Source organism: Cryptotermes secundus, unplaced genomic scaffold, assembly GCF_002891405.2.
Source record: "Cryptotermes secundus unplaced genomic scaffold, Csec_1.0 scaffold257, whole genome shotgun sequence".
Classification (NCBI taxonomy): domain Eukaryota; kingdom Metazoa; phylum Arthropoda; class Insecta; order Blattodea; family Kalotermitidae; genus Cryptotermes; species Cryptotermes secundus.
The window spans coordinates 785,706-857,794 of record NW_019734352.1 but is presented as its reverse complement, the minus strand read 5'-3'; the positions used below and the strand labels follow the sequence as shown (position 1 = coordinate 857,794).

Genomic DNA, 72,089 nt, shown 5'->3' with positions numbered 1-72,089 from the left:
TCTGAGGATGGCGTCTAGGTCGATGTTGTCATACCGCGAGCTATACTTGTCCGACAATGCGACTGCGAATTCCAATGCCAGCAGGCACCAAAGACCCACAATCAAATGCTTGTACCCCATTTCTGTCGTACTTCACGCAGTTCCCAGCCTTTATAGTAAGCCACACGCTGACGTAAGTAGTTACGTCCTGTGTGAATATTTGTGCAGCGTGAACGGTGCGTAATTCAATCCACGACTTTGGTACCTCATCAAGGGCAGTAGAGAGACCGATCCGTGATCTGCCAACACTAGTTCAAGAGTCTAAGCTTGAGGGGCCAGAATGGGATAGTCAGTACGCCATGAAGTGTATATATAATTTCCATAAAATATAAAGCAAACCTTTCCCTGTAACAAGCCGTTGAGGCCCATAGGGTTGTGAGACGTCGAGGCTCCCACATTTTATAGACAATCGGCTCACACATATGACGGTGAAGTCAGCCTCACGCTCCGGCCTACCTTTACACACAGAAATATTCCTGGTACTTATTTCTGTTAGAGCCTGAGTCGAACCCAGGGCCATAGTGCGGCTGGAAGGATTATGTCAATTAAAAAATTCAGTGACCTCATCGGGGAGAGAACGCTAAAACTTCTGGCTTGTAGCATAGTGCCTCAACCAACTACGCTACCGCGTGCGTTTGCTTTCCTTGTACACCTCTTATTAACTTGCATGTATCACTAGCGTTCATGTTGTGTAATTGCAGATCCGAATGTGAAAATTGTAATTACAAACTGACTTAACTTAAACAATTTCTGTGTAGTGAAAATGTACGCAATGTAAATCATTGATGTTTCTTTGTAGTTATGACGTGTTTGTCGCTTGTTCATATATTGATATAGTGACCAAACTATTTGACAAAGTTTACTGTAGTAAATTGATAGAACGTGGAGTTCCAAATTTAATTTCCACGAAAGTCACCGAATTTAGCCCCTTCGAAATCTTGTTATGCCGATCACGGCATACTGGGGTCGTGGGTTCGATTCCCACTCGAGGCATAGATGTCTGCATTTATTCAGAGTCTGGGCTGCCCTGCGTGTAGATAGCGGCTTCTTGAAGGGCTGATCCCCCGTCCAAGGAGTCCTACAGACCTTGTATAGGATTAATTCCATAATTGCATCGAATAAACATACAGTCCTTTGGAATATTTTTTGTCCAAATGAGCTCTAGAACAGGCTCTTTAAGTCTGAGCATTAGTATATACTCTGTATATTTCATGTCTCATAAATTTGTATGAATTTGTTTGGTTAACAGTGTTGAAACTTTACTTGTGGTATACAGGTATAAAGTCCATATACCACTATGACTAGGCTGTATGCTTCAGGCTTCTTTAACCTTGGGAATGTTGTTTTTAAACTCCGACAATTGAGAGCCCTTTGATCTGTTCGACTATAGGTTGTCGGAAATCCCCCTGAGATATTACGAAGAGAAAGTTCCTAGAACTACCGCATTATACACACTACTGACTATATAATAACAGGGATTCAAACCTTAGATAAATGTGAATTTCACTTAGAACACGAATACCGAAGAAGTCCCCCGGCACTCAGTTACTTCATTTTACCACAGGCTGCCCAGTTCGCAGAGAATTTGGCTTAGGGGAAAAAGAAGAGAAAATTCTTGAGCCTACCAGAACTCGAACTCCGATCCCTCAGTCGTCCAGCCGGTAGCCAGTCGCTATACTGGCTACGCTAACCCGGCTCCAGATAGACAGAGTAGATGTGAGATGTTGCTGCAAGTGGCTGATTTTGAAACTGAAATGTAACCACCTGCCCGTGCAAGAACTAATCCTCTTCTCCATGCTGGATGTACGTACCGCCTAGTGCGTTCAGGGTGCTAGTCAACATTGCAGATTTATTTTCCTCAAATAAATCTTTAATTTTTTCAAATCTGTATCTTGCTTACCTGTCTCATTATCGTACCATTTGTAATTTGTTCACTAGATTCCGTCATGGAAAAGAAATGACGAGTTTCTACTTTTAACAGCGGTCTGTGCCCCATGTACAAAGTACAACTTCTCAGGGCCACTTGGTGCCCCGAAGCACCTTAGCGGGAACACCAAGGTGCAAAGTACACAATTTCAAGGCCAGTAACAAGAGGATGCTTTTTCTTGGTGGCCCGAAGTTCCTTAACCAGAATATCGGTTTACAGAATTCAACAAAAACCTTAGAACTACACACGGTAACTTAATTGGTTGAGATGCTATGCTATAAGCCGAAATATCGCGGGTTCGATTCCCAATGAGGTCACTGGATTTTTAAATTGACCTAATCCTTCCAACCGCACTATGACCCTTGGGTCGGCTCAGCCTCTAACAGAAATGAGTACAGGAGTTTTGCTGGGGGGGAGGGGTAGAGGGCTGCCGGCGCGTAGGGCTGATAACCTCACTGCCATTTGTGTGCTGATTTTCTAGATGTGGGAGCCTGGACCTCTTACAGCTTTATAGACCTCCACGGCCTGTTACATGGATAGCTTTACCTTGCCTTTACAATATAATTTAGCAGATTTTTCTAAGCAAACTCTACAGGAATCGTAGATAATAGGGCCTTATCACAGCGACTGACACCTGACTCGGAGGGTGCTACCTAGGCTGTCACATCGACGTGCATTCATAGCGGTGTCCTCCCGGTGACGTAACATTGCCGACGTTCACAAGCCCAGTCTTCCTCTCTTCTCCTGTCCTGCAACAACTGCCATAAGCGCCGCGTGGCTTCTTCCCAGTGTCTGGCAACACTGGGAACACAGAAAAGTGAAGTGTTCCCAATATATAATTATCACGTGAAGTTCGGGGAACTCCGTCAAGTTACAAAGAAAGGAAATGTTTGCATATCCATGTCGCTATCCTCCTAAACACATTTTGTAATTCATTTAAGCGTGTGTACGTAGTAACAAAAGAAATTCTTGGAAAATCAATCGTCTACGGACCGCGTAGAAAACATCGCGTACAACAATTCTATTGCTATATGTGTATTCGCTGTAGAGGGAACGTGTTTACAAATCCGTTGCCTAGCAACAGACACACAGGCAACAATGTAATCTCACAAGCCTCCTTTTATTCCTTCAAAATAAGGAAAGTAGACTGAAGAATTGTTACTGAGTTTAATTAAGTACCATGTCATGAAGACGTACGAGTGTGAAGGAGTACAAGCACAGCCGCCGTGCTCATTGGATAGAAGGTTAGGTGGGTCAGGGAGCCGGTCTAGCAGCTGTGGAGAAGAGAAAAAATGCGTGCCCCCTGCCGGGAATCAAATCCCGGCCAATACGTACCCCCCTCGAACACTGGGATCGTGGATTCGAATCCCACTCGAGGTATAGATGTTTGTATGTGTTTGTGTGCAGGTAGCGGCCTTGCGAAAGACTGATCCCCGTCCATGGAGACCTACTGACTGTATGATTAAGGAACTGAAACGGCAGCCAAATTCAGAAAGGCTGTAGGGACAGAAAGAGAGAGAACATGGTCGGTATTTTTGTCTCTCTACAGTTTATTAGGTGCCTAACCTACATGAGGAACTCTCTTCACGGTTCAGGTTATTGCTGTTCACCTCAACAAGAAATTGCGTCTTCAGGGATCCCGGAAGTTAACCTATAATAAATGGGGCTCTTGCCACACACACCAGTTTGTTTCAAGGTCACAGAGGCTATCTCCAAAACATGGAAAGTATCTGTAAATTTATTGAACAATCAGTCGTGGCAGCTGACAAGAGTTATTGTTGCAGATTGATATGGGGACGGACACCAAAAGATCATAAATTTGAGCATGTTACAAAATTGTACACATGAATTCGGATTTCGCTGGATTCTCCTACACGACGTAAGGAACGAACAGACATTACACATTTTTCCTTACATATAAGCCTCATCGGTAAGTAAAAAAAGTAAAGCTATCCCTGTAACAGGCCATGGAGGTCCATAGGGTTGAGAGACGTTGAGGTTCCCACATTTTATAGACAATCGTCTCATAGATGGCGGTAAGGTTGTCAGCTACACACGCCGCCTGCCCTTTACCGCCAAGAATATTCCAAGAATATTCCTGGTACTCATTTCTATTAGAGGCTGAGTCGAACCCAGGTCCATAGTGCGGCTGGAAGGATTAGGTCAATTGAAAGAAAAAATCCAATAACCTCATCCGAACGTGAATCCTCGACCTTCCGGCTTGTAGCATAGTGCCTCAACCAACCGGTACTTTCGAGATGTGCCACCCTTGTAATTCTTTTCACGGAAATATTCGTTACAGTGTTCAAAATTATCGGAGCCGTTCTGGAGAGGATCATAATTTTTTGGCTTGGAGCTCCTGTAAAATGCCATATTTTGGGAAAAAAAATAGTCATCTAGCACAGAGCTGTGATGAATAAATCCTTAAACACTGAATATGAATAAAATCCATGCAGCAGTTTAAGGACTAGCGAGGGACACACACACACACACACGGACAAACCAGAAACCAATTTTCCGATTCAAGGGACAATAAGAACGTATAAAACCGTCAAAATCTCGAGATCGGAATTTTTATGATCACAATGGTACGTTTTCACATGCTCTTACGTATATGAGGAAACAAAAATCTCAGTACGAACCCATTGAATATTGTAACATGCACAGCTAGGCAACGGCTCAGTAAACACATTTCCTAGGTAACACAGAAAACTATAGAACTTACTAGGGTTTTGATACAAGCGGTGTAATTTTAACTGATTGAGAACCAATATCCACGACAACGAAACGTTCAAGGCACAGGAACAGCTAAGAACGCAATACTTCTACTGCTGAAAGAGGTGTCTTCTACAGGGTTCGCCGAAACATTAGAACAGGAGACTTTGCCAGATGAATTTATTGCATCCTGTGTGGAGGAGGGGTCGAATACCTCCAACGTAACCTTGCGAGTCGTAGGAAATGACGAAAAGGAAAGTCTCCAATCTGAAACAGTAAAATATGGTCGCGAGTCCCACGGTACTCGGACTCGAGGGCCAGCAGCAATTGTAAACAACACACCCGTCCTATCGTCAGAGAGGGCGCCCCACATCAATAAATCCGCAACTGTTTGACAGTAAGAAAAATCTAGTCGTAAACCCCAGATGGGTGCTTTATTCCAAGATACACTGGCCTACTGACCGTCGGTCGCAACATAAGACTCAACTTGACTCGACTCAAGTTAATTGCGGAATTACGGAATGAATTAATTGCGGGATTCGTTAATTACGGAATTACTTAATTACAAACTTACGGAATTCAGGAATTGGACTTGGTTTCATACAGACTTAAATTACCGAAATCGTTACTTTCTGTGTTACTGTGCCAGTAATCTTTCGAGGTGTTATAATTATTTATAGTTACGACTGGTGACTGTCCAATAAATCGATTCATCAATCCAGAGAACACATTAATTATTAGCCACGTAACCAGGATTCTTGACAATATAACTTTTCTTATACGATTGGCCTTGGCTACATTACCTTGGAAACTAAATCGAACTTCGTTCAGTGTATTATTGTTGGTCGCTCATTGTGTATATTAGAATGCGTGTATTTACTCATTGGACAAATATTTTCACTTAGTAATTATTTCATATGACAGGAGGCTGGAGAAAACTGCATAATGAGGAGCTTCATAACTTGTACTCTTCTCCAAGTATAATTAGAATGACCAAGTCGAAGAGAATGAGGTGGGCAGGGTATGAAGAACAAATGGGGGAGAAGAGGAATGCATCTAGTAATATTGGTGGGAAAGCCAAAAAGAAAAGAGACCACTGGGAAGATTAAGGCGTAGGTGGTTGGACAATATTAAAATGGGATGGTATGGATTTGATTGATCTGGCTCAGGATAGGGATCAGTGGAGGGCTCTTGTAAACAAGGTAATGAAACTTCGGTTTCCATAAAATGCTGGGAATTTCTGTAGTAGTTTCACATTTGGCGTCGTCTCAAGAAGGGCTCAACTCCATGGGTAAATAAATTATTTCATATATCCCTGAGGGAACATAATTTTCTACCACTCTGAAAGAAATATTTCTGAAAATAATATCGCTAATTTTTAAATAAAGTAGAAACATTTACTTCTCGTTTCTTAACTGCTATCACAATTACGAACATTCCTGCCGTAAATTTGCTTCGCGTGATTGTAACGTATTGGCTTTCGCCTGACGTCTTGTTGGTGCTGCCATCTCTTTCGTTGCTGATGACGCCAGACTAAAGAGGTCATGAGCGGGAAATTGCCCGTTGATTCATCATAAAGAACTCTCTAATTGGTCTCTAGTTCTCTAAGATTTTATATTACAAAATAACATTACTTTTACAGACATTTAGTAATAAGAAATTGGACTGTCTCTATGATAATATTTAACTTTATCGTGAAGGAGTTGGAGCTACTGTCTATCAGACTTGAATGGCTTGTTCCATTTCATAATTACTCGTAATTTTGAAATTGCGAATCTTATAAACAGTCGGTAGCACTCCTTGGCCGGGGATCAGGCCGATGCAAAGCCGGTACCTATAGAGGACAACACAAACACAGAAAAATCATAGACAAACATTATTGCCTTGAGTGGGTTTCGAACCCATGATTCCAGTTCTTAAGCAGGCAATGACATTTCTTGCCTTAGACGACGCGGCCACTGTGAACGGCAGGTTGAAGCCTATTGGTAATTATTTTAAAGTAACATTTCAAACAGTTTTAGAAATACGTGGCTTCTTTCATGCAAATTCTTCCACCTCCACTCAGCTTGAGAAATGATACTCATTAGGTCGAGCCTTGCCAAGTCACAGACGCATCTGTTAAACCTTTTTATACAACACACAGTAATTCTTATTTCGGGGCTTTTCATTGCTTTCGTTGTTTTCTGAATTTCTGTCTTAAATTACTATTTCCGATTTGGATATTTTTAAACCCCGTGAACATCTAAGATTATTTAAATATGTTGGAGATGACGATATCACTGGCTCTGTTGCAAAAAGTTGTTATGATAACTTTGTACATGTTTTCAAATACATATTTAATCTAAGCCTATCTTGGAAGTATTTTTTGCCTTTTGGAAGCAAGAGGAAATTGTTAATGTTTTTTAAGAGTACAGTATTTCCTATGTTAGCATTTACAGGCTAATTTCTCTTCTTAACAATTTCCCCAGGTTTTATTAATTTGTTATTCATGACCATGTTTCACAAATCCCTGAAGTTAAAATTAAATCCTTATTAGGTCGAATCTTCTAAATTTGAATTTCTCATCCATCACTACTTTGGTACCTTATTTTGAGTCGCCTCTCAACGTAAAAATAATGTTATTATTTTTGGATCCTACGTTTGAATTTGGCCTCTTTTCCCACCCTGCAACTTATCACAAGCTTAATGCCCTTGAACTTTTTTGCATTTGCATAAACTAGTTTCACTCTTACATAACCGTTAGACAATCCGAGGTCATTTTCTATGGAACCCTTTCTTCTAGCCTTTTGAAATATTAACCGGTGTTCCTCAAGGATCTGTTCTTGGATCTCTGCTTTTAAAAATGCTTCTTAACTTATGTCACCAAGTTAACGAGTCTAGTCGGCCGTGCCATAGCTCAAGCGGTTAGTCGCTGGCTTCCCATCGCGGCGGCCCGGGTTCGATCCCGAGTCTGGTGAAGTGGGATTTGTGGTGGACAAAGTGGCGCTGGGGCAGGTTTTCTCAGAGTACTTCGGTTTCCCCTGCCAATCTTCATTCCACCAATTGCTCCACAATCACCCTCACCTAACATCTGGGGCTGGTACAATAGGCCAGCAGTGGCCGCAGTACAAGGGACTTAGTCCCGCCTCACTGGCAATAAAAAATTAACTACTCTAGTCATATGCATCTTGCAGATGATAAAAAGTCTACTTTACCATTAACTCTAACTTATACTTAGAAGAATAAACAACGAATTGAGGCCAGAAGAGTGGATTCCACACCACCAGTTTGGATTTCGTCAAGGCCACTCTACCATACAGCAGATCCATCGAATAACAAATATCACCAACAAAGCCTTAGACGACAGAAGCTACTGTACAGCACTGTTCTTAGACGTCAGCCAGGCCTTCGGCAGGGTGTGGCATAGTGGTCTGCTATACAAGATCAAACAAAGCCTTCCACCATCATATTTTAACCTTCTTAAATCCTATTTTGAATTGTTTCATTTTGGTCCGTTACACTATCAATCACCAATTATCAATAGAACCTCCGTCGAGTGTAACAATATATTGTTACACTCGACGGAGGTTCTATTGATAATTGGTTCTTAAATCCTACTTAAGTGACCGAAGTTTCAAATAAGAGTGGGAAACGAAAAATCTGAACCACAACCGATGGGGTGCCACAGGGCAGAGTCCTTGGCCCAACTTTATACACCTTATTTACATCTGATTTACCTACTTCCTCAAATATAACTCTTGCAACATTTGCCGACGACGTAGCTATATTGTCAGTCAGCAAAGACCCAGAAAGAGTAGCGACAGACCTTCAGCATCACCTTAGTACGTTAGAAAATTGGTTCGAGAAGTGGCGCATCAGAATAAATGAAAACAAGACTTGCTATATAACTTTCACCCTACGAAAAAAGCTGACACCTGAAATATATATCAATAATATCCAAATACCATGCAAAACAAAAATAAAATACCTAGGTATGACTATAGACAACAAACTAACATGGAAGCAGCATATAGTCAAGAAACGAAAACAAGTAGACCTAACCATTAAACAGCTAAACTGGCTAATAGGCAGAAAATCAAAGCTAACAGTCGAAAATAAAATCCTGATCTACAAGACTATAATCATTCCTATTTGGACGTACGGCCTGGAACTATGGGGCTGCGCCAGCAAATTCAACACAGCAATAATCCAAAGAAGCCAATCTAAGATCCTACGAATGATAGTCGACGCACCAGGGTATGTCTCCAACGCAACTCTCCACTCCGATCTCGGTGTATCTCCCATACAAGACGTCATCCAACAAAAAAGCAACAGACATCACAACAAAATCATAACTCACAAAAATCCACTCTTAAAGACGCTATCAACAAGAGAAGACAACAGACGACTCAAACGAAACTGGTCAATTGACCTGATTTGAATTACTGAGGATTCGCCGCTGGACGCCTCCTCATCATGTCATATAAACACCCATAACATTAGCTTATAGAATGTATATTCTGATTGCAGATTAAACAAAAAAAACATTAACTCTCCTACCAGATTCTGATGTTGTGTTGCTAACTCTATGAAAATTAGTATTAATAAAAGTAATGTTACATCCGGGCCGGTCACGGTAGCCGAGCGGTCTAAGGCATATACTGTCTTCCCTCGCTTGGAAACCGGGATCGTGGGTTCGAATCCCACTCAGGGCATGTATGTTTATATGCGTTTTTCTGTGTTTGTGTACAGGTAGAGGCCTTGCGACGAGCTGATCACCCGCCCAAGGAGTCCTATCGTACGTCTAAGATCTAGAAAAACCCACTGGGGCTGTAGTGCCAAGGAAAAAAAAAATGTTACATCCTTCCAAAATGAAACATATTAATCTAGGAATACAGACATTTTCAATCCTCTGTGAGACGTACTGTTTCTACTAAAGACTTGAAAGTGTTTCTTGATACTAAAATCCATTTCCATAATCATTTGAACTATGTATGTTCTCACCGTATTAGTTTCTTGTGTCTCTTTCTTAGTGAAACTTTCATCTTCCCTTCTCTCGAATGCATGTATATACTGTCACGTTTTAGTGATTAGACAGTGTTTTGATTGGTAATTAGATTATTAAATATTATAAATCATAAATACAAGTAATTATAGAGCTCTTGACAATTAAACGCACTCGACTCCTCACTACAGAACACAATAAATCTTTTCAGTTTGTCTTCACTGACCGTTACTAGATTACGACTCACAAAAAAAGTAGATCCCTCAGCTTCTGCGTTCACGTCCTTACCGGCTGGCGACTGTCATAGCTAGCTCATTACTTCAATTGTTGAATCTCAGCTAACTAGTAATTAACCGTTACTAGGTTGAGGCTCACAAAAAAAGTAGATCCTCAGCTTCTGTGTTCACGTCCTTACCGGATGATGACTGTCATAGCTAACTCATTGCTTCAATTGTTGAATCTCAGCTAACTAACTCATCTCGTTCCTCGGCATGAACAGAACAGAAAACACGGTTTCCAACAGTGTCTTTGATTGCTGCGTGCCTACTTGTTGTTGCGGAAGCATGTTTACCCCGTTACCTCGCAACGAGCTATGTAATCATGTCAAAATAATATATCTCACGCTGGTTAAATCTTAAGTTTGAATACACCTCAATATTACGCCTTCTGATTGCAACACACTTGAATACATCCAGTAGGAGCTTGCAGCTCTCTGTTTCAATCGCCCCCCCCAAAAAAAACTGTTGCAGTTATCCTCCCCCCAAACCTGTTACAGCTATGTCCACATTATACATAAGTTAAAATTGTGCACCTTACATAAGCAGAAGTCTTACCTCGATGATCGCTTCTTTAGTCAGGTTTACCTTGGTTCTAAATTCTGTCCCGTCTTTTTGGCAAGAATTGGCCTTCGATACTGAGCTCGGTATATGAGAGAATAATTACTATCGTTCCTCTATGTGCGCTGCACCTCTGGTGTTGGTTCTAAGGACGTTAAATTTGGAAACAAAACTGCTTTAGTTGGCCATGTTTTGTAGTTGTACTTCTTAATTATTAAGTCTTCAATATTTACTGCATTCAGGATTAAGATATATATATATATATATTTCTTGCTATCGCATCATGATTGACCTATTTTCACTAATTGAATGGTTGTCGTCGAAATGATAAACATTGTCGTGTTTCATCTTGTGTTTTTGTCGCTTTTTTTTTGTCTCGACTTTCTGCTCGTTATTACTTGAAAAATTGCCTTTGTGTTGTTGAGTAAGAACGTAAATATATGAAGAATTGAATTGAATTGAACTGAACTGATAGAACCACAGCCACATTATTTGGGTCCATTGCATTTAGACATTAACAAAATACGGTTAATTGCGTTCAAGCCGTTTCCGAGAAAGCGTTTGGGCTTTCATTGCTCGTTCAACTATTTTCCAGATGAATCAAATTTGCAGTTTTATTCACGGCGAAAGACTCCATAAGTTACGGAAATTTAATCACAATCATCATATCCGTTTTCGAATAAGTCTCTGTTTTGGAGGTGAATTTTAACATCCCCTTTTGTTCATATTCACCGGACGCTGACTAATTATAGTTAAACTCTTAGATATTGAACATGAATAAAATCTATCCAGCCGTGCATGAGCTAGCCAGGGGCACGTCAATCAGTACATACAGAGGAAGAGATGATACAGCATTCCGAAAACCACTTCTTCGTAGTAAAGTCTGCTGAAATTCTTTTAATTCTCGAGATCAATTTCTTTTTTCATCATCACAACTCTTTACCAGGTGCAAGTAGAATGGAAATTAAACTGAATAGTTTTACCAGAGACCGGGAGAGAAACTGACAGGATAACCAAAGAATAAATCACAAAACAGACACAGCGAACAAACAAAAACAAACTCCATGGCTTGTAGTCCGCAAGCGAACTATACTGACTGAGCGACCGCCACTTTTCGGCGAAGTTAATGCCAACTTCTGCGGATAGAAGGTGTCGCGTGGTCAGCATAACGTATCCCCACGGCCGTTAATCTCAGTTTTCTAGACCGGAGCCTCTATTTCCTTAAAATAGCTCATCAGTTATCCTCACGAGGCCGAGTGGATCCCGTTCCAGACCCACTACTTCTCAGAACCCGGGACCTTTGGATCTGTAGCCAGGAACTCTGACCACTAGACCACAGAGACGGTCATAATAAGCCCTAAGAATAAAAATTAAACTCAACTAAATTAAAAAATAACAAAATAAAACTAAAACGAAAGAGAAATAAGAAACCAATGTGCATTATTGCAGACTTACACGGAATAACACCCGATCCGGTCAATAGCTGTCTGAAGACTGACACTGCTGGCTTGACGAGGTCTGAAAGGTGGGATGGTAAAAGTACATTTTGGGATCAGAAGTATTAGAGGCCGAAGTTCTTGTAATTTAACTATAATGTCTTCTTTAGCATTTTCATTCTTATGCGTCGTTTATGAAAAATACTCCTCCTGGGACATCCTGTATACAGTACTCCAAAAATTTTACTTCTACAGTTTCTTACCATCCAACTTCTCGCTTCTTTTCGACTTTCCATAAACTCCCACGTCACACCTACGGACCCTTATCGTCACATGAGTAGACGCGCGAGGGAATGTTAGCCAGAGGCAATGTCTGATTGCCGGTTGCCTTCGGATTATTCCGGTTTCGTTCTCAAAAGAAGCCGCTATCATATATATAGAACGCAGAGTCAGGGGAGTTGAATCTATCCAAGATGAACTGTTTGGTCGTCGCATCGGTCGCCTGCCTGGTCGCTGTTCTCAGTGTCTGTGCAGTCACTGACACCGAACAGCTTGGCAGTATGGACGTCGAGGCTCTAGCTAGTTTCGGCGCATGTCTTGTAGACGATGCTTCGTGCTCCGAAAAGACATCCAAGTTGAAAGGTTTGTTATCATCTCTGTATCATCCATATTAACCATCTGTGTTTTAATATGGTTCCTTGCAAGATAGTGATTTTAATTGCAGGTGGTTATTATGACCATAAAGTTATAAAATGGCCTGGTCTCTTGTCTGTCCTTTTAGGTTATTTATTGTTGTTGCCCGTAATATCTGTTATTTTGAATTGTCATTAGATGGTTCCCTTTTCGTTCACACTTTTCATGGATTACTTTTTCTTATTATATATTCCTAGTGAGTTATGTTGATCTCATACTTTGTGCACTGCCACAGTCAATAAGTTCGTGGCATGGCCGCAAAGCGTCGTACGGGAATTTACTGCCAATATGTTTCAGCAGTGTTTTCGACAGCTATATCAACGTTGACAGACTTGCATAGCGGCCAACGGCAACTATTTTTAGGGCCGATATGGATCTGCGTTAAGTGCATGTGAATACCTTGTAATATGATGCGATAAAACCACATTCCACGAACTTAATGACTGTACCGCGTATATAATTACGTGGTTCATATATGTTTAGAATTTACTGATACAGTGTAGCACGGGAACCATATAATTTAGAGCTATTGAAATATGAAAATTGTTATCATATATCACATCTGTCGTTCCAGGATACAGGAGTTAAAATCGCTTTATTAGAGTGCATTCCCCGCACAAAATTCATATAATTAACACAAAATTGGGCACTTGTATTTTGTTTTCCTGTCCATATGCTTAATATCCGTGGCCTGTAGTCCGCAAGCGAACTATACCGACCGAGCTACCGCCGCTTGTCGGCGAACTTAGTACCAAATTTTGCTGATAGGGGGTGACACGTGGTCAACGCAACGGATCCCAAAGGCCGTTAATCTCGGTTTTCTAAACCGGAGCCGCCCTTTCCTTGAAACAGATTCTCAGTTATCCTCACGAGGCTGAGTGGACTTCGTTGGTCCTGTGTTTGGTGTTCCGCAATCGGACGCCGGTAAAACAATTGCAAATAGCTTTTTATCATGTAACTTAGAGTTCATCTCAACTGAGAAAGAAGCTATTACTTTGCAACTAGCGACATTTTCGATTTCCGTTTCCTTATAGGAACTAAGTAGTCCCTGTTACTTTTAATACTTTTCCTTGCACGCAGTCTCATCGCTAAGTGTACAGTGTAAATCGTTGTGGTATACTTCTAGCAATGAGTGCATAAACCTACGCAAATTAATTTTTAATTACTGATTTTCATCACACATTAATATGATTTTATTTCTGTTTTAATTGCATATGAATGCTTTAATTTATCTATCTATGGCTCTACAACCCTATTGGCCGCATTTTAGTTTCTTAATCTATATAGAGCCGGTAGGACTCCTTGGAAGGGAGATCAGCACGTCTTAAGGCCACTACCTACACACAGAAAAACGCAGACACAGAATAAAAGCACACAGACATCCATGCCTCGAGTGGGACTCGAACCCAAGATCCCATTGCTATAGCGAGAGAAGACAGTTCATGCGTTAGCCCGCTCTGTCACTATGATCGGCGAAGGCATTAATTAGTATCTCGTAAATAGGCAAAATTTTTACATTTTTAATAGTATCCATCCTGTTGTGTGTTATAAATAGGGTATATAAATATACGTATATACAAGATCGTTATTGAAGAATTAGATGCAAATTGTTAGATATAATTCAACAACTGAGACTGGTATCAATAAGAGCCTGATTATGACCCAGTATAAGGGTCGAAACGTATAGCGTCATTAAAAACGAATATAGATACAATAGTGTCTACTTTGTTTCAAATACAGACTATTGTTCTGTAGACTGCAAAATTTTGTATACATTTTATGTACCTTAGCAGATGTTTATATGGTAATGATAATTGAATGCATAGACCGGCTGTTGTTTACGTTGTAGATGAAAGACAGACAGTGAATTGAGCCTCGGAAAAAAAAAATCAGTCTGAAGGGACAGAACCATTGCATCACACAATCAAAATGCACCCCAATATCCCAATCATAGCTGTTTGTTATGTAATTGGTTCATGTTTTTGTAACAGGATTTCTGCTGCATGCTCTCGTCACGAAATGCAGTGAATGTACAGAACCCGAGAAGGCGAACATTAGGAAAGCAATGAAGGCCCTCATTGCAGATCATCCTGAGGTGTGGCAGAAAATTAAGCAGACTCTGGATCCGGAAGGGAAGCGCGCAGAAGGATTTAAGAAGTTCCTTCAAGGAGCTTGAATATGGCAACAACTCATCAGCATGAGGACAATGAGAATGATGGACAAGTTGCCTACAGTGACACTTTCTTCTCTAACCTCCTCCACGCTGTTCGCTTGTATTTCCATGGAAATATGCAATTTCTGTTGATGACAAAACTGGATTGTTCACAGACGAAGGGACATTTCTGGCGTTCGTATTTTAGAATACTCAATAAATCCTAACCTGAAAGACCACTGTTTCAATGCTAGATATCTCGTTTGAAACATGGAAGTTGTGAAATATGTAAGAAGTTAGGAACTACAGTATTGTACAGCGTAACGTTGTATGTCAAAGAATCTAATTATATGTTTTCTTTTATTATGTCACTTGTTTCAGAATCTCTTATCATGACAAGTTTCATGATTTAAATTCGTGTGTGTGATAAATACCGTATTTACGCATGTATAGGCCGCACATTTTTGCCAAAAATTCAAGAGGAAAACTGGGGTGCGGCTTATATTCGAAATATTCGAAATCACACTTCATTTAAAAAAAAATTGTATTCATAATTAGTAATACAGGGTGTAATACTCCTGAAATAATATTCCAAGAAAATTATTTTTTCTATAATTTCTGTCTGAAAATTGTGTTGCGGCCTATACACGCACGCGGCCTATACATGCGTAAATACGATATGTCTTGAACGAATCTTACTAAAGCTTAAAGCACACAAAATATTAATTTGTAAATACTGACATTGGAATGATTGCTCATTCATCCTGTTTCTGTAATTAATTGTAGTGTGTCATTATTCATAGTATCTGTACCTTACATGAAATAAGAAAATAAATAACTACATAAATAAATATGAAGACCTTCTGTTTTATGAACTGTTATGGATTCTACACGTAACATTCATGATTGCGGGCTTGACTACGACGTTCCAGAGGCAGTGACGGGCAAAGGTAGAGACAATTCCGTTCCAGTTCCCACTGCTTCAACTGTCTCAAACATTCAGCAAGTTGCATTTTCGTTTCGAACAGTTGATACGTAAAGGTAAAGATACAGGCAAACTTGTCCCTGTGCTTAACTAATGGAGGCGGCATAGCGCAGTCGGTATAGCGACTAGCTACTGGCTGGACGACCGAGGGGTCGGAGTTCGAGTCCCGGTAAGGTCACTAATTTTCTCTTCTGTACGTCGTCCACACAGGCTCTGGGGTCCACCCAACCTCCTATCCAATGGATCAGTACTCGGGCTCTTTTCCCCGGGGGTAAAGCGGCCGGGGCGTGAAGCTGACCATTTACCTCCAACCAGTATCGAGTTCAAGAAAATATAGAAGTATACATCCATTTCCCATACTCCTTCGTGGCGTAGTGCTTAATATTTGATAGGACAAAAAGAAAAACTTTCTCTCTCTGTCTCTTGCCTTGGAAAGTATTTTTTGACGTTGCCTGCTGCCTAGATGAAAGAATAAGGACGAAAACAGAATATCAAGTTTACTGCAAAAGTGATGGTTTTACTTCTGAGAAAGCTGGTTGATATAAAGAGTATGGCCCTCCCTCATTTGGATTTCATTGTCTTTTGGGCAGTGATAATATAGCGGCACAATCTACATGGCTCAGATGTTACGATAGCAGACAGAAGGAAGAAACGGAATCCCATGTCTGAGATCGGGGACACCGGTGCCGATAGGTTCAACTTGGGGGGGGAGGCGGCCAGTTTTATAGAACAAACAGTTTTCCAGGGCTAGTCAATTTTCCAGCTCGGGTAATGCTTGCTACCATTCAGTCCAGAACCTTTTGTCTTCTCGTCTGTTGTCCGAAAACATAAAAATTAGAATATACAAGACTATAATTTTGCCTGTGGTTCTATATGGGTGTGAAACTTGGTCTCTGACATTAAGAAAGGAACATAGACTGAGGGTGTTTGAGAACAGGGTGTTGAGGAAAATATTTGGACCGAAGAGAGATGAAGTGACAGGAGGTTGGAGAAAACTGCATAATGAGGAGCTTCATAACTCGTACTTTTCTCCTAGTATAATTAGAATAATCAAGTCAAGGAGGATGAGGTGGGCAGGTCGTGTAGCACGAATGGGGGAGACGAGGAATGCTTGTAGGATATTGGTGGGGAAGCCAGGAGGAAAGAGGCCACAGGGAAGACCAAGGCGTAGGTGGGTGGGGTTTTCTAGACCGGAGCCGCTACTTTTCCATTCAAGTAGCTTCTCAATTATCCTCACGAGGCTGAGTGGACCCCGTTCCAGATCCACTACTTCTCAGAAAATGTGGTAGCGCCGGGAATCGAACCCGGTACCTCTGGATATGTAGCCAAGAGCTCTGACCACTAGAGCACAGAAGCGATCACAAAAATTAAAACGGACTCGAAAATTCGTGTGCCCTTTTGATCTATTCACAAACGCTTGAAGAAAATTTTCCCATAGAAATATTTGTCAAAAATACGTGTAATTTATCTCACGTAAACCGTAATGATCTTACAACTAAACACATAATTCTGTCCACACCTTGAAGGCTGGGAAGCGGCGTCATTCCCGCTAACTCGATGTAACTGGCGTTCATTAAGTCGGATTCGAATTAATTTATTATAATTTGATTTACTATATATGGATTTCCATATTTTAGGGATTTCTATTTACAACTTTGAAGTATTTGTCTCATATATGCATGCCTCCACGTTAACGGTGACAGTTGGAGGTCGAAACATGTAATGTGAGATAAAAAATATAAAAATGTTGTAATGTTTATGTGACGTTCGAATTATATCCCATCTTCATGTTACAGGAACATGAAATAATTTAATAACAAGTGCAGTGGAGATAACACTGCAGGGTGTGTCTGGGTCACGGATGCACGCATCTGCTACATGTCACGAAAGTTCCGTACAGATAAAATCTTGCCGACTTTTCTTCACAATTATTAAATAAAACGCGAATTAATTCTAGGAGATACTGTCACGTGTCCGCGGTTCCTTGGCAAATAATTGTGGATTCTGGATTTAATCTTTGAGTTTATTGGACGTTACTATCATAATTACACTCGGTTACAATAAGTCACACGTTTAACTCCGTCTGGATACCGAATAACTCACTGTTGTCTAGCATGATGCCAACTTTTGATATAGTGAATATTTAACTAAATACAAGGAAAGTCGTTTCTCATTTACCAGGAGTGATTAGGAGACGGAAGATCTGTGTTTGTAACAAAGTGAAAACCAACGAACAGTGAAATTTCTCAAGAAACCTTTTCTCATACTTTAGACAATGAAAATTTCACGGTGAATTAAATGTTGTAAATTCGACATGATTGAACATATGCATCAGATCGCAGCCGAAGTTCGACGTTTCGTAGAGTATCAATATTGAAGAGGCTTATCGTCTGAGAAGATTTTGTCAATTTCGCATTCATTGTTTTGTAGTAAAAATCATTTTGCAGTAGGGACGCACCAGTGCAGTTTGTTAAAGCTATTTTGCTGAGGCTTCCGTAAGTCTCTGGGGCGTAACTCTTCTTACTTTAATTACAGAGCTTCTCGTTCCAATTCAGCACGCCCAAACACACTGCAAGGGCGTGTCTTGACTGCAGTTACCACTTCTCGAAGCTCCCTGCAGGTAAGCAGTAGCTCTAATCCTATGACACACATTTTCCGTGTATTACGTGCGGTTTGAGGTTCCCACGGCAGCAACTGTGAAGGTTATTGCCTTCTAGTATGTGACTACGTGTAGTTTGATAGAGGGTTTGGGAGATATGTGCTGTCTCCATCTTCAGGGTTGGAAAGTAAGAAGAATATGGATGTAGTTATGGTGATACAGGGGCCTTAGAATTGTTCGTGCTTCTCCCTAATCTGATTGGTTCACTCAGAGCTATTGTCCTTACCAATCTTCTCATTACATCGGTACTAGATTTCGTTAAAGCCCAATTGAAGCATATTATTCTACCCTGAAGATGGAGTCACAGCATTCATCATTGACGCGGATAACCATCTGCCAGGCTACACAGCCACGCGAAGGAAAAAAGGGTAAGTAAAAATAAACTAGAGATATCCCTGTAACAGGCCGTGGAGGCCCATAATGTTGTGAGATGTTGAGGTTCCCACATTTTCTAGACAGTCGGCTCAAAGATGGCGGTAAGGTTGTCAGCCTTACGCACTGGCCGCCGTTTACCCCCAAGAAAATTTCAAGAATATTCCTGGTACTCATTTCTGTTAGAGGTTGAATCGACCCCAGAGCCATAGTGCGGCTGGAAGGATTTGGTCAATTGAAAAAAAAAAAAAACGAAAGTTAATTACCTCATTGAGAATTGAACCTGCAACCTTCCGGCTGTACCATAGTGCCTCAACCAACTACGATACCGCATGCTCCACGTTTAAGAAAGATTAATACTTAACGACATGTCAAAACATGCATTTAAATATATAAGTAACGTGGATCTAAAAAAAAAGGGGGGTGCGGAAGTAAGGGTATGGAAAATGAAAAAAGAGAAAATAAGGATCACGCTCTTATGCAACAGTTTCTGTTAAGCAGACATTAAAGAATACACCTACATTTTTGTATATCAAATATCACGAAATTCTGTCAACCAGTTCATCAGATACGTAAAGTGATTCTTCAATTGAACCAAACTCAGATTCGCTCAGCAAATTTCAATTCATTCTGTCATATCGAGTTATATCCACGTCGGGCCTATAGTTTTCGTGAAAATGAAACTAATGAGCCTTTCTGAAAGCACGGAAGAAGACGCAAATATGCCTGCACCAGTCAAGCGCTTATTCAAAATCTACGGGTTTGGATCCTCGAACATTTATTTCATTATTAAGATAAATGTGTTTCGGTTTTCTGTTGAAAATGAATAAGAAATAAATGGAAGAAAAATGAAGAACGAAAGAAGAAAATAATTTCCAGGCCTGCATAAAGTGGTTTCTATGAAGACGTCACTATATAAAATATATGTAATTAGTAATCAGTATTCTATTGCGATTTTTAACGTGTTTGTAACACGGCACTCCCCCATCTCTGAAAAAGGCAGATAGTTCTTCCGAAACGCCGGTAATCTAATTTTGGCTTAGGTGCATATCTTATTCTTCAGGATTATTCCTGCATAAGAGAACAACTAGTTCCCCTAAACATTGGTTCTCTTTCCAATTTCTTTTGGGTTCGATGCACTTCTCACAATGACTACTCCTGGATGAGAAGACAGCTGATTCCTCTGAAATTTCTTCTTACTGCAGTGGCTGTATAAAGCCATGTTGAAGATTATTCCTGAAGTACGATGAAATTAATTATTCCAAAATAGCAGTAATTTTGACATTTCGACGAGGTTGTATGCATTCTTCTTCAGGATCATTATTTATAATCACATGTATAATATATCCTTTCCTTTCCCCTGAAAGAGGACTAAAGTTGTTTCGAAACGTCAGTAATCTTATCATTTACATTTGGGTATATGCGTTCTTCTTCAGTTTCATGCCTGAGGAAGACCACAGCTAGTTCCTGCTATGTACATATAAGGTTACTATTTCGACAAGCTTTGATTAATTCCTATTCAGACAATGCCTGACGGAAGAGGAATTTTCGGAGCGTAGGTTATCATGGTCCTGTTAACAGTTTGTTTCACGTGTTCTACTTCCGTAGCATTCAGTGACATGACGTGCAAGTTGGGGTCTCCTCAGGCCACGCGACGCACGACGTCCAAAAAATGCGATGATTTCGTGATGGACATCGAGGAAGACAATAAATGGCGCAAACCGAATGGACTGTTCGACTTGCTGAGGAACAATACAATGGAGTTCTGCTGCTCCACAAGCCTCCATGGCTTGCGGTATATAGGCGAGAACCACAGACACGCGTCAGAGAGGTAAGCGTGGTAGCACGATCTCTTAGTGAAGGGTTTGACACCGAACAGTCGGGTAGAATTTCGCCGAAATTTCAGAGGAACATACTGCCTCAGTGTGCAAGCCAAACAAAGCCTTTGTTCGTCTCCTGCTTCATGCTGACTAATATTCGACCGTGAATATGGAAGTACTATGTTCCTCCGAAGCATCTGTGAACTTATACCAGACCACATGGTATTATATACTAGAAGACTGTATTGTCCACAGCCGAAGCTGTGAGAACATAGATCTTCTTACAGCTCTGTTAATTACTCGTCTGGGCAAAATACTCTCTGCTTTTATACAAATCATAGGTAAGGGTCATGTTCACAAAAAGTTGACAAACTAAGTCAGCATTTCGCCGCTCCATAGCTCAGTCGCTGGCTTCCAACCGCGGCGGCCCGGGTTCGATCCCGGGTCTGGTGAAGTGGGATTTGTGGTGGACAAAGAGGTGCTGTGGCAGGTTTTCTCCGAGTACTTCGGTTTCCCCTGCCAATCTTCATTCCACAAATTGCTCCACAATCACCCTCACCTATCATCTGGGGCTGGTACAATAGGCCAGAAGTGGCCGCAGTACAAGGGACTTAGTCCCACCCCACTAGCAATAAAAAAAAGTCGGCATTTAATTATTGGGTTTTTGTATTTTATCCATCGTCCGATATTCTAAAAACTAGATAACACGACGTTTCGGAAACTGGATCTGTTTCCGTCGTCAGGTGAGGGGTGGGAAACACCTGCTTTGTTTGGTCCCTCCTACGAGTGTTATCTTGTGCCATAATATTACAATGAAAAAAAGAATGCTGATTATGTTGCAGGATATTCTGGCTGATTTCATTCCTCATCAGCACGGCTGTGGTGGCCCATTTCATATTCAAAATATGGATAAGATGGAATACTTCGCCTGTGCTCGTGTCCTTTGCTGACGTCCCAACCCCCGTATGGAACATCCCCTTCCCAGCGATCACAATTTGTCCACAGGTCAAAGTGAAGAATACTTCGTTCAGTGTTTCATCGACACTCCTCAAGGATAACAAAACAGACGAAGAGTAAGCATTAAACTTCAACAATTGAAATTGTCGCTAAACATACAGATCCATAGCACTGACAGCGTTCAGTATCGTCTCTATCCATTTAGTTTAGAATTTCAACAATAAAGCGCCAGAATAAAAACGTTCAGTATTTAAAGTGGGGCAATAAAAAGAAAATAAATTTACAACTGGGCTTGATAGAAACTCCTATGGCTCCAAATATGGGCCAGGGCGTGTTTCCAATTATGTTCACAGATCTAAATAGGCTAAATTAACTTAAAGAAGAAGTCACTGTTGTTGAACACAAATTTATTTTTGACCCAAGAAGGACGGTGATATGTTACACAAAAGCGATGCAAAGGAACCCATACGGAAATAATTAAGGAATTAAACACAACAAACTATCAATGCAAAACCGCTTCTATTCCTTGTAAAAGGTATCGGTGAAGTTGTCCTTTGCTTGCCTAATTAAGCACTACGCCATGAAAGCATATGGAGGAGTTGATGTACAGATCCATATTTTCTTGACATCGGCACTAGCTGGAGGTGAGTGGTCACCTTCACGCCACGGCCTCTTTACCCCTAGGGAAAGAGCCCCCTTTATACATTGAATAGGAGGTTGGGTGGACCCCGGAGCTGATCTGGATGACGTGGAGAAGAGAAAATTTTTGACACTACAGGGACTCGAAATCCCACCCCTCGGTCGTCCAGACCGTAGCTAGTCGCTATACCGACTGCGCTAATACCATAAGATAAATGTTTTTAGTAGAGGAACTGAAGTAGTGAAATAACATATTTCAAGCCATAAAGAAGACACACTACTGTTGTTATGATATTTAATTGGAGTGTGTTCGTTTAAAATGAATTAAAATATAATATTCTAGAAATTCCTTCGGTCTCAGTTTTCATAACAAATGAAGCTTACTCTGTAGAGCCTGCCAGGTAAAGGTAATCTTCATCACAGACAGTGATAAAGCCCAAATAAAGTGCCACAATATTATTACTTACGTGGTCTGACAATAAAGTTCGCGAACTCATAGCGATGAAGCTGTTACATATCTCATTGCTTAATAATCAACGTGGGCGCCTTCAAAGTACACCCCTTGGAATGTTATGCACCGATGCTAGGCCTAATGTTCGCTTCAACACAATTTTGGAAATTCAGACAATAATAGACGCCACTCAGAAAGAGACTGTCATAGATCAACAACAACATAGCTGTGAAACGCTGATATGCCAACGTATCCAAACCATACTGAGATTTCTGTCCCATGCTGCCACGGCAAGCACAAGGTGGCAAGTTCGCGAACTTTATTGTCAGACCTCTTACTGTCGTACGAAAGGTTATATGGCAATTCATTCATTCATATATACAGTATATTCCATTTCAGACGTGAGAAACTGCTTTATTCAAGACTGGTGTGCGATATAGAAGACTTTGAATCAAACGGAAATGACACAGTAGACAACAGAGCGATTAAATTCATCGAGGAGGTAAATATAAATGATATTTCCTATAATTAGAATGATCAAGTCGAGGATGACAAGATGGGCAGGGCATGTAGTACGAATGCGGAAGAAGCTGAATGCATATGGGATACTAGTGGGAAATCCAGAGAGAAAGAGGCCAATATATAGGTTAATCTGTAGGTGGGTGGATAATATTAACATTGTATGGTATGGGATGGTATGGATTGGATTGACCTGGTTCAGGAGTCTCTTGTGAACACAGTAATGAACCTTCAGGTCCCATAAAATGCTGGGAAATGCTTGAGTAGCTGCACAATTGACGGCTTCTCAAGAAGGGCTCAGCTCCATGAGTGAGTGACATGTAAGGAAGGGTGTTCTAAACAAGGTTGTTTCTGTGTTTGCACCACATTAATCCATTGATTTCTGCACACTGAGGATGCAGATTCTTCGGAGAGGCTTCGTTCATTATCCTGGATATTCTAATCTGCTCCTTAAATTCAGCACATTATAGTTGATGGCCACCTAGAATATCCATTCTTTGAACCTTTCTAGCTGGCTGTACACATTCTTCTGGCTCATACGAGTACAGTTATAATATTCAATAATATTCAACTGGCTTTCTAGATTGCATGTCCTTTGACAGTAAAAGGCATTACAAAATACTGTCCTTCTCTGTTGCAGTCTATTAAGGGAGAAGCTATGTTAAATATTGTATCACAGTTAGCATCCATTGTTTATCTTCCGTCAAAATTGCAACACAGTATTTTCATTGCTGAAAAGACAATTAAAACAAATTGGGTGCAAATAAGGGAAATTCCATATACCACAATTTATATGACATCTTTTCCCCTGCTACCAAATTTCCTTTTGAAGGAAAATAAACTGTCTTTAATTTTTTGCTTTCCCTCATAAAAAAATATTGCACAAAATAGTACAAATATTATAAGAAATAAACATATCATATCACGGCAGACTTAGCAGAATCTGTCCCATTGGCTCTATCGGTTGATTGGCGGGAATAAAGTTAAGGTAAGGAAAATGTTGCCCCATAGTTTAAACTCTGCACTATAAATTTGCATGCACTGTAAATTATGGCATTAGTCGAACGTGAGCGCACAGATTCATGTTCCAATCGTCACACTAGGAGTTCATATTACACACTGGACAGATGACTGACCTAGATCTCAGAGCCAATAAGAGAAAATAAAATTATGTAATTGATTAATACCATACTGAAAGACAGCGAAGTAACATGACGTTACAGAAGTCCCAATATCGTGAGTTCACCAACCATAGTACACATTGCTAATTGAAATATATATGCACTTATGGAAATGTAAACATTTTGGATATTAACCTCCCTATATATATATTCCTTCAAAACCTAGGAAGATATCTGCTTTCAGGTTGCACCGGAAATAGATGAAGTAATGTTCGAATGTTACTGGAGAGGAATCTTGGAAAGCTGCTCAGATATCTTTACTTCAGTTCTGACAGATAATGGACTATGCTACACATTCAACATTCTCAGTTCCACTGAGCTGTTTAACAATGGCACGTGAGTAGACCACTAGAGAAAAATCCCTGCCTACTGCAGGGACACTTTCATGTTATGGAATCTCAAGGGTCCTCCAAGTATTTCCATTTCGAACTAAATTATCGTTCAACTGAACACATTTTCATATTATTTTTTTCTTTCTTTCTTTGATTTATTCTTCCTTCTTTCCTTTCCCCTTTGACTTCCTCACGCCCCTTTCTTTTTTTTCCTTTCTATATTGTTTTTCTTTTTGTCCTCCCTTCAGCTTTGTACCCTCCATAACTTCTCTATCATTAGTAGTTCAATTAAATGCCAGTAGGTCTTGTTGCACATACTTTGTTGACAGAGTTTCTTATCACCATGGGAAAGAGAGATGTTCCCTAAAAACATCAGTATGTGTGCACAAGAAATGGATAGATGACAACTGATCTGATTGCCTGTTAGGTGAAAAGCGTCTGGGAAAGGTGCCCTGCAGTTATACATAACCAATTAAATCTGTTGGTCCTCGTTGCCTTTCATGGACACTTGGCTGAAGAAGTGAAGATTAAATTAATTATTTTTAAGAGTGGACTAAGGCGTCCCATACACATACGAGTCTGGATCGCAAGTTCGGCTCGGCGAGGAGCCGGGCTCGGATTAACTTCACCACACACGTATGAGCATGGCAACCCACACACAGATGAGTTTGGCTCATTGGAAACAGAACCGAGTCAGACTAGCGAGCCAGACTCATGTGTGTACGGGTCCCCTAAAAGGCATAGTTGTTATCTGTAAACTTTCCAGTGACATCAACACCATCCAGTACATTCTAGATGTCATCTGCTCAAAACTTGCAGAATTGGTCTAGGCCCCTTGGAAGAAGATCTCAGGAAGAACTGTGGAACAGGCATTCAAGCAATGTTGCATTACAAATGCACCTGATGGGGCAAAAGATGGTATCTTATGGAACAATTCTGATCTTGATTGCCTTGGTTTAAAATGTGACTTAGAAGAATGTGTAGACTCATAGTGTGAGACTGGATGCACAAGTGAAGTACACAGTGAACAGACGAATTTGTTCAATTTATTTAGGTCGTTCAAAAATTATTGATACTCCCTCCATAACTCCAGAAAAGTAGCAGTGTCAAATGCGAGTCGGTGTATGTGGGAAGACATACTATATTGCCGCCTAAGGCCACGAGATGATGTTGCTACTGCGCACAGGTCGAACAGTGCTACGTCATTCGTGGCGGTGTGCAGGTGCAGTTGTGGACAACGCTCAGACAATCACGGGCGATCATGGGCAACAATGGACTGTGTGGTTTCTCTGGAGGGAAGGAGTGGCTGCTTCACATATTCACACGAGGTTAGCAGCCGTATGTGTGGAAGCAGTACCACATCGCAGAACCGTGTTTTGCTGGATAGCAGAGTTCAAAGACAGCAAGGACTGTGTGGAAAAAGGCAAAAGCAGTGGGTGTCTAGCAACAGCATGCACACCAAACAGTACCCAGGAAGGAACCTAAATTGAACAGAAACATGCCTTAATCCAAAATATGCAGAACAAAAGCCACAATAAAGTCAACCTCGAATAGGCCTAAGGAGTTGTTTAATGTGGAAATAAAGTGAACAATGAACATACAACAGAAAATTGTCTGCTGTAATATGTAATGTTTTTCATTGATACAGTCTGGAGTCCATTTCAGATGAAGCAGCCAGTTTACCACCAGAGTGCTTAGAAATATATTTGGACCTAAGAGAAAGGAGGTACAAAGAGTTTGAACAAAATTCCATAATAATAAATTTCATAATTTGTACTCTTCACCAGACATCACTATGTTAACAAAATCAGGGAGGATGAGATGGATTGGGGCATGGAACATGGATGGGAATGATGAGAAATGAATACATCATTTGCTGCAAACCCTAAAAGAATGTGGTTACTTGAAAACAAAGTTGTAGATCAAAGGATAATATTTGGACAGATTAAATAAGTAATATGATTTCGAGATATGGACTCAATCTTTTAAATTTTACCACATTATCTTGTCAAGATGGACTGTGGTCTGTGGATATAGTTCCTGAATTTTGAGCAATCTTTATGTATTTGGTAAATACCATTCTTCAATGAATCTAAAATGGCATCTGCTGTAGGATGCACCCTTGATTTAATAATAGGTTTTAAGGAATAAGAGATGCTATCAATTGTATGATACTTCCTTGATTAAAAATTGGTTTTCAAGGTGGAAAATTGTTATGACAATTTGTTAGTATTCAAATAAAAAGGTTCCTTGCACTAACAAGTACAAATCAGTACAAAACTGAAAATTTACTAGTACATTTCTATGGAATGTAGTTTCTCTTGTAGAAAGCTGCAAATAGATAGCTCATATTTTTGAGTGATGGCAAGAGAGATTTCTTTAATCCTTGAGCACTAAATGATCTTGTACTAGAAGGCCCAGTATTTCCAAGCAAGATATCTTTGTGTGACATGGACTGGGTTAATTAGCTATTTTAAGAAATCTTTACGACAGGTTCCATATGGGAAAACAATCTTTAGCACCACAATTTATCTCTGTATCTTTTTTAGGATTCAAAGAGAAGACAAGCATTTAGATCATGGTGAAACTTCAAACTGGAGTCTTGAGGGTGGTTTCCCTGATAATAAAGCAAATGAAGCATTTCCACGTCGAGCTCTGGATGCTGGAGCCTACTCAGGCCTCACTATATTCATCTATATGGAAAATGAGAACATTAATCCATTATGTAGTTTCTCTATCCATGGGGTTAAGGTAAGTATAATACTTCCATTATAAAAGTTAGAATCACATTTGTACATCAAATGTCTTGGCAAACGGTTTGCAGATCTCTAATTCTTTGTTTATTTAACAATATATAGACAGATGATCTCAGATAATAAATTATAAATTTTGTGTGTGCATGTGCGTGCGGGAGGGCGCACTTTTATCAAACAATTGGATGTAATTTCACACATAGAATGCACATTTTCAGCAATAAAACCTACAGAATTAAGTCAATACCTTCACAAACTACTTCTCTGATGTCCATTTAAGAACTATTCTCACATGTATAAGCATATCTCCAAATTTTCTCTATCACTGGGATGTCCTGATGGATACTGTATATGTATTTTTTTCCTCAGTTTGAATTTGTTCTAAGTATGTAAGATTAGAGGTTTTCATGGCGGTGACTATGAAGAAAGCAGTCTTGTGGGATGTGGCGCCATGTAGATATTGTGTTAACCGACGTTTTGGAGGAACTTATCACCTCCATCTTCAGGGTAGAAGAAAAAAGGAGAATCTTCGCAAACGAGGAACCGGCATGAGCAAAGGCTCACAGGGTAATGTCGAGTCAAACTGTATAAAAGCAGGAAGAGAAGGGAGAGAGGGGCTATATGGGAAATCAGAAGAGAGTAGAGGGGAAGGTTCTGGGGAGGTAGGCCAGCAGGTGACAGGCCTGAGTAGGTATGGAATACTGTGTCGGTGAAGAAAGGCAAGGTTAATGGGAGGGCATCAACCTTTAAGCTTTGGGGTTGCTATGTGTGTCGGACACGGACTTGCGTGGTCTTGTGTATCTGGCGTCATGTCCCAGAGGTTTCTTGAGGGAACAGATAAGAGGCTTCCATGACTTGCTGAGACAAAACCCCACCTCTCTGTTCATATTGTCGGGATGGAGTTCAATCTCAATGGCCTCCCTAATGATGCGATCCATATATCGGGTCTTGGTGGCGAGGATGGAGGTATTTTGAAACTGAATGCCGTGTCCCAAATCGATGCTCTATTCAGCCACAGCTGACTTGTCTGGATGTTCGAGACGGATGTGCCGCTGATGTTCCTTCAACCTCGTGTCCATGGAACGGGCCATCTGCCCAATATAGACCTTACCACACTCGCAGGGGATTCTGTATACATCCAGTGTCCTTAGTCCCAGGCTATCTTTGACTGGAAGGAGGAAGCTAGATAATTTCTTAGGAGGCAGTCCCACTAATCTGATGTCGTGCCGGGACAGCACTCTGCTGATTCGGTTGAATATAGTCCCGACATAAGTAAGCCGAATGCTTCTGTTTCAGGCACTATTACATAATCCGACTGACTTCCCAAATGTGGTGAACCAATATTTCAGAGTGCCTCTGGACAGAGATGTTGTGATTGGTATTAAGCCTAATGTGATGAGCACAAGTGCAGAATTGAGAAGCTATCCACCAGAAAGGAGACAATGCTTTTTCACCACAGAACGCCATCTGCTGCATTTCAGCATATATACGCAAGAAAACTGTGATTCTGAGTGTTACACAAACTACACATTGAAAAATTGTGGTTGTGTTGCGTATTATATGCCACGTGAGTTCCTTCATAGAATTGTCCGCATCCAGGATCCTAAACCAATGAAACGATGTCAAAAACTCCCACAGTCTATTTGATTATCTCTTCTCTTATACATATAAAGAAGAGTGATTTATTTTTTTATATATTTTAATACTGTTCCTCATATTTTAACCAAATTTAGCACAGTGGTAAAGGCCATGCCATAGCTCTTGCATTTCGCTAGTGGGGGGTTGTCCAGCTTGGTCCACTCAGCACTGAGGCCACTGATTGGCCTATTGTACCTGCCCCGGGTGATTATGATGATGGAGAATTTGGTGGAATGAAGATTGGCAGGGGAAACCGAAGTACTCGGAGAAAAGCCGCACCAGCGCCACTTTGTCCACCACAAATCCCACTTGACCAGACCCAGGATCGAACCTGTGCCATCGTAGTGGGAAGCCAGCAACTAACCGCTTGAGAAAAAAGCACCTTACTCTGTAGGTTTATCTCTTAAAGACTTTGAGATACTTCATTTTCAGTCTTCCAAAAATGAAAGTAAAATGTTCACTTCGCTTAAGTACGTAATTAAACACTAGGCCATGAAGATATATAGGGGAGTAGATGTATATTTACATATTTTTTACCTCGGCACTAGTTGGAGGTCAGTGGTCAGCTTCACGCCCTGGCCGCTCTACCCCTGGAGAAGGAGCACTCAGTAACCATTGTACAAGAGTCTGAGTAGGCCCCAGAACTTGTTTGTATGACGTGGAGGGAAAAAAAATTGCCCCTACTGTGACTCAAGCTCCTACCCCTTGGCTGGCCAGCCTGTAGCCAGTTGCTATACCGACTTTGCCATCCCGGTTTGCTGGAATACACTTCCTAATTATATGTGTACATTATGCCTGGGCATTGCCAGGTATATCAGCTAGTAATTCATAAATATAAGGTTCTAGAGACAAGCAGTGTTAGATTAAGTAACATGCAGTATTTCTATTTACATTACAATGGCTGATGTAGGAATACATGCACTATGATCTACACCTACATGAAACTCCACCAAACAAATAGACTTTCTTGGTGGACAAAGGTAAAGCTATCTCTGTAACAGGCTGTGGAGGCCCACAGGATTTTGAGATGTTGAGAATCTCACATTTTTCTAGACAGTCAGCTGCTCACAGATGGCAGTGAGGTTGTCGTCCTTATGCACCACCCACTCTTTAACCCCAAGAAGGTTCCTGATACTCATTTCTGTTAGAGGCTAAGTCAACACCAGGTCCATAGTATGACTGGAGGGATTAGGTCAATTAAAAAATCCAATGACCTAACTGGAATCAAAACTGCAACCTTATGGTTCATAACATAGTGCCCCAATCAACTACACTACTCCGTACCCCCAGCAAAATAATTATACATGTCACCATTTAAAAATAGATGTCTCATAAATTAATAATATTATCTCTGCTGCATCTTTCCAGGAGATAAAAACACTCCAATTTGTGGTCCAGGAAAGAACCAGTGCATGAAAGAGGTGTTAGGTAATAATGTTTACTCCTAAAGTCATGTAGTAAAACAATGCATGTAATTGTTTTCTTCAATTGTATTACTCATGAGAAGAGGAGAGTTGAGGAAACTACGTGAGTAAGAAAGACAGCCACATTCAGAACATATAGCAACAAATTTAAAAGAACTGCCTGTCAATCAATGGGAGATTTTTTAAAATACCTTCATATATTCTAGAAACAATCTTTCAGTTAATGAGTTCTACTTTCTTGGATATAAGGTAATATAGTCCAGTCAAAGTCAATCACATTTTAGAGGAACATATCACCTCCATCTTCAGGTTCAAAAAGTAATCCAAGCAAGAAACGTGAAGCAGGCAGTGAGCAAAACCTTGTGCCACAGGAGACAGAACTCTTCAAATACAAATTGTTTGTAGTTTGTTTTTTGTGCCTTCCAGTAAATGTTTTGGTACTTACCTTAAAATATACCACAACAGTGTTCTCCCAGATCCTTTGCTCTTCCTTATTCACAATCAAACACATCATCAATTTCTACGACTATAGATACTTCAGTAACTTAAATTGTTACTTACAGAAGCCATACTTATTATATTTCCATTATGTCTGTCATTATGTATTGACACCACACTACTGGAGACAAGGAACTTTTTAGTATGTGAAGAGCATGGAACTGATACAACCAGTTATCATTTTCAAACATGGGTGGATAAGATGCATAATAATATTCTGTCACAGTTTTTCCTCTATTTTGTGAACGTTTAACCCTTTTACACAACAGCATACACTAGATTTAAATGACCATTAATGTCTTCAGGGAATGCATCCTATTGTATGTATCAATATATCACTCTCATACATTCATCAGCACAACAATCAAATAAATAACTGACATCCACATTTGTGTCAACTGAGATTATTTAACTCAAAGAACAGCTATGCAGCAATTTTTGGCTCTCATGGATCCATTATCAGGAGTTACAATATATAAAGTTATAAAATATTGAAATCTAACTGTCATGGTTCCATATTACAAATGTCATATATTTATGAAATTATTTATAAAATAATTTATAGAATAGTTTGTACCGGTTATGCACAGACTAATTTTGCTCCTATATAAAGAGTTTGATTATGTTGAAATAACTTATATTGGAGTCTGCCTAAAATTGGTCCATACAATTATGTTAGATTGTGTTTTTGATGCACATGTAAATATCATTTTAGATTGGGAAAGAGTGTGCTACTATGTTGTATTAATGTTAGACATCATGTGTTGAATCACCCTTAAGCTTGCTTTCTTGTCATCTGTCACTGCTATTTTGTTTACCTTCTCTCATTGCCTTGTTTTGCACTATATTTCTTTCATCCATACATTATGTATTCCACAAGTTGATACTATATTCTGAAGTTTTTAGTTTTACTCTTGTCTGTAGAACTATTTCCTCTTTCGTTGTTTATCACGCACTGTGTGTGTTCCCAGTACACTGCTGGTTATTATCTTATTTTGGTTGGATGCAAATGCCATCTCTGGTTGCATACACATTGTTCAGTTTTATTGATTGTACTACATAAGATTTAAAGAAATATTTATATATATATTTTTGTTATGTTTTTTTAATAACTCCATAGAACTCCTTCTTGTGATGAAGCTAATCATTCAGCTAGTCATGTTATCCCTCTATTATGGAACGTTAAGATTCATTACTATGTCTACTAAAGCTTCCACTGGACTCAGTCCTGTATCAGATTAATCCAGCCCACATCCAGGAGATGTTTTCCAGTAAGTTTATTTTGTTGCTGTCTCTCTTTTCTCCGCCAATATGGCCTGCAGTTTACTGCTTTATGATAGTCCAATATTTTCTTTCCATGGATGATGATAGGAATTGTTCACAGACAACACAGCCAGAAAATTAGCTTATAAAGAAAAATGTGAATTGTTTGGAACTATTTTTACAGTTTCCCATTCCAAATTTTACAATATGTTTTAAATTCTTATTATTAATATTTGGCACATGCCCTTTTCCCAAAAGTTCCCCCTTCATAGCCCTCATGCCACCTTCCTCTCCCTTGCAGGCCAGATGTCTCCATAAAGCAATATGTCTGTGCCTGCATTTCTGTTCTTTCTACCTGACTGTATTTTTTGCTTCTCTGGCATCATATACACATATTATTCTACTTATATTTAAATTTCATATTTTAGAAAACTACGCATCGGATGACGAGGGCTTGTCTAAGTGCAACTGTATGCCTGCCTGCGCCGAAATCACATACGATGTTGAAAATTCACATGCAAAATTTAGCTGGCTGGATACTCTGAATGCATTTGACAAAATTAGAGGTTCTAATCAAACTACAACTGCAAAGTGAGTACAGATTACTGACAAGAATTCACTAAATGTATTAAATAATAGTGTTTAAGAACGTGCTATACAAATCTAACTTAAAAATATGAACAGAAACCAATTGTAATCTACAGAAAAATAAATTAAACTATCATGATGCAACAGACTGTTGTGCTCTCCCTGTCTCTATTCCAGATTATCAGTTAGTCTTAATTGAAATTTCTCTGGCTTTCTTCAATCTGGACAAGCAAATTCCAATATATTACCAAGTAGGTTATTATTGTCTTTTCCAGATTCCACCAATCCATAGTCTATGTATATCTTCCTCAATTATTCAAAATTAACTTCTGTCATTAAAAGAATGTGCTTATATACCTAATAAATCAATCAGTCCTATCCATTACTATTTCTCATCCCATGTAACAATAGGAAAAGCATTTTGCTCAGTTGTTTTGGTTGTTCTGATCTTGTGGTGCTTGTATCTTATTTAGAGAAAAAATTGCCAGAGCAGCATTCTACTACAAAGAACGTCAGTATGTGACAAGTCGTCGGGGAGAGCTGTATGGACCAGCAGACTTTTTAGGTAAGAGCTGTTACAATATGATTGCTAAAGTTATGGTACTACCAATATGAAGAGTGCTTTTTCAGGTAACAGCACCCCTGTCAGTAGTGTTGTCACACATCTGAACTGGTTCCTACTTAGTTCTATTAGTTCCCCAGTCCTTCATTGATTGGGTCCTTGAAGGAAACCGTTTGCANAAAGTTATGGTACTACCAATATGAAGAGTGCTTTTTCAGGTAACAGTGTTCAGGTAACAGTTTTCAGTAGTGTTATCACACATCTCAACTGGTTCCTACTTAGTTCTATTAGTTCTCCAGTCCTTCGTTGATTGGGTCCTTGAAGGAAACCCTTTGCGTGTTTTAGTCCTATTATGGACTCTGAGTGTTGCTTATGGTCTCCGTTCATCCAATTCCTGACAATCTTGATAAATCCTGCTCACCTCTAGTTTCAGTCCCCATATTTTCCAAAACATGCCTCTGTAAGTTCAAAGGCTTTGTTTTCTACCTTATCTACCAACTTTTTCTATGTCAGCACCCTGTTAAAAGTTATTCCAAAGTACTAACTTCAGTGATTGCTGGATTCTTTTACATAAGGAAGCTGGTTCCTTAAGCCATGTCCCTCTTCCTGGAAAAAGTATTACTGCCATTTGTTTTTGGGAGGGATTATACAGTTTTTTTCTTATCACACCACTGCTGTACAATGCCCAGAGTAGTTTGTGACACCTCTGAGGGAATTCCTTGTTTATTAGAATTGCAATGTCATCTGTATATTCTACTGAATAACAATTATTTCCACTGAGCAGCCATAGAAGATTTTCCATAGCCAGAATCCACATCAGAGTGTGATAATGCACATTGCACGCAACCTCTAACCATGATCAGGGTTTTCCCTGACACTTTGTTGCAAAAAGTAGATCCACTGACAAATAGTGGGCCCAACACCATGCCTTTCAGGAGCCTATGTTTTTTCTCAAAAAGAGGTTCTGTCAAACACTCCCTCAATGTCATGGAAGGCCCAAAAGCTATTGCTATGTGTCTGACTGTACTTTCAATGCGCGCGCACGCATACAAACACCCACCCACACACACACACACACACACACATAATAGTGTACCCTCTATCAGTTGCTCTTTGGGAGTCCCATGAAACACTCCTTCCAGTTCTTTGAGGATGAGATCTCATGAGCTTCTCCTCAGGATGGTTTTCTCTAATGACAGCTATTTTGACACTTTTCAAAACCTCCCTATAGGTCCCTGGGTTCCTAGGTCACTTGGCCTTTTGGAGGTCTCACCTTTATCTTGGGGACTCCATCTACAGACTTAGACTTCTTAGAGATCCAAATCAGGTTTTCTCCCTTCTTGTGTGTTCTGTGGTGCCCCAGCTGCTGCACACTCCCTCTTCCTCATTGGCCTGTCCTACCCTTCTTCAGCTTTCTTCTATTGCACCCAAACAATCTGTTCATTACTAAGTGAAGCCTGCCTACTCCTGAGGCTGTCTCTCTAAGACCTTCTTCTGCAGGTATGCTCCCAAAAGAGAGATTCTTGATGTTACTCCAGGCAGGTTTCTTACAAGTTGTCCCTACCTGCACTTGACTGAATACTCATCTGCTGGTTCACTGGTAGTTCCAGCACCTTAATGATGCACAAGAGCTCCCAGCCCCCCAATAAAAAGTCTCAAACTATTTTTGTTCTAGGAGCCTCCCTACTAGATGTTGAATTTATATGGCCTGTTTTAGTCTAATGCCCTTATTTTCAAAATATAAAAGTAGGCTTTGGAGATTGCCTTGCTGTATGTCTATGCATCCCTCCCCCCATGTTGCTAGGAAATGGTTCGTTGTTTTCTTGGCCACTGTAAATGATTCCATGATTAATGGATACCTGCAAGCTCACAGTGCCCCACTTGGTTGTGAGGCAGAGATAATAGAAGATGCTACCTTGTGCCCTGAGGGAATAGTTCTTGGCTCTGGCTCATTTCCACCCCAGTGTCATGCAGCCTTCAGCACAATACCTCGCACCTTGTCTTAAGTGCACCATTGCCCTGTTTGCCATTGCTGTACACGTAACCCTCCTCCATGATATGGTTGCCAAGGTTTGCTTTCAGAGCAGTGCATGCATATTTGTATGTATTTATGATAAACTTATGTTTTATATTTAAAATAATTTCTACCTTATACATTGGTTCATATTTTCAGCAAGCTGTGGAGGACTTCTTGGGCTCTACTTGGGTTTCAGCATCCTAAGTTTGGTTGAGATCGTCTATTTCTTCACTGTGCGGCTCTGCTATAAATTCCAGTCAAGCGAGAAGAAACATCCAGCACCATGAAGCATAATAGCGTCAGAATATAATATAATAAGGATAGGAATAAGAGTTTTACAATTCATTCTTCAAACAGAGAACATTCATACACAAATAAAGAAAGACATAACCTTAATAAAAATATAATATGTGCAGTCAAAACTATTAGAGTAGATCAATGGAAAAGTTAAATATGGAAACTGTAGCTATAGATTGGCACTGTTCATTTCAAGGTTTCTGCCCATTACAAAATGTACTTTGAAAACATTTGAGAATTTGGTTGTAGAGAATTACAAAGTGTTTGTCAGGGTTTATTTTATATCTGAGGGCCAAATCACCTGACCACCAACTGAAATGATTAGTAAAGCTGTGACTGAAGGAAACTGAAAGCAAAGAGATGTAAGTATTTTTGAAAAACTTTGTTGTTATAGGGACTTTTGCTTCTAGACAATATCACTGCTTTGTGCATATTGTTACTCTATTAAATTTAGTAGCTTCATATAAATATACTTCTCTTTTGAGAACTTCTTAAGATATTGAGCTTAGTTACCTTTGAATAAGTCATTTTTCTTACAGGGAATCTTTACCAGAATCGTTTCCTTTATATAGCAGCATCACTTCGTGCATATTGTCATTCTGTTGAGTTTGTTATGTTAGTATAAACGTAGATGCCTTTTCAGAACTTCTCAAGTTATTTCATTAAGTATTTTTGATAGTCGTTGTTTTCACTAAATTTCCATTAAATTTTCAATGGACTTTATGGTAATCAGTGTAATAGCAGGCAGAACATTGAAGAATTAAGATTTCAGATGAACAGGATATCACTCATCTGACAAATGCTGATAACCAATTTTGCTTGTATCAGAAATTAACTTACAGAGAGGGTTAAACAAAGCAGTGGAGTTGAGTAAAATAAAATTTCAGGCAAACATCTAAAGGAATGGGTATATAGCGAAAATACTTGCAAGAATGAAAATAATTATAAATATTTATGTTACATTAAACAAATTTGATGTAAAATATCTGATAAACTAAATGAAGGTAGAGAAGGAAGATTGTGTAATACTAGAAGGAAGACAGATTTTAAAAACAAAATGAGAAGATCCTTTCAGTTACAACTAAATAATATAACAGATAAGCGAAATTTAACTTTTGCAAGTTAACTTTCGTGTTAGGAGAAAAAGCGGAAAAAGAGAATAAAAGCTGCTCATATGAGATGTATTAAATTATGGATAGGAGTAAAATTAGGAGATAGAAGACCAAATAAAGAAACTGAGATTCACTGCAAACTGAGAACGTCGTGACAGTAAAGATATATTGAATAACTTGAAACAACATGAAACAAATGCAAGATAGCAGTTACTAATATCAGTCTGCTTATGTAAGGCAAAAAGAAACAGATGTGGGAAACCTCAGGAGCAGATGACAAGATCAGTTTTAAAACATAAGAACTTTATAATGCCTCTGTAGCATGTAATTCTTGAGTTGGAAGAAGGAAGAGAAGCGCTACATATAACAAATGGTAAATCTCAAGTATGGCAGAAAACAGGGAATAACCATTACAATAAAGTTCACTCTACTTCCATCAATAAACTTTACTATACAGTTATGTTGAGAATCTAGTAATATAAAAATGTTCAAGTTGGCAATAGTGACCTATATTTATTTCTTTTGTTTTATATTATAATAAAAAGTTTTTTCTCATCCAATGGCTGTTAAGTGATATGCAAGCACGACACAAAAAAAATCAACAAGTTACACATGTAATAGTTACAAAATGACTCAAATTGTACATGTAATTTTAATAACATAAGTACGTAAAGTAGTCTTGTATTAATTGATAGAATATAATATGTTTACAGTCCTAATATTCATAAGTACTATAGATAATGATATACATTGAAATGACAGATGTATGTCATTCTGTCATTCAACATTCAACATGGTTCTGTGCCAAAGGAAAAATGAGGAATAAAATCACAGTAAGTAACAGAGGACCTATCACACAACTGCCAGATCTCCCATTATGCAAAATCAGTACATTGTTTTGCTTTGCCTTACTGCTCTTCATTTTCCATCCTTTCTTCCATTAACCAACATTAGAGCACACTGTTCTGCTTTCCTCTTTATTCTTCTGTGCCTTCCTCAATTTAACGACATAAAGGCACATTCTTTCCCACCACCCCATTACCTTCCATCTCCTATGCCATATACCATTAATGACCTCAGAGCATATCATTTTACTTCCTCCACAATTCTCCTTCTGTTCCCTCTTCCATTAATGACATCATAGTACATTGTTTAGTGTCCCAGTACCCTTTATCTTCTCTTACCTCTTACATAAGAACACATTGTTTCACTTCCTTCACTGCACTTTATCTTCTGTTCCCTCTCCTATTAATGACATGAGACCACACTGTTTCACTCTCTCTAAGTAATCCTTAACTTCCTTCCACTTTTTTTAGCTCAAAATCTCCAAGTAATCAAGCTGTATATATTTCAGTCAGTGTTTAGTTTCAAAAACTTCTTTAACACTATGTAAGAGTTTCATGACAATCCTATACTTTGTATTTATTTATTTATGGCTTATTTAACAAAGCTTCCAATTACTCAGATTATATAACTTCAAATAATATGGTTATTACTTAATAATGAATTAGAATTAAAGTGGCCTCATTTGAGATACTATCATGGCATTTGTCTGGAGGAATTGAGGAGAATCACAAAGAGGAACATGATAGTTTGTCCTTTGCTGAGATTTGAACCAGTCACATAAAGAGAGTGGGAAGAAAGTAAGGACACCTATTCAGGAACTGACATCCATATCATTTTTCTGCTCTCACATCCAAGAAAATACACCCCAGTACAGTGTATTAAAAATTAAAAATGAAACAGGGAAGATGACTCTGCTTCTTGCATCAATCCACTTTGCAATTTGCTGTGGTGTCATAGTAGTGAAACCTCCATTGGTTGGATTTTCGTCATCAGAAGTAAATATTACAGTTCTGCATTTTTTGGCGTTGTTGCTATCAAGTGGGAAGTCTCGTACTTGTTCCTGCTCTTCATCATCATCCTCCAGCATTGGGGGGAGAGCCAAGAATCTAAAGGGAATCTGTTGAAATAGATATGTTGTGTTATTTAGCAGACATTTCCCATCTTGCTACATTATCCAATAACTCAGTCACTTATGTAGGAAAAAAATATTCTGAAACAATCTTAAATTTGATTTCAGGATCGGAGATCAATTTGGTTTAAAGTCATCAACTGGATAAGTATGATCTTATAAGTAAGATTCACAAGCCAACTTAGCAACTAACTACACACAGCTTTTGAATGATTGCTCAGTTAACGATAAAAACTCTAGGTTTATTACAGTGTTCATAGCAGCCTGCCAATAGACTCTGTTCTGAATGAGATGAGTCAGTCCATAACCTTGAACTCTAAGATCAGTTTTAATATTACTTCTCTTCTGATTACAGCTGATGAAATAAAATTCATGAGATAAACAGTAAAGTCCACTTGGAGGGACCACACAAGAAATTAGGATATATTCAATTAACTTAACACAAAATTAATATTGAATAATATTTCAAAATATTAAACAAACTGGATTCATAATGTCAACAGCATGGCAAGAAACTACTAAAGTATTGCAAATCACATGGATCAAGGTATGGAAGGAGAACTTTTTAAAAGATTGCTACATGAATGGGGCTGTAAGGGGTTGACTCTTGATTGCTAGGTGGTGTTGATAACTTCTTGACTATGTCAAGGTAGCCATGTAGTCTCCTTTGAGGTTCTCCAAGCGTAATTCTTCATGCATTCCTCATGTCACGTGTGCATGTCAGATGTCCACCTAGTTAATCCTTTTTCATTTATTTGCCACTTTTAAATTGAATAAAACAATTCTGAAGAGAACTACTATTGGTTTCCTACAGTGTTTAAAATTTTTGGAGTACATGTCAGTTGGGTTCAGTGTATGGTTAAGGAAATAAGCCCAAGGACAGAAAATATGGAAAAGATAAGTCATAATAATTATGAAATACAGAAATGGAGAGCTTTCAGTACTTAGGAAGTAATATACTTGCAAAGAGAAGGCTACAAAAGAAATCTCAGAAAGAATAAAATGTACAGGAAAATTGTGTCAGTTAGTTTTGGATATACTTTGGAAATTGGAACTGGCAAAGACAAGAAAAATATAATGTATAGAGAAAAAACATGAGCAATGACAAAGGCAGATATTAATAGAATAATAGCAGCACAGGTGATACTTTTAAGAAGTATAGAAAGACATCCAGGATAGAGAATAAGAACAAAATTTATAGAATATTTAAAGATAAGGTGGTATGGCATGTTCTGAGAATGAACAATAGGAGAACCCCAAAGGTGTTAAGTATGAAACTGAAAGAACATCCAAAATGTAGACCAAAGTCAATATGGGGGAAAAAAAGGCTAGGAAAGATACCATGAGGATGATACTAAGAACAAGGGGAAAAAAAAAACTGAGGAGTTTTGGGAAGGCAGAGACAGGAGGAGAGACTTTGTTATTAGGTGACCTGTGTAAAACTGAAAATATGAAGTAAAATCAAGAAGAGAGAAATGAAGTGAGAAAGAAAAATTATTAAGTTCCTCAAGTGTAAATATCTTCAATCTATTATTTTGTCTTTATTAATATAAATTTTGGTCCTTTCAGTTTGTCACTTCTCTCCTCTGCTCAAGTTTCTTTACCACAGGCATTCTTTGCATAATTCCCTGTCAATTATCCTTAAGTATAGCCATGATCACAGTTTTGTCTTACTAAACCAAAGTTTCTCAAATGTGTTTGAAAACCAGTTGCCAGTCTGCGCATTTAATTATACAAATCCACAATTTTTAATTAGCATTTTAATGTACATACATTCATTTTCTTATAGAAACTAAATAGTGTGTGCTGATCATAACTACTCTTTTCTAATCTACCTTTTGCTCCATTTAATGACATGACCATTGATAAAAGAGAGAATTCAGTCTTTTGAGTTCAGTCACTATACTCCTCAGAATGGGGAACCGGTGCTCTATTGATATTGATTGATTGATACATCTAACAATGTAAATTATTTCATGGGCCCTTGTACATAATATTTAAATCAGAATATTCGATGTGGGTGATCATAATGTGTAATGTAAGAGAACACACAGATTGTGACAACAAATGAACTGATATAGAAATATGTCATAAACTACAAATTATGTAATTATCCTGTTTTATTTGTCTCTTTTTTATTGATTGTCTCTTTTATATGCATTTTAATTTGACGCACTTGATTAATGGAATGAGTAATGAATGAATGTCTTAATGGAAATTTTATTTTATTTTAGTCCATTATAAATCTTGATAAATTTCTTGATCATTGTTTAATGTGTATTATAAGTATTATAAGTTTACCTCATTTAATTGCAATATTACTGTATTATTGTATAGCTACTATGTATTCTAACTTGACTTGTTCCATATCCTATGGTGTCTCACCTGTACTGGATTTATGGAATGTAAATAAATTCAATTCAATTCAATTCAATGATGTTTCTGTGATTTTTTTTCACAGCATAAGGTCTTTGTTTTTGCAATATAAAGGCATATGCTTAGGCATGCCAATAACAATTAAATCAGTACACTGTAATTTGCACTGCAAAATGTGAGAGACAAGCAATCTGTCATCAGGAAATCTACGTTACTAGACCATGAATCAGAAAACGCTGAGACCTACTGCCCTGATAAATAGTTTAGTAAGTTAACATTTCTTATTTCTAACAATTATAAAATATGTGTTTATAATAAACAAGATAAGTAAAATTAGTTTCTATGAATAAATTACCTATCTGTTCCTTACTGTACGTCTAATAATAATAGCCTCTAGGCCTAGGCCTCATGGACAGTGTATATGTAAGTCAAGTTAAATTTATCGTGTTTGCAGCAGGTTACAAACCTGTGTTATAAGTGAAGCAGGCAGACTGCTACTTGTCGAAGGAAGTTCAGTAAGAGTGAATACTGAATGTTGGACTGCAGATGTATGCTCCTTCAACTCCTTCCTTGCTAATTTTGGTGTTAGTGTGGACTTCAAAATGTACTTGCCAGATACCTTCTTAAGTTCCACATTTGACCTGAAATAAATGTTTATTATGGATGGCACGTTTAAAAAAAAAGTAAATGTTTATTTAATCTGTTCAGTTTGCAGTTTTTATTGAAAAGAATCCTCTTTTTCCAAAAAGAGGTCACTATACAAAAATTTATAAGCAATACATGAAATAAAATAAATAAGGTCTGCAAAATTTATTTGAAACAGTTTCCTATATATTAATGATATATAAAGAAGAAAGAACTGATGTCTCTACAAAGTGTCATAAGTGTGTTGCTTATTAGTTTCCAACAGTATAAAAAAGGAACATCAAGGCCAGCAATATATGCAAAACTACAAACAAAGCATTTGAAAATGAATGTTTTTTTCCATATTGGAGTATGCCTTTACAGTTTTTTCGCCATATACATATTCTGTTTACTAATTTCAGGTGTTTACCTTCTTCTCCAAATAGTGTTGACAAAAGCAAATTCTACCAGTGATCCAATGATGAACGTTGTGCAAACAATGAACCACACTTCACTTGCCATACTGTACGATACTTTAGGCATTGCGCTGCCAGTCTGGGATGAGAGAGTGATGAATGTCAACATGGTGCTAATGCCTAGAAATATATTATTACTACTGTTATAAGAGTTATTATTTACAGAAAAGTTCAAAAAATCAATCCATTCTTATGTACATTGCATCACAATTTCACTGTATGTATATCCTGTTAATTACATAAATTTCTGTGTGACATTGGTCAAGAATGCAGTGTTGCTTTGTGAACAATCCCACGACTACTTCCAGAACTTTCTTTTGGTGGAGATCATTTGGCCATTCTGACTAGCCTTTGGCTTATACATGTTTACAGATAAAGATGCACAGTGGCAACAATATCAATCTAATTGAACGGAAATAGACATTAACAACAAAATTTGACTTTTTCCAAATTAGATGTACCTGTTGGCTTGATAGATGTTCAGACAACTGAATTATCATGAATTTTGCTTTGTGACAGATCCCAGATCATTCTATGTCACTCTTACACTTACAATGATAGACTGAATTTTTAGGTGCAACATTAGACTAAATGATTCTACTTAGGATTTTGAGCAAATATTTGGACCTAAGGGAAGAGAAAATAACAAGAGGATGGAGAAAATTACATAATGAGGAGCACAATAATTTGTAATTATTATTAGCCTGATTGAATCAAGATGGATGAAAAAATGTATCATGAGGACATTTAACAGGGCATAGGTGGCGTGAAAATATCAAATTGATTCTTAAGGAAATATGTCATAAAAATGAGATCTCAGTTCATCTGGTGCAGGCTCCTTTTACTCATTGTGGGAATATCTAGATTGGAGAATAATGGAAAACCTTGCTTCTTACAAATAATTTATAATCTGACTGCTGATCTGATACAGTTTTTTGCGTGGTTGGTGTAATCTTTTGTCTTGATTTTTATGCAGCTTTTCGTTTTGATAAACATGATTTATACTGTATGTATTGTTTACCTGTAGAATTGCCTGTAAATGTTTTTTGCTGATAGTATTGTGATATGACGAGTCCTAGGCCAATTTATTTTGATTTATGGGAAAATGAAATAAGGAAAGAAAGAAGGAAAGATAATTGGTCATAAGTGTGTAAATTTAAATCATTTAATTTATGTATTTTTACCTGAATGGATATATGGACTACATATATGGATATATGAGACTAACTGTTTTTCAAGGACTCTACTTTGTGGAATAAGTTGTAATTCACATGAAAACTATATAGGAATATTTCTTGATATCATGCAAACTACAATCAGATAACACTGACCAAGGTTTATACGACCAGAGATGGCATTTGCATCCAGCCAAAATGAGACCCATGAGATGATAACCAACAGCGTACTAGGAACATAGTAGTCCATTATGTAGTATCCCACTTGACGACGAAGATGAAATGTCACCATTAGGGCACTAGAACTGCCAACTAAGACAATACATCATATTTGTATTCAGTGCAATAATTATATAATATTCAGATCATATTCCTTACAAAATTGTCTTTTTCTCTCTTTAATTTTATCAAGTCTGAGAGGCATACCTGTCTGCCATGATAATGTTGTTAAAACATATCGAATTAATTAATACAGATTATCATCAGTTAGTGTCCATTCCTTCTATTTCATGCTGATAATTTATTTCAGTACTGGTAACTACAGTGTACTAAACTAGTGTAAACAAAGTTGGGATTATGATATTTTAGAATAAATGATCAAAATTAGAAAAATACCTGAGTACAATATCCATTCCCATTCATAACTCATAAATATCAAATTATGTCTGTTTAAGGCTGGAACACTCTGCAACTACTAATAAGTAAATTACAAGATGGAATAATGTAGCAAACTTATTGGCTTGTAGGTTATAGAACACTGAAAGTCATGATATTCATTTTCAACAGTCATTTGGACTAACCCACTTCAAGGTGCTATCCTGGTATGTGCCTAACAGGATACTGGCCAGATTCCCAGTGGCATTATTAACCAAGTGCATTGATCATTACCACTGAGCTAACCTAAGTAGTGAAACACTGCATTTTGCAGCAGCATATTAAGTAATACGGTAATGCTCTTTTAAATCCAGTATGTGCTGCTGTGTGAAAGGATTAAACATTCATGAAATACAGTACAAACTATGTCAGAGTTTTATTATATATATCTTTCACGTGTTAAAAGTTCCTTGTCTCAAATAATGTGATGTTGATGTCTTACATCTAGTTTCAGAATACTTGGGAATATATATCATTATGTCTGTTACAGATAACAATTTAACTTGTATGTATGTAAGGGGTGGGCCATAAAAACCTGCCCCTGCACTGTAACCTTCAATGATCTATTGTGCTTTAACATTTTGACTTACCGGAGTGTCTATAGTCATAGAAATTGGTGTTCTGAAATGAACTTTCTTTGCTTGTGCTGTTCCACATACTTGAAATGTAGTATTCGGACATGTGTATGTTTGGAGTTATTGACACTGGATTATCATCCACCCACTTCAAAACCAGCTCGTTGGCATTATATACCCCTGTAATGGAGAGTATCCTCTAAATTGAAATTGCAGATAACATTTTGATCATGACTAATGAAGTGTGAAGCATGTGGGAGAACACCACTGTGGTCTATTTGAAGGTATGTACCATTCCAGCATTTGCCTAGAGACAGAAGTAAACCACAAAACTTTCACCGGATGCTCAGTGTCCAACATGAGATTCAAACATGGGACATCCCAGGTACTGACCACTAGATTACAACTCTCTACAGTACAGAATTAACTGTATGTATCATACAGAGATATTGGGTTTTCGGGCTTTATCCATCCTCCTGGTTTTTAAGATAACTAATAAAAACCAGGACGATGGATAAAGTCCAAAAACCCAATATCTCTATGTGTTATACACCGTTGTCAGAATCCTATAGTAACTGTATGTATCATGATGAGCTATAATGTTGCATGCACTGTTTTAGTTTTCAAGAAAAGCAGCTCTTAGTAAAATAAAATATCTACATACTTTTGGGAAATATGTGTGTGGAGCTAATTAGCCTTAATTTGCTGAATGAAGTATAAAACACTTTCATTATATTTAACAGTTTGCTGTTTAGTATTGTACATGAGCATCATAATGTTCTTTCTGAATTTAATGGATATTTATGCACTATTAACAAAACCAATGCAATCATTATTGGTCATGGGTTCAATTCCCAATGGGGTCACTGGATTATTTCAATTTCTCTAACCCTTCCAGCTGCATTATGTCCCCGGGGTTGAATCAGCCTCTGACAGAAATGAGTACCAAGAATCTTCCAGGGGGTAAAAGTCGCCTGGCATGTAAGGCTGACAACCTTACTGCCGTCTGTGAGCTGTCTAGAAAATGTAGAGCCTCGATGTCTCACAACCCTATGGGCCTCTATGGCCTGTTATACGAATAGCTTTACCTTTTAAATCATTTTTAATTATATACAGTGACTTAGTTACACATTTCGAACTAGTTGATCGCTATCAGACTAAAATACAATATTTCTATCAATTTGTAAATATTGGCCAATATGGCAGTGTGTTTTGTGTTGTATTTAAACTCAGATATTGCACAAAATTATAAATTTCTCATAAATTATTACAAATACATTAAAAAGCGTTACGAAATAAAAATGATTACATCATACCTCTCTAGTTACTATTATGATGTATGGTTTTTAAGTCAGAAATTAGTTCTGTGATGTACATTCTTATGTTAAAATGTAACTAATTTATTTTATATGATTCATAATTGTGTTGTTGGTGCATGCATGTGCACTGTCCACATAAGTTTTCTTGAGCTCTATTGAGGGGTTCTGGGGGAGAGAAATGGCAGCTGCTAGGATGCTGTGGTTCTACACCGGTCTGTTTTATAATTCAAAAGAAAATATGCTTTGTTGATGTATGTAGACAGAATATAAAGCTCAGGGTCAATGTTTTCTCATAGGTGGATACCTGTTACACCACACCAGGTTACTTGTGAGACCATATTGAGTTCCTTCCCACATCAGAGCAAGTGAATTTAGGGATCAGGAAAATTGATGTGGACAGTATTAACCTTTGCTGTACTTGCAATAATGCAATGTAATAAAGTTACATTGCACCTGATATGCTTAAAGTACTAAAATAAGCGGCCTCCGTAGCCTTGAGGTAACGTTCCCACCTCATGACTCGTAGTACGCGGGTTCAAATACCCGGCGGAGGTCGTCGAATTTTTAAGGGCGGAAAAATTCAGGGAACAAGTTCTCCAGGAGGGACTTTAAGCCGTGGGTCCCGTGTCGTAGCTTTACGGCACGTAAAAGAACCTCATACCTCCAAAGGAGGTCACTGAGCAAAATTGCGGACGTTTGCCGCCTGACAGCAGTCACTAATACCTCCGGTAGATGGGGGAAGCATTATAGATACTTCTCAGCCAGTAGAGCCGGTCTCGCTGGCTGGGCGGGACTGATGGTAAGCACCAATACTGGCAGGATATAGAGGCTGGTAGAAATCATAGAGGGAAGCACAGTGGACCACTACAGGTCTAAGTGCATGGTGAAACCCACCCTCTCTAATAACTAACTAACTAACTACGAGTAAAGTACTAAAATATCGATATGGATGAGATTTCAATGAACTGACAGTGACAGGTTAGAGTGAATTTAAATTGCACAGTCAAGAGTTAACTACTTGCTGCCTTTTCTACTAATATGTCAGGCAATGAGAGGCACATGACAGAATATAACATAAATTAATACTGACACTGCTTCTGAACCCTAAGCCATTTTATGTAATAGTACCATTCCATGCCATTTTGAATAGCAAAGAGAAAACATTCAAAACATAAGGATACTTTCATAACTTTCATTCTGTTGCAGTGGCATGGACATAACACAGTGCCACTCATCTATCTGACTCAAAATAGATTAAATCTAAACCTAGGAGGTAAGAAGCTCAGTTATTACGTACAACTCTCTATCATGAGAGAACAATGCTGCTCATCAAAAGGAAATTTATGGAGCTTCATCCAGCAGGTGAATGCTGTTTTTAGCCTGGAATAAAAAAGATTATCATATTGCATTTCATAAAAACAGCTCCCTAGCCATCTTATATTGATGTGCTATATTATATGGTCTTAACACAGTTGAAAATTAATGTATGGTACATTTATCCACTTAAATGAGTATGTTGACATTTCATAACTATCATAAAAAAGTTAATTTGTATAAAGTACAGCAATTGGATTGACAGTTTAAGAAGTTCAAAACATGTGAACGATTTAAAACGTGTTTAAAAAATTTGGAAGCACCATTTAGTTTATATCCTCTCCCCCATATACCTTCATGGCATAGTGCTTAATTAGTTAAGCACAGGGATAAAATTACCTATAACTCTTACTTTTGTCATATTTGTTTGTCTTCCTGTTTTTCATTTTCTTTGATTTATTTCAAGGATCACTTCATTAATTTCCTAAATTAAGTCCACTGACAGATTTCAATTAAATTTGATATACAAAATTTCTATCATAGAAATATAAGAATGTATGAGATAATGTTTCGCACATTTTTCAACAAATCAGTATATTATTATTATGTGTTCTTTGTATATTATAATATACATATATATATATTCTTATATAATTATATAAGAACCGAAATAAATAATTTTGATAATTAAAGTCACATAAGATTAAATGAAATTTGCTACATTGGTTTAGTATCTTACCTCTGTGAGAAGATAATTGTGCCATCAGGATATACTGAGACACTGATGTCTTTTTTCAGTGATCCCATCACTGTAGAACTGTGATCATTCCCCAGATAAATGCGAGGTGTCCATATCATTTCTTGGAGATCCTCCCCACCAATTATTTCATACACATTTCGAGAGATAGAATGATAGGCTAGTCGGGGGTCCCGGTATTCAAATTGAAGTAGTAGATGAAGGTTGTAACGCTAATATCAGCATATTGCACAAGAAACAAATAATTAGAATATAAATGATACACTTTCTGTAAAAAAAAATGAGTGTACTCATATATGATGGGTCTGTTTATATATGTATATATACCACATACATATACTCGCTAAGAAACAAAAATGTCTATATCAGTGTATTAATTAAGAAGAAGGAAGTAGAAGGAGAATGGAAAGAATTGCAGACAGATGATTCTCAAATAACACAGAAAAATTTGCAATATGAAATTTACTCATTCAGAGGTTCGTAAAGAAGCTCAGACATTTGGCTTGTCTTACCATTCAAAAGCAAATTCTGTCATCCAATATCCCTTTCGAACAAAAATAAAAATATGTTGTTGGAAACAGAAACAAATGAAAGCAGCTTCGTCCATTCACCTCACTTTATTCCTTGCTCCGGCAAGTATCCTGTATAAGATTATGATATTCTTTCTCTTTAACAGTTTTGTGTTTATGCCCTATCAGTCATCACCGATAAACGTATGTTTCTTTCACCACTGTTTCCCTGATTTGTACTATACCAAAATAATACAATTAGTTATAAACTACAAATATTTTATGGTACAGGCAAATAAAAAGTAAAAAAGTAAAGCTATCCCTGTACCAGGCCGTGAAGGCCCATAGGGTTGTAAGACATTGAAGGTCCCACATTATCTAGACAATCGGCTCAAAGATGGCGGTGAGGTTGTCAGCCTCACGCGCCGGCCGCGCTTTATTCCCAAAGAAAATTATTTAATTAATTCCTGATACTCATTTCTGTTAGAGGCTGAGTCGACCCCAGGGCCATAGTGCGGCTGGAAGGTTTAGGTCAATTGAAAAAGTCCAATGACCTCATCGGGACTTGAACCCGCGACCTTCCGGCTTGTAGCATAGCCCCTCCACCAACTATGCTACCGCGTTCCCCGGTACAGACAATTAGGTTTATTATTTAATGACGCTGTTAGTATCTGGAATAGTAGAATTATAGATAAAAGACGTTTTGCAAAAGATCTGGAAGAACACGGTCATGGTCTGATCAAATACCATCACTTCAGTTGCCTAAAGTAAACAGGAATAGCGCGAAAACCGCAGTCAGTATAGCCACTGTCCAGACAGAGATTCGAACCGAGCATCTCCAAAATACAAGTCTACGAAATTACCGTTGCGCTAAACTAGTCGTTAGTGAAAGGTGTAGAGTCTTCAGTGAACGAATTCTCCTCTCTTATGAAATCTGGAATGAATCGACATGTTCACAAAAATACCCCATAAGACTCTTTCCTGGGCTAGCTCAACCCAGCTCATATTTTGCACTACACTTCAACAAAAAGTTCCTTAATAGCAGCTTCCTGCACAACTGATTTATCTTCGATAGGCCCCAGTTTCAAATCTCTATCCGGAAATCAGATACTCTGACTGAGGTTTGTCGTGGTTTTCCTCAATTCCTTCGGTATAATTCTGAATTAGTACTTTAAAACCCTTTCCAAATTCATTATTAATTAATCATCCTCCATTCGATCACATATTCAGTAACTGAAAGCGCTGTTAAAGAAACCAGTACTACGAATAAAAATCGCATTCTCCCGTCCATAACTACAGAAGATAAAAGCTTCAAGATATTCTCACCACATTGTTAACTGCTTGTGAGTTATAAATGTACATTCTGGTACTGATGTTTAGAGGTCCAGGAGGGTTCATTTTGTTGTATCTACATGGATCTGTCAAGTTTTTCAGAAGCTCATAACTTAACAGGTTTCCAGCCGTAGTCTTCACTGGTGAGCAGCCCGCATATTTACTGCCACAAAGACAAAAAATATTGTCATAAGTCATTAAACTTATCCCTGCGTCTAGGCACTGTAACTCAAAAGCGTATGGAGGCGTGGAATTGAAACACGAGCACTCATAATCTCAGCACTAAATGACGAAATCTTAGGAGAGAAATATTCTTAACTTCAACACTAAGTCATGAAGGCAGACAGGGGAGCTGAAGAAGGAATTTTACGGAAAACCACTTAGTGTCTCAGCCGCCTTGGCGCTAATTTTACGTAGCATTCAATCTGTGGGATATCTTTACTTTTTTCCCCTTCTTCTTCTTCTTCTTCTTCTTCTTAAGTGGGGTTGTGTGCTGAACGCCACAGCCGATTGCCTAATATGAAAATTCATATATGTTCTCATAATTACGCTGAGAATCGTAACACTCACGGATACAGCTCGCTGTATATGAAACACGTGTTTTATTCTTCTCCACAGCTTTCCTTCGAAACACTTTTCTGTCAGATGAATATTTAGTTCGACAGGAGTAGAAGGATGTCCAGGCTTCCGTGTAAAGTTGCGTTAAACCTTTCCAGTCTTGATGGAGACTGGAGTTGTTCGATTGGTTTCCGTACGATTCTCCAGAATCAAATTCCACGAAGATGTCCTGGAATTGTTTCAGGTGTATAGACAGACGGACAGACAGACATGCTGAGATAACTAGGCTCTGAGCATGTGATCCCGCTTAAAATTGACACATTATACACACAATTGTCTAGCATTTCGATAAAAATGTCAATATTGTTATGTGATGGAGTGATTATAGACTGAGTTTAGATTGGTAAATGGATTTATTGAACCCTTATAGATCGTAACTACAAATAACTATAGCGCTGTCGGTAATTCACAAACTCTACAATTCTCTAAGTCTTCTCAGGGCCGCGCCATAGCTCAAGTGGTTAGTCTCTGGCTTCCCACCGCGGCGACCCGAGTTTGATCCCGGGTCTGGTCAAGTGGGATTTGTGATGGACAAAGTGGCACAGGGGCAGGTTTTCTCCGAGTACTTCGGTTTCCCCTGCCAATCTTCATTCCAGCAATTGCTCCACATCACCCTCACCTATCATCTAGGGCTGGTACAATAGGCCAAAAGTGGCCGCAGTACAAGGGACGTAGTCCCACCCCACTAGCAATAAAAAAAGTCTTCTCAGTCTGCTGCATCTTCATCGGTTTTTGCTTGGCAACGGCTTCAAAAGTCATAGCTTCTTCAGTTCCGCGTTCACGTCCTTACTTGCCGCCGACTTTCTCACAACTAAAGTCTAGACTTGTCCTACTTATAATACATCGGCACGGACCACACAGAAAATACCGCTCCCAACAGCTCTTCTATTGTTGCGACAAGCAGCTGTCGCAACGACCGCGTAGAGAACACCGCTTCCCAGCTAGTCCATTGGTGTGTGTCAGGAATCTGTTGCCTAGCAATGGGTCTTGTAAAGTGGGTAGCACTACTAATTCGTGTTCCTCCGGTCAAATTTTGGTCCACGGTTCAGATACCCAGAAGTTTTTCGTGATTTTAGCAAATTCCTCCAGGAAATTCCGTGATGGTACTTCAAACAAGGCTATGATAGCTTCTTTCCACAACTTTAACAATTTATTGTTCACTAGTCATCCCACCGTCTGACGCAAATAGTCTGAGCTACCGACAATGTCGTTAAATGCACCATAAATAAAGATTTCTATTCCCGAATTATTGTTGATCACCCTCTTCGCCAGAAGTGTAATTACTGCTTCTGTGAATATGTCTGGCATCCGGCTGAACAACGCTGACAGAACTCCTTCAAACCTCGTGTGGTAAGGTTAAATAACGGTCTTCTGAAAGCAAATATTAATGAATGGTGTTGCGTATGTTGTTTGTTAACGAAGATGCTTGCATGAGCTGGTGATGACAAACAAGTGCATGAGACAGAAGCGCTCTTTTCTTACGCACGAGTCCAACTCATCTATTGTGAAAGCAGCAGTGCAAATTCTATACCTAATTACAAACAAATTTTTTTTAGAAGTAATTTAATTGTTACGTAACTTTACCCCCCATTTACCCATGATCACACAGTAATGTACGTCAGCTGTTTGGTTTGTAACTTACAATGGAAAAGTCAGCAACACCAAAGAATGATAACATTCTTCTCATTTGTCCAAGAGGCAATTTTTTTTCGTCAACATTTTCCACGCGACGGAACACTAAAATACATCTCCGTGCCTCACGACATACAGGATCGCGAATTTTTAGCTGTGCATGTAGCTATGTAGTTGCATGTAGTCTACATATGAGTGTATTTGCGTATACACACTGTTTATACAAAGTATTAGCATCAATTCACTTTTAAGCTTTACTGATTCCTATAAGACAGAGCAACAAAATAAGTGGTGACCTACAAATAATAGTCTAGACTGAATAATAAGATTTTCTGAGATATGGCTCCGTGTAGTGTGATAGAAATTTACCGACGTTTCGAAGGAACATACTGCTTCCAAATTCATAGGCTAAGAATAATCCTGGCGAGGACACAAAAATGTTCAAACAGGAAGTAAAATTCCGACTCCATGTTTGGCCTTGCTGTAGCTCAGGCGGTTAGTTGCCTGCTTCCCACCCCGGCGACCCGGGCTCGAGCCAAGATAAGGTCATGTGGGATTTGTGACGGACAAAGTGTCATTTAGACAGATTTTCAACTAGTATTTCGGTTTCCCCTGCCAATCTTCATTCCAGCCATTGCTATACAATAATGATCATCATCATGTGGGGCTGGTACAGTAGTCCAAACAGTGAGCGCAGTATCAAGTCGACTCAGTCTCACCCCATGAGAGAAGAAAATACTCCATATTTTGTTGCTGGGCTTACTGATCCCCAGTGAGGAAGGAGGCAGTACATTCCTTCGAAAAGTCGGTTAACTTCAACCAGATTACACCGAGTTACATTTTTTTTTTATTGCTAGTGGGGTAGGACCAAGTCCCTTGTACTGCGGCCACTTCCGGCCTATTGTACCAGCCCCAGATGATAGGTGAGGGTGACTGTGGAGCAATTGTTGGAATGAAAATTGGCAGGGGAAACCGAAGTACTCGGATAAAATCTGCCCCCGGGCCACTTTCTCCACCACAAATCCCACTTGACAAGACCCGGAATCGAACCGGGGCCGCCGCGGTGGGAAGCCAGCGACTAACCGCTTGAGCTATGGCGCGGCCAGGAGTTACATATTACTTCAATACGAGATCAGTTTGTACTTTGGAATGCATCCGACATGTAAGAGCTCAGCTGTTGCCACTTGCGTTCCAGTGTACGAGTAGATGGAGCCCCAGATGTTCTTCCATTTAACAGCCGTAGTGACGTCTGTCTTACACAACCCCAAGGAAAGTATCTAATGGCCTGAGAACTGGATAATGAAGGGATACAAGAAATCAGACCTCCTCTCCGCACTCGCTTATTTGCATTCAGTTATTTCCCCAAAACCTTACTGAAATGTGGGGATGTATTATCATTGCGCCACTCTGGCTGTGGTCAGAGATAAATATCAGGGATTTACTATATGCCCAGCAGGAAATTCACCTGTTGTCGAAATAATAAATAAAAGAATATGTACCAGTATGTATAAGTTCCCACTAGTTTCATTTTATTACCTTACATTATTCAATATATTTAAATTGGAATACGTGGTCTGACAATAAAGTTCGCGAACTCCCTCGCTGTGGAAGTGCTATATATCTCATTGCTTAATATCACCGTGATCGCCTTCAGGGTACCCAATTTTGCGGAATGCACTTCAAGAGCTGCCGTTATAGTACTCCTGATGTCATCAAAATGCCTTCCTTTCAATATTTCCTTTATCTTCGGGAACAGGAAAAAGTCACCGGGATGTTCCAGCACAGTTATTTGTTCACTAGCTAAACACTCCCTCACAGACAGTGCCGTGTGAGCAGGTGCATTGTCGTGACGAAAGTTACCAGAACACACTCAGACTATAATAGACACCACTCAGAAAGAGGCTGCCATAGATCAATAATAACATGGCTGTGAAACGCTGATATGCCAACGTCATCAAACCATACTGAGATTTCTGCCCACCTCTGACACGACAAGCATATATAGTCATTATATACGAGTATATTATATTTTAGATATATAGACATTAACTAAGAGTGAAAGAATTAAATATTAAATACAATTCTTCTATGAAGAAATGAATTATGTTTAGACCAGTGTAGTGTATGAAATAATGGCAATGAAGTGTAATTTAATGAATACAAAATATGTCGAGATTGCAGAATTTTAAAAAATAGACAAGAGAGCCCGAGAAGGCAATTAAACAGGGTGGAACACGTTGATAATACGACGTGTGTGCTGAAAGCCAGAATTGGGAAGCCAGAAGGGACGGCCGTTGGTTTTCTACAAACATGCCCGTTGCTAGGCGATGGCACAACAAACACTTCTCTGCGACAGCCGGTACGTGATATCACACCTGGTTTCCACGGTAACAGAGGCGGACGCGACAAGAGAGGAGCTCTTGTAGGCGATGTTCATTGTTTTGCGGTCTGTGCCAATACGATATAACGAGGACAGTGAATAGAATATGGTCATGAATCCCGTGGAACTCGGGATCAAGAATTGCTGTGCTGGCGAGGACCATCAGCAATTTATCAGACATACAGACAGATTGAACAAGGCAAAGCCAGACACAGGAAATATAGGAGCATCAAAAATTGACGGCGGTCAAGCTTACGACCGTTCAAGTGACTAAACTGCTGTTGTAGAACAAGACAAAGAAGATAGGCATGATCTGCTTTGCACAGCCTCAACTGAGGGAGGATCTGCATATTTTGTAAATGGAAGAATTTTCAGTAAATAAGTTTTGAGACTCATTTTAAATTTTGCAGTTTGTTTTCAATTTATGAAGCTCATTTGGAGCTGTTTATTTACTTACGGCCTTAAGTAAAGCTCACTTTAATATGAGTATACATTGTTTAAAATCGGATGTCAGACAAATTTTCGTGAAAGACACCCACATAGGAGCTCAAATAATCTTTTCAACATTTCAGACACTGATACCACGGCTCAGACGAATGAACTAACAGACTGCCCACACATGAATTTCGAACACAGAGTTCTTTCTTACTTTGCAAATGACGTCTATTAATTTAGCTAAGAATGATAAAGCCCATGTAAAGCTTCTTGTTACTGCGTAAGCCGAACATGAAGGTAAGTTGACATCTGCTTAAGTAAGCAGCTCCACATTAAAACTTTGTGGGTAGAGGATGTATCCTTAATCTTGACACTGTACTGGAGGGATTTGTCAGCTTTAAGATCCGGGAGATTTGCTCTCGGGTAAGTGCCCCCAGTAACCATTGAATAAGCAATTGGGTAGGCCCCAGAGCCGGCCTGCCCCCACTGGGAATCCAACCATGATTCCTTTTTTTCAGCCCATAACTTACACTATATATCGACTTAGATATCCCTTTATTAAGGTGCACTTTATTTATGATTTTATTGTTAGTAACTCAAAAACGATTAAGTGTTTCAAAATAACATAAATCTACTGGGAAATTAAAATAAATTAGGTTATACTACTTCGATTCCTCTTAGCATAAGATTAGTGCATGCGCATGTTGTCGGTAGATAGTATTAGCCCAAAAGGAAACTCTCATAATTTTTCTGTGCATTTTTAAAAAATCACTTTCGGTTCTTAATTAACGTGAAGTTATAAACTTTAATAATAAATAATTACGAAATAATGAACATAGAGAAGGCTGAAATATAACAATGTACTCACGTTCCATGACTACATACAGAGCCTACAATGACGCAGAGTAGCAATGACAACCCCAGTGTGGCCATAGCAACAGAATGACGATCGTTGCATTATATAAGAAACTCATCTTCAGCTTAAGTAACAGACACGTTGTTTGCAGTACGTGTTACTGTTTGTTGCGACACATCTGTTTGCATGAAAAGTAGGGGACATCCCTTTGATAGAATGAAATTACCTACAGTAGTGATTAGCACATGTTTCAGAGAGCCAGTTGGGCCAAAACATTTATTGTTCGAAGAGTCGAATGAATGTTTTCGAAGTGTGAATTCTAATACAATACCGATGAGGCGTGCAAGAGCTAATTTGGATTACTTTTAAAACTTGTTTCTTGCACCTTGTGATAAACATTAAGTTATCACCACATGAACGTTTTTCTTGTCCTTGGTATCTATCTGAACTGATAACGAATCCATAAAGTACATGTTCCAAATTCAGAGTTCCTCCGTACAAAACGCAGAAAGCAACAGGACTAATTCGTGTTAAATTCTTCCTTTGTTGAACTTCTTCTGCATTCTTCAGTTTTATAGGTTAGGTTATGGAACATAGAATGAATAATGGTTGTATTCTGGACGCGGCGATGACAATAAGGAACAAACGTGTGGAACTGCGAAATGCTACGAGCGCGGTTCATACGCGTGCGACGCATTGTGTTGATGTGCAGGGAGACATTTTTTAAAATCTTATGTAAATCCAGTCGTCTTTTAAAGCACTAAAGTTTAAAGGAAACAGATTGATAGAAGGGTGTGATATGCAACCATTAGTATGTTTACAGAATGGGATGCTGAAAATAATGTAATTTTGTAACATAAAATCGATGAAAAATGTTGCACAATGCAAAATTAAGAAATTGAAAGAAAAAAATGGTTTTAGAATGCTTTTTCCTAAATCATTAACGGTTTAAAAAGTGTTTGTATTGTATTTCTAATTTGTTTCGACTGACATTCGAAGAAAAAAAGATTTTTCGCCAGTTTTCAAATTACTGTATCTCTTTAATTATGAGTTGGATACCCTTAGTATATTAACATTTTTTGTTCCAAATTATCTCAGGAATGCCCTCCTTAAGTGGGGGTAAAACTTTATGGATCACCCTGTGTAGGAAGAAGAGAGCCAATTGTGTAGTCACCTCATTATCTTCTTATTACGTTTCTGGGGCTATGTGTGTTCAGCCAGAAAGTGAATACGCTGGATGCACTCAAAACACGGATCACTCCAACAATGGCAAATGTTAAAGGGACAAGAGGTAGATTGTAGTTAGGGTGTATGCAGAGTTAGATACCGCAAGCTGTAAAGTGTTTCGAACCTAACAAATTTCACACTTTTGCATAAAAGAAATTCTATTGATTAATAAAATACTGCAAACAACAACCTCATACCTATTTTCGTTCCTAAGCTACAGGTGCCCAAAATCTAGGCATTCTTTTTCGTAGATCCTATATTGTAAGCCCCTATTCTCACGTAACGACAAAGAAACTTCTCCACTCTTGATTCCGTCTCTTCCGAGAAAAATTATTCCACTCACTTTTTCCTCTTTCCTGTCCTTCATTATTCACATCTTACCCCTGCTCTAACTCAGTGTCATTAATATTTCGGTCAAAACACAATAAGATTAATCTAAAACCGAAAATAAATCATTTTCATTTCATGCATCCTCTTGTATTATTATATACAACTCTTTTATTAAGGCCGTCACAACACAACAATACAGTGTTCAAGGCTAAATTAGCTTTGCTACATCTTTCGGATATTCATAGCCATCATCAGGCAAACACACGATCATCATGTTTACACACTAGTGAACTGCAATTGCGTAGTCTAGATACTTGAAAATTATCATATTATAAAACACATGGTATAAAAATTACAATGAAATATAAACTTAATATAAAACAAGAGTTATTTCGTAAAATAAGGTTAAAACTATTCAAGTGATAACCTATATCACGAAGTCAAACGTTGCAATCTTGTATTATTCTAGATTTTTATATGATAAACTGTTTGGAGGCCCTTGAAGTATAGTTTTAACATTAATTGTTTGGTCGGTGCTTCATCGTACGATGTATTTATATCCGTTTTGTAGAGATTACAGATTGCAATATTGCAAAGCGGATATAAATACATCGTTGAAAATAAATAGTTAAAAACTCCATATTATTTGTTTCCCTGTTGTGAATGTGGGGTGAGAATTGAACGTGGGATAATTGTTGACCATATATCCGACTGAGCTCCTGGTAATGACTGCATAACCTCATGTGCCTTGTACATTTCCTACCGTTTCCTACCAACAGCGCCAAATGGCCACTGTGTTGTGAGAGGTTCATACTTCGTTGCCAACCGCTATTGTTGCAGATCTGTAGTTAGTTATCCGTGATGTCCGTGATGTTGACGATGTTGACCACCTCCAGCCACCTCTAGTAACAACCCAACATGGCTTCCGCGGATCAAGTGGGTCTGAATAAAACTTGGGAACTTTCGCTCTACGAATTGAACCGAACTCCACAAGATGCTATCACCGATAACACAGAAATAGCCGTGTCTCCAAGAAGCCTTCACAGTGAACTTATGTGCCCCATATGTCTTGACATGTTAAAGAAGACGATGACAACTAAAGAGTGTTTACATAGGTTTTGCTCAGATTGCATCATTACAGCACTTCGGTCCGGCAATAAGGAGTGTCCAACGTGCAGGAAAAAGTTAGTGTCTAAACGATCTTTAAGGCCTGACCCTAACTTTGATTTGCTAATTTCTAAAATTTATCCCAGTCGTGATGAGTATGAAGCGCACCAGGAACGAGTGTTGGCGAAGCTGAACAAGAGTCATAGTCAGGCAGCTTTAGTGAACTCAATAACAGAAGGTATCAAGATTCAGTTACAGAACAGGCCGCAGCGAGCAAGAAAAACAGCTACTGAACCAGAGACAACACCTAACAATACACCCAATACAAGTGCACCATCTACACCGACGCCTCTACAGAACGAAATACGTGAACCCATTACAGTTCCAGCACCACCAGTTCTCTCCACAGCTGTTCCAGTGCCAACACCACTAAGTGGACCTCCTGGCACCGCTTCAACACAAGCAGCAACTTTACCACAACCTGTACCTCCACAGACAAACCAAATTCCCCAACCAAGTGCACAACCTCAATCTTCACAGCCTCCAGTACAGAGCTCTTTCCATCCAAAACCGCCAAAAAGGGCAAAGTCTGTGCATAATTCTGAAAATGAGTCTGCAGGTTCTAGTGTTGAAGCAGGTGGACAGGATTCATCTGTTGGAGAAGGTGATGGTCCATCAGAGCCCATAATGATCAACGAGATTGAACTAGTATTCAAGCCACATCCAACAGAAATGGGTGGAGACAATTCCTTGATTAAGGCACTGAAGGAGAATTCTGTTAGATACATCAAAACTACGGCAAATGCATCAGGTAAAAGAACTTAGACCACAGTGGTGTAAGTATTATTAATTATTCTGTAGTCTGACTCCTACCTAAAATTTCCCTTCTGAGTGAGGAGGACACTTCAAAGTGTGAGAAAAGTGATTATTTTAACAGTGTTTTGTTATAAAGTTTGATCTTTATAGGCCTATACAGTGCCAGGATTCTGTGTTTAATCTGATGTAAGTTGTATAGCAAGGAACAGATTTAATGATCTGGTTAAAATTAATTAAAATATGATAAATATATATTTTAGTTATTTTAGTATGTATAGACAAGGCATGCAATGAACTAGTTTGTCGTGGATTGGATTAGCACCTGAAGATGGCACTTTTGTGCCGAAACATGTAGTGCGAGTGAGAAGAGGGGATAGATGAATGTATGCACTAGAAGACGGATAAAATAAATCATGGACTAAAATTACAGTGTTATGTGGATTCTGGCTGTATCAAATTCAGCAACACAGTTTGGCATTGTTACAGCCTTTTGTAATAGATTTCCTTCATTCCTGTGGATATTTTATGACCCTGAACTGCTGGGCTTAGCTCGCAACATGCTTCTGTTGGTTTCTTTCTTGGTTTTGTCTTTCACTGAAATGATGGAGGTGATATGTTTCTCTGAAACATCAGGCTTTCTCTGAGCAGTGTGATGTTACAACCCAGAAGACTGATTTTTCAAATAACTAGTATAATTGAGTCAAATTTGCATTCCTTAATAACAGTAAACAGCAAGGTTTTTGGTAGTTGAAAAAGGAAATAGCTTTTTGTCTGATTATGATGTGTCAGTTTCAAATATCAACATAAAGTGAGCATATCACAATTTTGATAAAAATAATGCTCTTCATCAGAATTGTCTCACATATACACAGCATTATGTTATTCATGTACAGTGGCTGATAGAAATGGAATACGTGTGCTGTTTAGTCTTGTCTCCATAATATGGCTTGAGCCAACAAGTGCTTTTGAAGACTGATACTGCTTTCTTATGAATATTTTGGAGTAAGCAGTCTTACAAAGCAGGAGCTGATGAAACATTCTGTGAAAACTCTTGATGGTTTTATCTTCAAACAAGTATGCAACATGTTTTACCATAGGTCAGTGGTTCTCAAACTTTTTTGACATGATGCCCTATTGATTTCCACCAAAATCTCGTGTTACTACACAGTTTCCTTTACTAAAGTGAATGTTACCATTTGCACTTTTTTTATATTATTGTTTATGATGAACTAATAATTAGAACTGTACTAACAATTTGAATAAAGGATTCAAATTTTTACTATGAGGGTAAGTCAATAAGTAAGTTACAAATGGATATAGAACTTAAACAAATAAGAGTACTGATTTGAAAAATGCTTTTATTTCTCAACATAATCTCCCTGTACATTGAGGCACTTGTCCCATCGTTTCACAAACCCCTGAAAACCGCAGCATAAAATTCTTTGGGCTGCTGTCGGAACCAGGCGGTGACTTCCCTTTTTACAGCTTCATTGGGAAAATGTTCAGCCAAAAGATGATGTTTAAGAGGGCCGAACAAATGGAAGTCGCTTGGAGCAAGGTCAGGGCTTAATGGAGGATGCTCGAGGACTTCCCACTTGAAATTTCGCAGCGTATCATTTGTCTTGTTGGCAGTATGGGGACGAGCGTTGTCATGCAAGAGCAACACGCCTTTCGTGAGGAGTCCTGGTCGCTTCCATTGAATGGCCTTACGAAGTTTTCTGAGGATGTTAGAATAGGAGTCGGCATTTACAGCATTTACCCAACGATGAAGCTGTAGAAAGGGAAATCAGCAGCCCAAAGAATTTTATGCTGCTGGTTTTCAGGGGCTTGTGAAACGATGGGACAAGTGCCTCAATGTACAGGGAGATTATGTTGAGAAATAAAAGCATTTTTCAAATCAGTACTCTTATTTGTTTAAGTTCTATATCCATTTGTAACTTACTTATTGACTTACCTACATACAAAATAATACATGGTATTCTTTATTTTGTGCAGAACAGTGCTGACAGATGGAGAAATCTGATTGCTCTAATTCCTTTTTAATATCTGGAGTAACAATTCAGACGAATGATTATGGAAGGAATGATGAAAAGCAGCTAAAGAGACCCATTTCAGCTGAATTTAACATTAAAAATTGTTTTTTTTTTTTTAATAGCATTACACTAATGCCCCTTGAGAATTCTCATGCCACTCAGATTGGGAGCCACTGCTATAGACCTAGATTAAGAACTCTAGCTCTTCACTATCCATACATTTCTTAATTTTGTTTTGCAGTGGATCACCTGAGCAAATATCTTGCAATGCGTCTTACTCTGGATCTAGATTCAGAACTCCCAGAAACTTACCGACTTCTCACTTTCTGTATATATATCGCACCAACACCTGGACAGCTTGTGGTCCTCAGTGGCAATCAGACTCTGCGTCAAGTCAATGACAAATTTTGGAAAGTGAACAAACCACTTGAGATGTTCTACTCCTGGAAAAAATCCTAGGGCTAGGATAACCACCTGTATACTAGCAGAGAAGATGTTAGGAATTAATATCAAGTAAGTGGTATATTGCATGTTGAATGCAAAATTGATAAGCACAATGTTTTTCATGATTTTGTTCTTATTATCATTTTAATATATGTGAAATTACATGATTGTCTAGTACATTAAGTGCTAATCATTTAGAAATTGTAAACAGTTTTAACTATAAATTCAGTTCGGATTCTGTATGGGGAAGATCACAATGAAAAAGTTTTGGAACATGGTTGTGCATTTTCCATCTATTTAACTTGTGAGTACTACACGTAAATGGTAGATACTTTGCATCGCTGTTGCATAAGAGTGATAGTCTATTTCAAACATTTATAGGCTTGATGTTCTTATATTTTCAAGTCCTTTATGTGAAAGTAGAGTGCACAGTATAAATGATGGGACAGGATGCATGAGAAGTGTGCACTAAATTTCAGAACTTAATTTTATATTGTGCCTTGTAAATATGTTACAAGTGTTGTGGGATGTCTGTTTCTGTTGTTGTCATTGTCTGTTACTCCTTATTTTTCATATCGCTGTACAAGGTTCATAAACCCTGATGCATACAATTTTTAGAAGCCTTTGCAGGAAGCGAAGGATGTGCTACTGGACCAATTCTTCATGTTCTCAAACTTCTGACCTCCCATTGGTGCTTTCAGCAGTCCAAGCTGATAAAAACAGATGGAGGCCAAGTCTGGACTATACAATGTGTGGTCATTTTCTCAAGAACATATAATTGTTGTATGATACGGGGCCCAACATGGCAGACATATACTGTATTACTGAGAACAATGTTAACCAATTCTGACCTTATTCTATTATTCTCAGCAAGGAAATTCATGTAACATTGTCATGCTGTAGATCTTCCTGATATATTTTCACTGTATATAAGAATATACTGTAATTAAACTCTCTGGCTAGATGGTCTGGCAAGTTGCTCTGAACTACCCCTATCACCTGCTTACACAAATCCTGCTCCTGCTATGATGGCTGAAACTCAGTCACCACCTTCCATTGGTAGTTGGGCTCCAGCATCATTGATTGATGAATGATTCTGGGGTTTTCAGGAAACTGGTTTACATCAGGCTTATGAGATCCACAACCGCAGTGACATCAGGACGGTTAGGTTATGCTACTGGACCATTGAAATTGAGGCTGTATGGAAAGGGCAACTTGCTGTTTTCAGCTAAATAAATCACACACTGAGGTCTAATAGATGTTAACAAACTTTACTTATTGATGATGCTGAATTTAACCCAGTAATGAATTTGACCTCCTGACAGCCCCTCTTAAAATTTAAAAAGTTGACACAGTTTTTAAAACGCTTCATGGACAGAACCCAGTGAGCATCTACCCTTGTCCATGGCATCTCGTGAAGTCCCCCTCTTCATTCCGGAATGCTTACAGCCTATTTTCCCCTCTCTCTTTTGCCCCACTAAGTGCTGAGGAGCAGATGGGCTGGAAAGATGTGTTTAAAGCCATGAATGTTTCATTATGATTATATATTTCATACTTCTGCCCCTAAATGCTAAAGGCATGGAGTATGTAACGTGCCAGATCTCGGTTCGATTCCAAGCATAACCATACAAAACAAATTCAGTCCTGAACTTTTTTGTATGCTTGTATATATACAACATAACTGAGTAATGAACTGCTAAAGACATAATTTTTCCTGTTGCATTATGGGTGAGAGTGTTTCAGCCAGTCGCTACAATGGCTAGCAAAATATACATAGATAATTCTGTATTTATTTTGAACTGAGTCAAGTATAAATTTTACTTTAGACTGGAAATAAAAAAAAAACGTTATTGTCATTGGGGTGTAACACCATATAGTTTGGTAGATAGGTACCAGCATTTTGGGATAACCAGCTTCTTTCATCTTCAGGGTCAGCAAGTTCCTCTGAAATGTTGATATGTATGTACAGAACTACATGGTGTCTTGGGATTATTCTAGAATGTAATCTCAATACAGTGAAAGCTCCATTTCATGTTTGCTTGGAGAGTAGTGAATTTTAGCACTATACTGAGGAAAATCTTAAATGGAGGAAATTTAGCACTTAGATAAGTGATTTCAGATCACTGAAATTGAACATTAAATGATGGAAAACCTAAACTCAAAAAACGTTAATTAGGGGTTTCACTGTCTCAACCATTGTGAAAATTTCAAATCTCATGTGAAATTATAGCTCAGAATATTTTGGAATTTACACAAAATATGTTCTATATGCATATATTAATTTCTGTTTTTAAGTAGTCTCATAAATCACTTTCAAATTGAAACTTAAAAACTGTTGTTAAAAATGATTAAATAAACAACAAAGTTGGTTTGCTAGTTGAGATTTGAGAAGGTTTCATTGGGTAACNTTCCTCCGAAACGTCAGTTAACACCACATATACACGGTGCCAAATCCCAGAAGACTGCTTTCTTCATAGTCACCGCCGTGAAAGCCTCAAATCTTACTGTAGGTGAATTGTTTGCACAAACTTTCTTCGTACATAAATGACAAAAGTTAATGAGAGGTCATAACTATCACATAAGTTGTGATAAATACGTTTCATATAGTCAAAATACAGAGTTCTTTGAATTATTAGTCTTAATATTCATTGACTTGTTTAGTTTGATCACACAGATGCATTTTACTATATATTTGAGAAGTTACTGTATTTTGTTTTCCTTCAACAGTTAATTTTATCACAGAGTGTTAATCATTGCCTGCAACCGACACCAATTTTACAGTGAAGGTTGTGCAGATGAAACTTAATTCACCCTGCTTTGTTTAGTAGCAGTAGTATGAATGGGTTTTATTCCACCCTCATGTGTAGAAGTACATAGGATCATTATAAATTAGCACATTCACTGCTAGCCATATTGAAAAATGTGAGGACTGTTGCCAGCCACCTTAGTGACCTTTGAACACATTTGCATATTTGCTGATCATTTTAATTAACTCTGATTCACATTGCTGATATCCCTTATCTTCCTATTATGGCACTTTATCTGGACATTATATGTTTTAAAATATAACATTCTAAAAATTACTACATTTCAGACTCGCTCTGTCATCACTGTCTCCATCGCAAAAAAAAAAAATAGAGAGAAGCCCATTAGAATATAAAAAAAATAAAAAGTAGATTTTAGAGACTGACTTTGTCACCACTGCCTCCATGTATGTCCAGAGTTAGTCTTTGTTAGTAGGCATAGAGATGGCTCAGTCACTCAGTTAAAAGTAGGTATACTATAACTTGATGTTGTCCCTTATTTAGGGACAGGGGGTTGGTGCTTGTTTTAGGGACTTAACAATGTCCTTTTCAGGCCATATCTTACTTTATTCTTACAAGAATTGCACCCTTTATTTTTCTAAGAGTTTGCCTATTCCATCCAATGTTTTTGTTATTATAGCCAAATGAGTGCATTTCCTGTACAGCGACATCAGGAAGCTGTCAGCAACTGTCATCCCTATTACATTTGTCTAATTTTTAGTTGTACTCATAGTATTATAATGTGTTAATGACAATACATGAGGTTTGGATTGATAATTGGATTTATTGAACTCATACAACTTGTAACTATTCTCACTAATTCGCGCACTCAACTTCTCACTATGGAACATGCTGTATCTTCTATGCCTTCACTAGCTGTTGCCTGGTGATGGATCCCAACAATATCGATTCTTCTGCTTGTATGTTCACATCCTTACCTTCTATGTACTCTAGTGGCCATTATGCTTCAGGAGTATTAATACACGTTTTGCGATGGTCATTATTCTGCCTTCTTCTGACTCAGCCCCATTGAGCTCTGATATGATCCCTGAAATATCATTCTGACTACTTTGAACATGTTGTTCACAGACGACAAACTGTTGGCATTAGGAGCCTGAACTGACTGACTTGATACTTGGTGTTGGTTGTACCTCAAGGGGGGGTGGGGGGCTATGCAACTGAGGGCAACAGGTTGCTGCTGTTACTATGTGTTTTTGTGTGGCACTACCATGAAGGATAGCCCTGGGGTGGTGTGGCTGGAAGAGAACACCCTTCCTATTGTAGTCTTGGGCACGTTCTGTGACTTTCTTTTTCACATGTCTTCCTCAGTGTACCTGCAGCCTTGATAGTTGGAGGCATGAGGTTTCTCTCTATCCACCAACTTGCAGGTGCAGCATACCAGTATCGATGCTGTATTGCCTTTTTCCAGGCATGCCTTGTACAGGTGACTGCCCCCACACCACATACAACAGAGAGGTTGCTTGCAGTTAGCCAAGATATGGCCAAATTGTTGGCAGCTCTAACACTGTGTGAGACCAGTCTGGTCTTTGTATGCCTCTACCCTGATTGCAATAGTAAAGGCTCATCAGTTTAAATATCTCATGGGACTTTGACATCCTCAGTATGGTTATTAGGAAGAGCAGAATATTTACTGTGGTTGTTCCTTCAGCAGGTGATTTACGGGTGGTAGACGTTTGTTCAGTGCTAATAACATCAAGGCCAAGGTTCACTAACCCATCAGATGTGCCTCTGCAGACTTGAATATGCCATATCACCGCCTTTATAGGCTTCTGGGATAGAAGGTGAAGTGTAGGAGGTGAGAGCAGATGTTTGGAAAATCCAGCATTTCTTTTGCAGCAACTCTGGTCCAATTTCTGGTGTTACAGAACTCATAGTTGCCTTTCCATAAGCCCTTCAGTTGTCTTTGCCATTTTATCAGGTTTACTTGAGAGGTTAGTACAATGGAGGTGGCCTACTGGCCTGACTGGATGATGCTCAGCAGTATCGTTTGCATCGTCTCAATGGTTAGCCTCCATTCCAATTTACCTGAAGGGGGCGAAGAAGTTCCAGGCAGGAACTTCAGGCTTCAACTGCAACTGGGCTTCATTGACTCCCATGGTGGATATTGTAGGCTGACTAATTCTCAAAGTCAGAGTTGCTTTATGACTGGCGGTTTACCTCCAGTCAGTTCATCTTGGTGCCAGGCCCCTTGAGACTCACAACCAGAGATTCTCTTTTTCAACTAAACCCTTGCGGTCATAGTCCTTATGTAACATCATCTCTGGCGAGATGGTTTTGTCTCTTACAAAGCATTGTCTGAGCTCTCTTTTTATAACCTTGGCATGGACCCTACAGAGAACATCCTTTCTAACCATGACTCTAATTGTCGTGGTGACCGTTGCCTAGCAAGAGATGTCTTTTCTGAGTCTGCTATTCCAGCTTTCATCCATCACATCTCAATATTCATTAGTCTCTGCTACAAACATTTCAATCACTTCAGTGAAGAAGAGCTGAAAAATGTAATTTCATTTTCACTTGCCATATTTTATACTTTTTGCTTTAGTCTTGGTTTCCTGCATAATAATTTTATGATCCAGTCTGTCCTGTTGATTAACGTATTTGATGTAGTGTTTATCTCCCAGAGAAAAATGTTCACTGTTCTTATATATTGTCATCCTGACTGCTTCTGTGCCTACTGGTGAAGATATGCTACTGAGTAGGTTTCTTTATCTGTATTTTACCTGGGGTTGGAGGCAGAGCCAGTCTCTGAAATGTAAGAATTTTTAGAATTTTTTATTTTGAACCAAACAGTGGATAATGTCCAAATAAAGTGCCAAAATAGCAATAATACATCACTTTCATCAAGTAATAGAAGGATATCATGTATTGTTTACTTGGGATGCATGCTTGAATGGTAAAATACTGGCATATATTCTAAAAGGGAAATCATGTGGGTACAACAGTAAGGAGCCAACTGAGAGAGGCTGCATTGTATTTATTATTGAGAGCTGAACTTTCAATAAACAGAAATGTGAATATGGAAGGATGGCTAGAATATAAAGGAAAATTCGAGCTATTGATTTCATATCAATCTTTACCTGAAAGTTACTGTAATTTCAGCTGAAGCTGAAACCAAAACAATCCCTGTAAGTCAGATACTGCAGCAAGAAAATGAGATTTTAAAGAAACTGTGAACAAATGATGAGTAGGGAGAAGAATGTTAGATGTGTCCTGAACTTGTAATTTCTGTTTGTTGCCATTTCCAAACCAGCTCTGAGGCCCGAAGTATTGGAACAGGCACTTCAGTTGTAAAGACTTTAGATTTTATACCCATTTGTATACTATTTTATATGTATACATTTTAACTTTCAGAACATATACTGTAATAGTAGCCTTCAAATGTATTGATGTAAAGGTGTCCCTCTGATGATGAAACATTCAGGACATAAATAATTGAAATTAAAACAATCTTCACGAGTCACACTGGACAGAACTGTTTAACTTTTCATGATATTGTTAGTGTGACAGACCAGAATGAAACAAATAAAAAAAATATATTGGGTTCATTCTTTGGCCAACAGTAAACTGTCCTGTCTGAGTTTATCACTATTTCCTCAGTTTCTTAGCAGTTGTTTACCAAGATAGGCTGCATTGTCATCCTATAAAGTAGCTTTCTTGACATTGATCCTTTACCAAAAGTATATTTAATATAAATGACAGTGTCCATGATTATGCATTGTTCCAGGATTGGTAATGGGAGGGCAGAAACCACAAATTAACCTTACTGTTAATATTCACCTGAAGTCAAAGAAGCATCCATTACTATATAGTGCAACATTTGGCTTTAGTCCACATCAAGAAATAATCATCTCCTGCTGCATCGATCAGCTTCATTCACTGGCCTATGAAAATGCATTTTTGTGGCATTCTTTTCATACTTTTTCCATAAAATTGATTTATTATTTATTGGAAATGAGATGATAATGCTTGGTGAAATGGTGAAGCACCTTCTTCAAGAAGAGAGTTGTGCTGTTACTGCTTAACCCTTTCATACTTTTATTAAATATATACAAGTATTTAATGAATAAAGTCATGTATAAGACCTTCCAGCTGCACTGTGGCCCTGGTGTCGACTCAGCCTCTTAACAGAAATGAGTACCAGGAATATTCTTGGAATTAAAGGATGGCCGGCGCATAAGGCTGACAACCTTACTACCATATATGAGCTAATTGTCTAGAAAATGTGGGAATCTCAACATCTCACAACCCTATGGGCCTCCACAGCCTGTTACAGGGATACCTTTACTTTTAATTAATTCTCTTAGTTGGGGGTGGAGTCCAGCTGGGTCCACTCAGCATGGAGGCCACTGATTGGCCTATTGTACCTTCCCCGGGTGATTATGATGACAGAGAATTTGGTGGAATGAAGAATGGCAGGGGAAACCAAAATACTCTGAGAAAACCTGCCCCAGCACCACTTTGTTTACCACAAATCCCACTTGACCAGACCTGGGTCGCCATGGTGGGAAGCCAGCGACTAACTGCTTGAGCTATGGCGCAGCCTTGACTACTTACTTACTTATGGAACTGAGCCCTTCTTGAGGAGAAGCCAATTCTGCAGCTACTCAAGAATTTCCCAGCATTATATGGAACCCAAAGGTTCATTACCATATTCACAAGAGCCCTCCACTGGTCCCTATCCTGAGCCAGATCAATCTAATCCATACCGTCCCATCCTATCTCTCTAAGATCCATTTTAGTATTGCCCATCCACCTATGCCTTGATTTTCCCAGTGATCTCTTTCCTTCTGGCTTTCCCACCAAAAACCTACATGCATTCCTCTTCTCCCCCATTCGTGCTACATGCTCTGCCCACTTCATCCTCCTTGACTTGATCATTCTAATTATACTTAGAGAAGAGTACAAGTTATGAAGCTCCTCATTATGTAGTTTTCTCCAACCTCCTGTCACTTCATCTCTCTTCGGTCCACATATTGTCCTCAACAACCTGTTCTCAGACACCCTCAGTCTATGATCCCCCATTAATGTCAGATACCAAGTTTCACACCCATACAGAACCAGAGGCAAAATTATAGTTTTGTGTTTTCTAATTTTTATGTCTTTGGACAGCAGACGAGAAGACAAAAGGTTCTGGACTGAATGGTAGCAAGCACTACCCGAGTTCAATATCCTCTTAATTTCCACCGAAATTATCACCAACACTCACAGCTCCATGAAACAGGACATGAAGTCCATGCTTCTATTATACGTGACTTGCGGCAACTACTTTTCTTGGCACGCCATATCTCATCTTATTTGTAGTGTATTTGACGATGCTGTCAGAATCTTAGGCTGTATAATATAATTGAATGACTAGATGATGATAAAGAATGAACAGAAAATGATACGGAAATCAGTAGTCATGGCCTTATTTGAGGTACTATTCCGGGATTTTCCAGGAGGAAATGAGAAAAAACATGAAGAACTTAATTCGAATAGTCGATGTTTCGGTAAAGATTCGAACCCGACACCTGCCGAATATTGCACGACGTGCATAAATTTAAAATGCAATGGAGTTGTTAACCTGTTAAAGTCTTCATGTTTGTTCATGTCTCATTCACCCAGGCACAATCTTAAACAAATTTATCCCCTGCCCTCTTGGTTAGGGTGAAAGTTCGAATCCGAAATTTTTAGATTGTAGCAATTAAGGGCGTCATATTTTGTAATACAAAAATAAGTGTCAGGATATATACAATGCGAAATTAGATGCATAGAGTGTAACCGCAGCTGTAAACCTAATTACTTGCCACGCGAAGTGACGATTATAAATAGCACGCGATAATAAAAAAAAAAAATTCTTCTAGGCCGGATTTGAACCAGCGACCAATGGATTACTATAGACCTATGAGTGCAATATTACTATTGTCCATCGCTCTACCAACTGAGCGACTAAAGTGATATCATTTAGGTGCCTACGTTCGATATTATGTATAGTCTATATTCCATGTATCGTCATTAGCTATAAATTTGTGTGGTTGTGTGAATTGTGCTACTTTTATGTATATAAAGGTAAAGCTATCCCTGTAGGAGACAGTGGAGGCCCGTAGGATTATGAGACGTATAGGTTTATGCATGGAAGCAAATGTCGGATCTCAGTTCCTCCAGAATAAGGTTCGTTTTAGCATTATCGTCCTATCTGGTTTCCAGCCAAAACACTGAAAACCACATTGACTAACAAGATTACGGGCTTCTGGGACGTGACGCCATACAATTTGGTAGGCTGGTCTGGGCGCTGTGAGGAAGAGACATATCTTGCTTCTGCCCCGAACTGAACCCCGGCCGTCCAGCGCGTAGCCCGTATCTAGACCGAGTGAGCTATTCTCATAATTTATAGAAGCATTAACAAACTCCGTGGCCTGTAGTCCGCAAGCGCACTATTCTGCGAAGCCAGTGCTAACCTTTGTGGAAAGAGTGCGTCGCGTGGCCAGTACAACGGATCCCCACGGCCGCCAATCTCGGCCCTGCAGACCGGAGCCGCTATTTCCCTGAAACAGCCCCTCAACCATCCCCACGAGGCCTTGTGGACCCCGTTCCAAACCCTCCACTTGTCAGAAAATCTGGTAGCGCCGGGAATCGAAGCCGGGACCTGTGGATCCGCAGGCAGGAACCCTGACCACTAGCACAGAGACATTATACAAAAACAAATTCGTAGAGAGAACACTGAGAAGTTTGCATCCTATTTTTATTTTCATTTTTGATACCTTGTGTATTTATACACGCTGGGAATAACACGTGGCTCTTCGGGTTCGATGCGTAAAATAATAGTCCAGGTTACTTTAAGATAAAAACGGGTGCCACGATAGAGCAGTCAGTAGAGTGACTGGCTACGGTAGGGACAAGATTTTTCTCTTCTCCAAGTCATCCAAAATGGTTCTGGGACCCACCCAGCCTCCTGGCCAATGGGTACCAGTGTAGCAGCTGGGGCATGAAGCTGACCATTCACCTGCAACTAGTGCCAAGGTCAAGAAGTCAAGAATATATGGCTCTACATCCAGTCCCCCATACGTCTTCATGGAGTAGCACTTAATTAGTTAAGCATGGGGACAATTATTATTAGACAAAAACTGATTGGTGTAGTTAGCTTACTAGCATGGGAACGTTATATCGTAAAAACACAGTTCATGCCGTGAATAAACATGAATAAAAAAATATCCCAATAAATAAAAGGAAAATTAATTTATAAAGCTTGGTTGAACATAGTTTTAGAAGGTCCTTGCGTTTTAAGATGTGGCCCATCCCATCTTCAAGTCATTGTACTTTAATATTTTTTGTCAATGTTGATTTTCACCATTTGTGGTCTCAATCTGGATTGAGCCGGTAAGCAGTGTCAAACATAATTGTGATCGTCCCTGCTTATTCAATTCAAAAGTGTCCAACCATTTAATGAACCTTCCCAGTATATTTTACGGTTT

The 72,089-nt window shown here is 38.7% G+C and overlaps 5 protein-coding genes across 15 annotated transcripts in view; 3 read left to right on the top strand and 2 right to left on the bottom strand.

Moving 5' to 3' along the window:
- Positions 1–137, bottom strand: part of LOC111868796 (ejaculatory bulb-specific protein 3-like) — a 4,411-nt gene extending 4,274 nt beyond the window's left edge. The window contains exon 1 of the mRNA XM_023859771.1: positions 1–137. This exon is cut by the window's left edge and continues 79 nt beyond it. Within this exon, the coding sequence (XP_023715539.1) occupies positions 1–120 (120 nt within the window). The 5' untranslated portion in view covers positions 121–137.
- A 12,273-nt stretch (positions 138–12,410) lies between these two features.
- Positions 12,411–15,277, top strand: LOC111868817 (allergen Tha p 1). The gene is made up of 2 exons (XM_023859826.2): positions 12,411–12,579; positions 14,622–15,277. The coding sequence occupies exons 1-2, from the start codon at positions 12,411–12,413 to the stop codon at positions 14,804–14,806; spliced, it is 354 nt and encodes a 117-aa protein (XP_023715594.1). The 3' UTR covers positions 14,807–15,277.
- Positions 15,278–18,320: 3,043 nt separating this feature from the next.
- LOC111868813 (pickpocket protein 28) lies at positions 18,321–37,188 on the top strand. 3 transcript variants are annotated; one of them, XM_023859820.2, is made up of 11 exons: positions 18,321–18,387; positions 20,407–20,629; positions 21,461–21,691; positions 23,065–23,167; positions 24,550–24,701; positions 27,247–27,448; positions 28,747–29,017; positions 30,457–30,516; positions 32,702–32,864; positions 33,335–33,426; positions 35,597–37,188. In XM_023859820.2, exons 2-11 carry the CDS (start codon positions 20,418–20,420, stop codon positions 35,725–35,727), a joined length of 1,617 nt encoding a protein of 538 aa, XP_023715588.1. In that variant the 5' UTR covers positions 18,321–18,387; positions 20,407–20,417; the 3' UTR covers positions 35,728–37,188. The 3 variants fall into 3 exon arrangements, with proteins under 3 accessions (XP_023715588.1, XP_023715586.1, XP_023715587.1); XM_023859818.2 differs by lacking the exon at positions 18,321–18,387 and adding an exon at positions 18,418–18,794; XM_023859819.2 differs by lacking the exons at positions 18,321–18,387; positions 30,457–30,516 and adding an exon at positions 18,418–18,794.
- Positions 37,189–37,283: 95 nt separating this feature from the next.
- Positions 37,284–55,976, bottom strand: LOC111868814 (glutamate-gated chloride channel). 4 transcript variants are annotated; one of them, XM_023859821.2, is made up of 9 exons: positions 55,869–55,976; positions 49,930–50,098; positions 48,077–48,306; positions 47,321–47,403; positions 44,720–44,884; positions 43,632–43,787; positions 42,255–42,420; positions 41,667–41,841; positions 37,284–38,812 (listed from the first exon to the last, which is right to left on the bottom strand). In XM_023859821.2, exons 1-9 carry the CDS (start codon positions 55,931–55,933, stop codon positions 38,540–38,542), a joined length of 1,482 nt encoding a protein of 493 aa, XP_023715589.1. In that variant the 5' UTR covers positions 55,934–55,976; the 3' UTR covers positions 37,284–38,539. The 4 variants fall into 4 exon arrangements, with proteins under 4 accessions (XP_023715589.1, XP_023715590.1, XP_023715591.1 ...); XM_023859822.2 differs by lacking the exon at positions 55,869–55,976 and adding an exon at positions 51,814–51,851; XM_023859823.1 differs by lacking the exon at positions 49,930–50,098 and having other exon boundaries at positions 55,869–55,924.
- Positions 55,977–58,293: 2,317 nt separating this feature from the next.
- LOC111868825 (E3 ubiquitin-protein ligase RING1) lies at positions 58,294–63,356 on the top strand. 6 transcript variants are annotated; one of them, XR_002843568.2, is made up of 3 exons: positions 58,294–59,331; positions 61,611–61,882; positions 62,923–63,356. XR_002843568.2 is itself a non-coding variant. In XM_023859841.2 (2 exons), the coding sequence occupies exons 1-2, from the start codon at positions 58,332–58,334 to the stop codon at positions 61,826–61,828; spliced, it is 1,218 nt and encodes a 405-aa protein (XP_023715609.1). In that variant the 5' UTR covers positions 58,294–58,331; the 3' UTR covers positions 61,829–62,782. The 6 variants fall into 6 exon arrangements, 1 of the variants encoding a protein (XP_023715609.1); XR_002843567.2 differs by lacking the exon at positions 62,923–63,356 and adding an exon at positions 62,515–62,782; XR_002843566.2 differs by lacking the exon at positions 62,923–63,356 and adding an exon at positions 62,444–62,782.
- Positions 63,357–72,089: the final 8,733 nt, after the last annotated feature.

What these genes read in the sequence shown, in the direction of transcription:
- LOC111868817 (XM_023859826.2), top strand. Translation starts at nt 12,411, where the DNA reads ATGAACTGTTTGGTCGTCGCATCGGTCGCCTGCCTGGTCGCTGTTCTC. An exon ending in AAAGACATCCAAGTTGAAAG is followed by an intron (nt 12,580 to 14,621) that starts GTTTGTTATCAT and finishes TTTTTGTAACAG; the next exon opens with GATTTCTGCTGCATGCTCTC.
- LOC111868813 (XM_023859818.2), top strand. Translation starts at nt 18,722, where the DNA reads ATGGAGTCACAGCATTCATCATTGACGCGGATAACCATCTGCCAGGCT. An exon ending in GATAACAAAACAGACGAAGA is followed by an intron (nt 21,692 to 23,064) that starts GTAAGCATTAAA and finishes ATTCCATTTCAG; the next exon opens with ACGTGAGAAACTGCTTTATT. An exon ending in TGTTGCGTATTATATGCCAC is followed by an intron (nt 29,018 to 30,456) that starts GTGAGTTCCTTC and finishes GCATCTTTCCAG; the next exon opens with GAGATAAAAACACTCCAATT.
- LOC111868814 (XM_023859821.2), bottom strand. Translation starts at nt 55,933, where the DNA reads ATGGCCACACTGGGGTTGTCATTGCTACTCTGCGTCATTGTAGGCTCT. An exon ending in ACAATTATCTTCTCACAGAG is followed by an intron (nt 47,404 to 48,076) that starts GTAAGATACTAA and finishes TTTTTATTCCAG; the next exon opens with GCTAAAAACAGCATTCACCT. An exon ending in CTATGACTATAGACACTCCG is followed by an intron (nt 43,788 to 44,719) that starts GTAAGTCAAAAT and finishes GTATTGTCTTAG; the next exon opens with TTGGCAGTTCTAGTGCCCTA.
- LOC111868825 (XM_023859841.2), top strand. Translation starts at nt 58,332, where the DNA reads ATGGCTTCCGCGGATCAAGTGGGTCTGAATAAAACTTGGGAACTTTCG. An exon ending in AACTACGGCAAATGCATCAG is followed by an intron (nt 59,332 to 61,610) that starts GTAAAAGAACTT and finishes TTTGTTTTGCAG; the next exon opens with TGGATCACCTGAGCAAATAT.